This window comes from Daucus carota, chromosome 4 (assembly GCF_001625215.2).
Source record: "Daucus carota subsp. sativus chromosome 4, DH1 v3.0, whole genome shotgun sequence".
Lineage (NCBI taxonomy): Eukaryota > Viridiplantae > Streptophyta > Magnoliopsida > Apiales > Apiaceae > Daucus > Daucus carota.
The window spans coordinates 35,048,439-35,120,527 of record NC_030384.2 but is presented as its reverse complement, the minus strand read 5'-3'; the positions used below and the strand labels follow the sequence as shown (position 1 = coordinate 35,120,527).

General features: G+C 33.7%; 6 protein-coding genes and 1 long non-coding RNA gene across 13 annotated transcripts in view; 5 read left to right on the top strand and 2 right to left on the bottom strand.

The window, feature by feature from the left end:
• LOC108216886 (glutamate receptor 2.2) overlaps positions 1–4,421 on the top strand; it is an 8,320-nt gene extending 3,899 nt beyond the window's left edge. The window contains exon 4 of one of the 2 annotated variants that reach the window (XR_001806164.2): positions 3,814–4,421. The gene's annotated coding sequence lies outside the window, so the exon portion shown is untranslated. Of the gene's footprint in view, positions 1–3,810 lie in introns of both variants that reach the window. The other variant, XR_001806165.2, reaches the window with a different exon arrangement.
• A 188-nt stretch (positions 4,422–4,609) lies between these two features.
• On the bottom strand, positions 4,610–13,206 carry LOC108218574 (diacylglycerol kinase 7). Its single transcript, XM_017391569.2, has 12 exons — positions 12,664–13,206; positions 11,075–11,197; positions 10,764–10,901; positions 10,605–10,690; positions 9,785–9,875; positions 9,120–9,195; positions 8,263–8,345; positions 8,114–8,184; positions 6,253–6,330; positions 5,899–5,986; positions 5,378–5,494; positions 4,610–5,022 (listed from the first exon to the last, which is right to left on the bottom strand). Exons 1-12 carry the CDS (start codon positions 12,970–12,972, stop codon positions 4,864–4,866), a joined length of 1,419 nt encoding a protein of 472 aa, XP_017247058.1. The 5' UTR covers positions 12,973–13,206; the 3' UTR covers positions 4,610–4,863.
• Positions 13,207–19,460: 6,254 nt separating this feature from the next.
• LOC108218575 (uncharacterized) lies at positions 19,461–23,272 on the top strand. 6 transcript variants are annotated; one of them, XM_017391571.2, is made up of 9 exons: positions 19,461–19,810; positions 20,316–20,473; positions 20,557–20,643; positions 20,933–21,060; positions 21,695–21,791; positions 21,879–21,956; positions 22,025–22,250; positions 22,499–22,722; positions 22,880–23,272. In XM_017391571.2, exons 2-9 carry the CDS (start codon positions 20,372–20,374, stop codon positions 22,910–22,912), a joined length of 975 nt encoding a protein of 324 aa, XP_017247060.1. In that variant the 5' UTR covers positions 19,461–19,810; positions 20,316–20,371; the 3' UTR covers positions 22,913–23,272. The 6 variants fall into 6 exon arrangements, with proteins under 6 accessions (XP_017247060.1, XP_017247061.1, XP_063948709.1 ...); XM_017391572.2 differs by having other exon boundaries at positions 19,482–19,810; positions 20,326–20,473; XM_064092639.1 differs by lacking the exon at positions 19,461–19,810 and adding an exon at positions 19,900–20,061 and having other exon boundaries at positions 20,326–20,473.
• A 15,175-nt stretch (positions 23,273–38,447) lies between these two features.
• LOC108218779 (protein SUPPRESSOR OF MAX2 1) lies at positions 38,448–42,766 on the top strand. The gene is made up of 3 exons (XM_017391883.2): positions 38,448–39,886; positions 40,385–40,685; positions 40,782–42,766. Exons 1-3 carry the CDS (start codon positions 38,625–38,627, stop codon positions 42,471–42,473), a joined length of 3,255 nt encoding a protein of 1,084 aa, XP_017247372.1. The 5' UTR covers positions 38,448–38,624; the 3' UTR covers positions 42,474–42,766.
• Positions 42,767–48,014: 5,248 nt separating this feature from the next.
• Positions 48,015–49,250, bottom strand: LOC135151933 (uncharacterized). The gene is made up of 2 exons (XR_010290904.1): positions 48,955–49,250; positions 48,015–48,303 (listed from the first exon to the last, which is right to left on the bottom strand). It is a non-coding gene; the product is annotated as an uncharacterized LOC135151933 (long non-coding RNA).
• A 4,122-nt stretch (positions 49,251–53,372) lies between these two features.
• On the top strand, positions 53,373–54,240 carry LOC108217310 (putative EG45-like domain containing protein 1). The gene is made up of 3 exons (XM_064092184.1): positions 53,373–53,484; positions 53,587–53,687; positions 54,013–54,240. The coding sequence occupies exons 1-3, from the start codon at positions 53,373–53,375 to the stop codon at positions 54,238–54,240; spliced, it is 441 nt and encodes a 146-aa protein (XP_063948254.1).
• A 4,995-nt stretch (positions 54,241–59,235) lies between these two features.
• On the top strand, positions 59,236–59,774 carry LOC108217309 (putative EG45-like domain containing protein 1). Its single transcript, XM_017390144.1, has 2 exons — positions 59,236–59,390; positions 59,503–59,774. Exons 1-2 carry the CDS (start codon positions 59,279–59,281, stop codon positions 59,772–59,774), a joined length of 384 nt encoding a protein of 127 aa, XP_017245633.1. The 5' UTR covers positions 59,236–59,278.
• The last annotated feature ends 12,315 nt before the right edge of the window (positions 59,775–72,089 follow it).

The following is a 72,089-nucleotide window of genomic DNA, read 5'->3' as shown; positions in this document are numbered from 1 at the left end:
CGAGTTAATAGCTCCCAAGTTGAGTACTAGAATAGATCTTAAACACTCCGTTACTTAGAACTAGCTATCATTCAAGTTTACAAGGGATTTCTACGTCTTCTTCTTATTGCTATAATACTACTATATTATATAATTCTTTTTTTTTTTGCCACATGATCGGTCTAAGATTGGGACGCTCCTCATGGTAAGTGAGTTACGACCACCAAAAGACTTCACAAGCTCAATTTTCTCCTCTTTTTTTTTTATAAGTCAAGTATTTCTCCAGTAATCAAGGATAATGAAAAGTCACCAAGAAAGTTATATTTCTAGTACAATTGCACTTAATACCAGCACAAGTACATGGGTCGTCCCTTTCATTTTCGCCACTCATTGATCTCAAAGGAGTGCTTGATACTTTATTGATTTTTTCTTTTTTTTTTCTTTTTTTCTTTTTTTTTTTTGAAGAAAACATTTGCACCCCACAATCACCTCAAACTCAAGCATTTACGTACTAAGCTCAAAAGGGAATAGTCAAAATTCTAATCATCAACAAACGGCTACCCCTCAAGAAGCAAGTATATCTAAGTCTCAATTCGATATTTAAGAGCATAATAAGCTTGTGTAAATAAATAAGCTCTGCACTAGTGACACTATGCATGTAACATCATTGACATATGATCATAGCAAGAATTAATAAAAAACAAGCTACACATAGTATCATCATAGGTTATTAACTTGGACTATTACATGGGATCATGCTATGTTATGCTATGCAATGAAACATGTTATGCAACTATATGAACTAATGTAAGCAATGTATGAGTATTTATCCTAGCATGATATGATCATCTAACTATTTTACAAGGCTAGAATTATTTTTGATTTTTAAATTTATAATTTTTTTTTGTTTTTTGTTTTAATCAATAACATAACACACTATTGAGAACACATCCCCACACTTAAATGAGTCAATGTCCTCAATGACATACGAATATTACTCCTATAAATAAAAGAAAAGTAAGAATACTCCCCTATGCATACGCATGAAGTCCCGCTTGAAAAATAAGTGAAGTGTTTGGCTCCAAGTCGATGCACCGCGGGCACCTTAACCATGCCCATGGTGCCAATCATTCTGCCCGGACTTCATAAACTGACTTCTGGACCTTAAAATCCGATCTCCACCGTTCAGAATTTAGATATTAGTGTAAGGAAGATGCTGTCCAAAATTCAGGACGATCCGACCGTTGGAACTCCGGCAAACGCAAAAACAATGCAGCTGATGCAACCAGAAAAATTGCTGCGATTTTTTTATTTTCTGCACCTGTAACAACCACTTCAAACAAACACATCAAGGTAACTTGTGGGAGTAAAAACAAATCAAAATCTACCTAATATTATAATCATGGGTTGCCTCCCAAGAAGCGCTTGTTTATTGTCATTAGCTCGACTTATTCACATACAAGTAACAAAACTAATGAGGTGAAAAAGCAAATAAGTGCACATATCTACGAATCAATAATATAATTATGATGTGCAAATATATCTTTGGTCCACAAACATGTAAGAAATTTTGTATGGACCACACTTGCTCAAGAGACCTCCTAAAATCAAAGTAGCTAGAAAAGTCGTCAGAATAATCATCATAAGTACGACTCTTAAACTCCACCCAAATTGGATCCTTATATTCTAAAGCAAAATCATCAATTAACGCATCCTTCTCAATTAGAATTGGATACTCATCAATTTTTATCTCGTCTACCAATTCATTAAGCACAACATTATCTACTAAATCTGGCAGAATTTCAGTTGTATCCAATTTTTCATTATCAAGCACGGGACAATTATAATCTAAGCAAGTAGATTCATTAGACACAAAATTTTCATCAGTTGCTAAATAAGTATCATGACAAAGTGGGAAATCGACACAAGGAGGAATCCTAAAACAACCATTATGCATCACAAGTTGAACGTCCATAATAAACGTATTTCTTTTAGCATTCTCCTCGTACCAACTTATCGAATCTTGACAAATTAAATCAGTCTTATTAGCAACTTCAAATTTTGGTTCATCAATATGTGCAAAAAGTCCCATAAACATTAAAGAAGGATTGTAATGAATTAAGCTTCTATCAACATCATAACATGGATAAGGATCATAAAATTGATTTTCAGATGCATATGAAAAATCAGTGTTAGGTGGGTATGGAGGATAATATGAGTTGCAACAATCAAACGAATTCACCTGATACGCATTAAAATCCTGAAAAAAATTATAATCTAGACATCGTTCTTGATCATTGTGAAAATTCTGAGCGTTATTCCAACCAAAATTGTAATTCATGCCGTCTCTTTAGCTCACAACTTTTTTGGTGTCAACCTCAAAGAACCTGAAGACACACCAAAAACAACAAAAGAAGGGGAAGAAAATAATAATATACAACAATAAAATCAACACCACAAGAAACAATTAACTTAAAATCAGTATTGCTGCCTTCCCCGGCAGCGGCGCCAATTTGTTGTCGAGTATTTTCAAGAGTATCGTTCGTAGGGAAGGACTGATATCAATACTAATTTCAAATCTCTTATCTCTTATAATTCAGAAGTGTGGAGAAGAATTTGGTGGGTTTTATCTATCAACTAATTAATATAATAAATCAATAAATATGAGAGAAAACAACCCAAGAATTAGAGTTCTTCAATGGCTACCATGAATGCCTAATTTGTGTCTCTTGTTTGCTAAAAACAATCCTTCGAATAATTATAAAATCCTCTCCCAAGGCAAATTATAATATCTACAATTATTCTCTAAATGCCACTCCCATGATCAATCAAAGCACAATTGTAAATTACTAAGCACCAAGGATCTCATGTCTCATAACTCGCATAATAATCTCCCAATTAATTAATTGGGTTATGTCTGTCATATCATGTACTAGAATTATAACTCCTCTCCCGATTCGTTATAACTCCTAGAGATTCAATTAAAAGTTAGCTACTCTTTTAATTGTATAAAGCGCTCAATGACAGATTAACAAATCAAGAGAAAACACAATCCAACTAAACAAACATAATAAGCCAAAGAATACTACCTAACTCTTGGATCAAAGGATTAGCTACTCATGAATAGATGAAACAAATATATATTTATATCACAAACCATGAGTGTAAGAATTTAAGTACGAAGAATACAACTTGACGAAAGTGCTCGAAGTCCGGATGAATCCCTTCACTCCTTCTTCCAATATCTTTCACAAGTGCTTCTCTCCCTTTTCTCTCTAAAAAGGCTATCTCTATATTATTCTATATGATACAAGTTAGTTGTCTCTAATCTCTATCAAAACCCTAATATATATAAGAGTTTTCTTAATTTACAAGAAAATAAAATAATATCCTAAAACGGGTTGGATTCTGATGCTCAAATTCGTAGGCTGCTGTTCAGGCCTGATTCTGGACTGATCCAGTTGCCTTTTGATATCTGGGCCACCTTAAACTTGTAGAAAATTCCAATATCTTCGCGTGGGCTGTTAAATCGTCCAATTCTGACGCCCGGAACTCAAGTTATGGCCCAAACAAGATTTGCTTCGCTGGCTAACCATAAAGTCCGAATTTTCATCTGATTAAGCCCAAATAAGCTTGATTTAATCCAACTTTAGGAATATTTATTTTCCTGAAATTAAACACTTAAAATCAATTAGTAACATCCCGATTATATACAAAATACTAAAAATTATGGGAATAAAATCATATAAAAACATATATAAATATATGCTCTATCAATATTATGATCAGTAATACTACAAGAATTTTAACCGTGTCTACTCAATCTTTCAGCAGTAACCACATTTCATTGGCAATATTACGCGTGCAATTGAGGAGCAGAGTTTTAACAGACTGAGAAGGGAGCCTCGCAAAGTATGTCATGCCTAAGATACATCCCCTGATAGTCGAAGTTTAACTCACTGGCTCTAATTCCCCTTCAAATGACCATCAAGTTCATCGAAACAGGCCTGCAGAGGAGGATATTTTAGGCGAAGAAGAAAGTGTAAAACAAGTAGTATGACGAGAATTTAGCAGTACTGGTATTGATCCTGGTGAATTGGTGATCACAGGATGATCAAGTTAGTGTATATGCACACAACTGGTGGGTATTTTTTTTTTTGAAAGTAACTAGTGGGTATTTGATTATTAATCTGTCCCCCATGTCTATATTGTGTAATGGGTCCGGATCTCTGACATAAGATTGTTAGTTGTACGTTTAACTTAACCCTAAGTTTCCAGGAGATGCTACAGCATCATTTAGCGAAAAATTATCTCAAGATTTTTCACGTCCAGCACTTTTTTCCCGCGAATGGATGCTACTATCATTCGTTCTTCGTATGTTCCGACCAACTGCCTTGTGTAATATACATAAATGAGATGGCAGATGTGAAGCTGAGTGTTGATGAATATATGCATAGGGATAAATCTTAGACTGTTCTTTACTTTAGATCCTCTCTGCATCTGCAATGCTCATACATGTTGTCTCCTCCATTTTGGAAAAGGGATCCAGTTAATATTACTGTAACCTGCACTCTTTTGATTCGAAGAAAATAATCCAAACCGAAGATGTTAAGAGGGAAATATTAAAAACTTTACACCAATAAAAATACATTTCATAACTAAAGAAGCTTTCCAAACTAATAGAGTTACATTAGTATGTTCATGTACAACAAAGAATCTAAAACAAGCAATCTACAACATATTTCTTACATCTTAGAAATGACAGTTAATAAATAATTTTCAGAGAACATCGCAACGCCTGCTAGCCTACTAGTGCCTCTCCGAATAAGCAATTCTTTATACATAAATCAATCAGGTACCATTAAATTTGAGAGATAAATAATATTATTGCCCATCGATCATCAGTGATTGTAATGGCACTCGCTTGATCTCCACAACAGTTGTGGAGTTCTTGCTTATAGGTTGTTTCCATGGCTCCCCATCCATCTGTAGAAAACCTTCCTTCCAGTCTCCACCTCTAAACTCAAACCGAATTGCTGCTGCCTGAGGATAAATCAAATGCAATTAGTTTTCATTAACAAAAGTCGATATAGAACAGTTCAAATTATAAAGCTGAAAAATGAAATAAGATTGGAGTACTTTGGAACACTGAATTTATTTAAAATATATAAATCACAAGTATTGAGTCGTCATTTAAAAATTCTCATATTCTAAGCTTTAATTTTTAGTAATTTGGGTTTTGATCAAATCCAAACTTGATTACCAGAACACGTCATTACTCCAGATCCAAAATTTCAAAGAAAATCCAAGTTTCCAAACAAGCTATGAGATATATTTGTCAAAATATTTTGGACCAACATCGTTAGTGTACTCTTCACAAGAAATCAACCAAGTTTACCTGTGCAAGGTGTTTGGCTGAAATAATTTCAACCAAGACAAAAGATGCATGCCATCCTTGTTTGAGGCCAAAAATTTCTAGCAGACCATCATCAGCACGGGCTTCAACAAAACCTCTCTGACATAACAAACAATTTTCGCAAGTGAGGCAAATATACTTCCTATGAATATTCAATATAAACATTGAACACCAAGTTAATACATGACTTACTAAATATGCAATGATAGCACATATCCGAACAAAACAACACCCACATAAAAATGTGTGACAGATGAGTGGTGGCGTGGTGCACAACAGTCGACAATAAATAAAGAAAAATGACATTTTTACAACTTGTGGAAAACAACATATTAGACTAGGGACATGTTTGTCTATCATCAGTGACTTATTAAAATATCCTAGGCAGTTACAGGCTGGGGAAACAATACCTACTTTTTGATGTACACTAAAAGATGATAACAATGTGATATGAATTGCCCGGAACTGTTATTTTGTGAATACTGTGAGAATTGTACACTTACCTTTTCCATATACTCCGGCTTCAGATTCCCCCATGGATGTCTTCCACCTGCATAATTGCGCAGATTCAAAGCAACTATGGATCTAACACTGCACGAGAACAATCAGCCAATACAAAATTAGAATCATCCCAGCAAAATCATATGATGTAGATAGCTTTTATGAGAGAACATGAAAAAGAAAATAAAACTCCAACAGTTACATGCCAAAGGTTGAGGTTTTGAGCCTCAGTGGAGGCAAGCAAATGTGTGTGCGAGTATTTAACTATCTTGCAGGTGACCTTATCTAGAAAAAAATGGCAGAGCAGCAGTATGTCACTTTTAAAGGAATAAGATAATTGTGAAATTTATATCAACCTGGAAGGAACAGAAATAGGCTCCCATTCAGAGCAGTTGGCTCGTTTAATGTGGATCCTTAAGATATTATTTAATCCCCTGCATCCATAAAGTTGTCGTTACACTTAAGCCATAGATACTTTGTGAAGCACGTAAATTATCAATCCCAGCTGATAAGAGAAATGTCAAATTTAGCCACATGTATCATACACAATTTAGTTAGCTCGCTATATCAGTAAAAGTGAATAAGTTCTAAGCTTCGAGATCAAGGCAATAAGTGTTAATTCAACAATCAGGTATTCAGGTATAGAGTTTATGAAGTGTAGATTAATTGGAAATCATGTTAGCCAGAATGTAGGATATATACATAGTCACATGCACCCAACATAAAGTATAACTAACACTAAGCTATAATATATCCGTGTTAACTTGTGGCACAATGTTAGTGCCAAAAATGGCTATATGCCTATGTGATCGAGGTCATATTGATAATTATGTTACATGTTTATTTATATCATGCATTGTCAAACCACTTTGTAATAGCAAACCTATAGTTTCCAAACAATTAATTTATAACTTATAACATCATACTGCCAAAACTTTTTCTTTTAAGAGTGCTATATTAGGCTTAAGTTCTTAATACTTTGACTTGTCAGTCCATAGATCAATCGCATGGCGGAATTTCATAGGCAGCATGGATCTGGGGTGGGGCTTGCCCCAACTCGAACCTAAGTAAGCACTTCACTTAAACTTATCTAGTTATCTATGTAAACATTAAGTATTTTATTTAAAATTTTAATTATTGCCCCTGTAGTAAACTCAAATTTACTACCTTCACCAGTCTACTGACAACATGATTAGGTAGAGAAGAACAAAATCTTAAAAACAAAAAACTAAAAAGAAAATGAATCAAAACAAATTAATGGATTACCGTGTATTGTGCTACTACTGCAGATAAAATTAATTAAGGAGAAGCTTAAAGTGCTATTGCTGCAAAGACCAAGAACTAAAAGGTAAATTTGAACTCACTTCAAGAAACAAGAGTTAATTATAGGAATGATTCTATCTAATTATAATGGTGTATTACAATGAAAAATATTTTATTTAGATTGTTGAACTTATAAATAATCTTTCTACATGTTTCAGTTGTCCCCGCCCTCCCCCCAAAAATAATAATAATAAGAAGAATAAATAAAATATTCTGAATCCATCTGCTCAGAAGTGACAATTGTACCAATTATAGCCAGCTTATTGCACAAAAAATTCCTTTTAAGCGCCCTGTCAGAGAAGCACAGGTATCCATCATGGACAGGGACGGAGATACAGTATAGTTTTCCCCACTGGTTTCAAAATTTGGATATATTTTGTATTTTGTATTCTATTTTTACTTCCAGTGACCCCATGACTAATGCATGCCGTTCATAATCAGTTGATTCTCGGTTCAAATCCCAGTAGTTCTACTTGATATATTATGTATTTTTTATCATAAACTTATGTATTTATCTAATCAATTAATTTAAACCATTTTTGATTAAGTGAAAATTTGGCCGAAGCTTTTTCTCGTGTGATTTTTGCCCCCACTTAACTAGATTTCTAGATCCGTCCCTGATCATGGATTCAAATTCTTATCTTACTAGGCAGGTGTATATGTCAAATTTTTAAGTAAAGGTGTGTTCCAATTTCTATACTGATAAAAGACTAATTATCCGCATTTTTAGGCTGATGTTTTCATGGAACTACAAATATGTGGATAATACAAGGCATAGGCGGATAGCTGTCCAACCTAGAAAACTATGTATGCAAAAAGAGGTTGACAATAACAATACTGAGGCCTGCCAGAAAATCAAATCCAAAAAAATCATCAGTGAAAGAGAATAGTGACCTTAGACTAGGATCTGATATACAAGGCGTGAAAAACCACCCCTGTGTGCAACTGTATCCTGAGTAAATCAACTGCAATGATAAAGTTTTAGATATTTTTTTAACCACTTCTATGATCAGATATGAGGACTAAAATAAAGGAGTTGAAACCTTATTCGAAACTGGACCCTGTGCAAGGTAAGGTTTTTCTTCACGCAAATTATGGAAACCGTAGGCAACTCGCGCATCCATTCCTGTATTTTTACAAAAAGAAAACAAAGATTACGCACAAAGGACTTAAAATCATTAAAAGCAGATAAATATATAATTTGAACAAGTTTGTATCCAACACCAACTACTTTCTCTGACAAATATTAATTTTCTACATCCCATTTCCAGTATTCTGATCGCAGGCAAAGATGTTCCAGGAGCTATGGTCTTTAAGTATAAATCTGCCAAGGCTTCAAAAGGTATTTGCACTGGTAGAGAAAATAAGTCGCATTGATTTCCTGTTTATACCTAAGCAACATGAATCTAGAAATCTGTATGTTTCCTTTGTCAAAATAAATTTGGGACATTATGAGAATATGGAGAAATTTGATGCAATCACAACTGGAAAGGCTGGTCAAGGTAGGGCATTAGAAAGATGGAAATTCCTTCCCTACATTTCAATCAAGTTGCTGCTACAGGACTCCGATTGGAAGGAGTACATTCTTTATACGGTAACATATGAGTGTGACATAATTTCATTGCGTCCAAGACCAATAGGCTTAGACAAGCTTAAGCTGTTCTGCAAGTTGGGTCCAACAGCATTTAAAAATTAATTATTATGGACTCACCAAGCTCCTTAACAAAAGCAGAAAGGCAAAAAAAAAAAAAAAAAAGTTCAAATATTACACACACAGATAATGTACCTGTTTATAAGGGTCTCAAAGAAAGTATAACTATTTATAAATCCCCTTCTTTATTAAATAGTATTTTCTGATTGTATTTATGCAAAACAGAGATGAATACTGCATAATGCATACCTATGCTAAAATAGTTATAAAAGACTCCTTCATAGCATATACGTTTCTCAGGCAAGTCCACTTCAGCTTCTAGTTCCTGCATGTTCCCTTAAAATCAGATAAAATTCATGTTGTGCTTCATTCAAAATTAGTTATTATATTGAACTCATACAGCTGCATCTGATTATTAAATGCAAACTGACAGTAATTTCTTCAAATTAAATAGTCAAGAAACACGGATCAGAATTTTCAGTACTATCCATTAACATAGTTTACCAAATGAACCATATTACATCATCTTTGTGTTCATTTGATGAACTAAGAAGAAATATATGCATAAGATTCTCTTTAATACTATAATTTACTTAAGTGTCTGATAAAAGCTAACATAAATATAATTATGTGCATAGTGTATCCAAAATGATGTTTCTGCGTCCTGAAATACATATTATGCAAGTGATCTTGAAGCATCAGACTTCAATCTGTGCCTGTGTGTGCAATATATGAATGACAACAATTATATATTGGTTAGTATGAGAGTTGGTGTCTGCTTGTGTAAGATTTGAATGGTGATAATATTTTCACTGAGGAGCAAGGTAATATGGCCGTAATACTCAAGGTTACAAAAGGCAGGAAAAGTTGAACATCAACTAGTCACACAAATAAACACGAATGACTATTGCAACCTGATCATAAGAAAACTCTTCTGGCTGGCGTTTTAAACAGTAGGACACTTTCACCTTCTCTTCAGCTGGCATTAATAATCTGATATTCCAACTGCAAATTATAAAAATGATATTTTATCATATTTGTTGATTGATGACGCAATAACAATTACTTGTCCAGTTTGGGCATTTGATACAAAAAGGTTTAGATCTCAGAAAACTAAATCACATTAAATCAACTGCACTTGAATCTAATGTAGACATGACAGCGTTTACAAATTAAGTATCAACAATTGTGCTTTCATAATCTATACGGTTGCTATGTTGTTTTAACGAAGTGAATCGTCTATGAAATAGCATATTTATAGTTTTACTGAATAGGACCGCGTAAAAAGTAATATATATGATAAACAAATGTTATGTCAAGTGCCAAACGTTAACTAATAGGTCAAGTGTACGAGCGCAATGCCTAATAATTTGAATTCCAATATGTCACACCAAGTTGCCGAATGGGTTCTACACAGTTATCCATGCCTGATGTGGACAGACACCACCAACTCATATATACTAATCCCTGTTTGTAAAAGTAAGTTCCACATCTTTAGCAGAATCCAGGATGGACTTTACATTAAACATTGACCACATTGACTAACTGAAAAAAATTGATTAAGAAGAAAGTTTGCAGTAGCAGTTGTAAATATTCACCAGACAACAATGAATATGTATTAGCTAATGTTGTAGTGGTGCAATAATAAAGGAAATCTTTAATACTGTCCAACATTATGGAAGACATTTGAAATGGTGTTTTAACAAGGAGGGGCATATACGACGAACTACTAACCTGTCGAGGCGACGTATTTGACCAGTGGCAGCTCTGTCAAGTGTTCTTTTAATGGCTGACTTCCAGTTATATGGAAATGACCCGCCCTATAAAGAAAAGTTGAAGATTATCTCGGTAAATATCATGAAATGTGACAAAGCTGAGATATGAAAGTCTTACCCAACCAAAAGTCCTAGACAAATCATTTCCTGTACCAAGAGGAATAATTCCTGTTGGTGGAACTGGTTCTCTCTTTTGTTTGTGAAGCTCTCCTAGACAACCCAAGACCCAACCCACTGAACCATCACCCCCAGCAACCTGTCAATAGTTACAAGTTAATTTTGTTGCAAAATTTCAATTTTTGTATATAGTTATAGTCAGTACAACTTGTATCAACTATAAGTAATCTCACAATACGTAAAATTTTAATACTGAAACAGCTATCTTATATGGTGAACTAAAAATTCAACACTGCCCAGCTAACTACATACCACAACCCTCAACTTTTCACGAGTCTCTTTTGCACAACAGTCCCCAAGACTCGCAAACTTCTCCAGGCAACCCAACCCATACTGTACGAATTCATGAGGCTTCACATCAGAAATATCCAGAACCTGGCAGCCAAAATATAAAATACTGTAAGGAACTCCATATAATTGTGGATGATAATCTAACAAACATCGACCAAGTCCAGTGAAAAACAAAAGCGGTCAGTATTAAAGCGTCCTAATATTAGCACAAGGATGATATTAAAACTAAAAAAGGAATATATGAACTGAAAGATGCCCTATTATATGTCAAGAAGTATAATCATTTTCTACAGAAGACGAAAGTGCAGATTTAATACAAAATGTACTGCAACCATATCAAATAGATGTGTACTTGACTTTTTAAAGAGGTAAAAATTATTACAGCCGGTTAGGTTTGCGGAAAACAGGAAGCAAAGGACATGGAGTCTAGTATAAACTATTATACATTGAGTTTGTTGTTGTAGAAAAATAGAGAGTGAAATTACAAGTACGAGATAGGCTGTCACAGTTTGACAGCAAAAATAATGACCATGGATCAAATTGGATGAGATAAACATTGGGCTCAACGAAGGAGTTTCCTTCCATTACAGCTTCCTAGAAGCTCTTTAAGATCTAACTATGTTGAACTCTAATGGTTCTGTTGATCTTGATGGTAAGATCTGCTTTGTTTACTTGCAAAACTTGCAACTTTTCATGGCCAAAGTTAATAATTATTTATTCTTAATATTGTATGACATCGTAATTGTGTTGAAGATATTACAGAAATGTGGGTATTAAGTTAATTTTCTACGGAATTGTATGGAAAAATATAATGCTGACAATATGTACAGAACTTCTAGACGATTTCTATTGCAAGGCAGAAGACGTGGGGTACTCCATTGTATCCATTCTAAAAGCAGATTGTGATATTAGATCCATAGCACATTTCCAGTAAAAAAAAAATGCCACAAAACTATCTTTGTCATGAGTTTAGACTTTAGACCTGTAGCAAATTATACCAAAATTTGTATCACGTTTTCTATGACATATATCATGTATCACATCTCTTTCATGTTTTAAACTTGGAACTTCCACAAAAATCAAACAAAAGAAAATATCATAAAATCTTATATTTGCGTCAAATTTTACATTGACATCCAATCATTGCTTAGGGGTTGTATTGAATTTACGAGCTTCCACGTCAACTCTGCTAGATCAAGTATGTAATTGAACATAATATTTGAACCAATTAAGGCCTTCTTCTACCATCCTAAAGTCTTGGAAGAGTTGATTAAGTATCATAATATCACATTTCCGTTCTGGCAGAAACTCCTCACTAATTTGTCTGATTGCTTGCTCGTAGAGTTGAAATCTGTATACAATTTTCCAAAATTCATATACTATGTTTATCAATCCATTAGCATATTTGAAAATCTGAACCTCCTTAATCTGTTAAAAAAAATTTAGTACTAATTCCACCCTGGCCCTGGTCATTTCAAATCCTGGTTCCGCCACACATAAATCATACGAATAATCATACATAGACTACACGACAAGGAGAGAAATTTGACCTGTTCTTGAGTCATCAAGTCCTGAAGCCTCTGTTTAAGCTGCGGACCGTAACGTCCCCCACTCTTGGAATTAATAAACACGACTAACGGAGCCTCCGGCGCATCTTCTTCAGCAGCGTCGTTATAACAAGAAAGAGCAGCATCTATATCTTTACTCTCAATAGCTTTGCGCATAGCTAAACGTAGATAATCCGGCATACTAATCCTCCTCCTCAGCTCTTCTTTCGGAATCTGAGCTCCGGCCAGTGTGCACGCCTTTATCGAATCAATCAACGACGACCGCACCGCCACCCTGTTCGGCGAATCCATCCTTCCTATAAATCAAAACACGAAACAGTACGTTGCAACAATCGTCTATCAGAAACTCCGCAACGCTAACAAGTAAGCTAAGAGGATTGGTTATTTGAATTTGAAATGCGAAAATGATTACTGAAGGTGAGAGGAGAATATAGAATATAAGGTGTGGTTGGCAACCATTATAATATACAGAGAAAAGAAATGGGTTTTTTTCGAATACTTGTGATGTTGTCCCCTGTCTACAATTGGACACGGTTGGTGTTGTCACAGACTAACAGTTAAAGACTTTGCTTAACGTTGTCATCAGTTAATCTAGCTTCCTGTACTGCAGCTGTAACTATGCGGATTATTACGGAGCTTTTGGTGTTGACCGCGTTTTCTTATTAATTACAGCCGTCTGTTAGGGTACGTAAAATTCTTAACTATGTCTTCTTTTTTAGTTAATTACATTTTTTAATTCTTAGGTTTGTTTCAAACATAGTTTAGTACCTGAACTTTAAAACGTGGTGATATGCACCATACATTTAACATTCCGTTGTAATCTCTAGTCACTATTCCGTCCAAATCTACCGTTAACTTTAACTGTTTGAAAGGTAACATTGTGTATAGTAGTTTTTAACAGCTACTTTACCCCTTGTGACCCCTCAAAGTTTATATATTATATTTTAAAATTATTTTTGAGCACACACAACGATATTAAAAAATTAAAATAATTTTTTAAATATGTATTTATTTTAAAATAAGTTACATCGTTTATGTAGGAAAAAAATCAGATTCTAAATCTAGATGCATATTTTAAAATTTATTTTAAATTATTTTACATCGTTGTGTGTGTTTAGAAATAATTTCAAAAATATAATACATAATTTTTGAGGGGCCACAAGGGGTAAAATAGCTGTTAGAACTAATATGTACATTGTTATCTCTCTACTAATTAATGTTAATGGCAGAATTGGACGAAATTGTGATTAGAGGTTACAACTTGCACAGAAATGTTAAGTGTAGGGTGCATATTGTCATGTTTTAAAGTTCAGGTATTAAACTGCGTTTGGAATAACCTAGGAGTCACAAAGTGTAATTAACTATGTCGATTCAAATCTTTTAATTTAACTTTTACTAAGCGTAATTAGTGTGAAATCAGTTCTTGTATTAGCACGCTCGTATGTATGGAAATAATGGGACATCCTAAAAAAAATTACATAAAATTGAGTAGGACGAAAAGAGCAATTTTTAATAATATAAAACATTATTACCATCGACTATTTTCTTTCTCCGTCTCTTTCTATAATAATATAAACACTATTACATTCATTACTTTTCTCCTCCGGTCCGCGCACCACTCAAAAACAAGGGAAATGTGGTGACTCGTGAGTGGCTGTGGCTCCTCACAAGTCCGCGTCGGTTGAACGGGTTCGGGAACAGGAATCATACAAAAGTTGATACCTTTGATTAATTTGTACTATGATTAATACCATGACTATCATCATACAAAAGATGATAATTAAAATTGATAGGTACAAAATTCATATTTGATCCGAATTAGTATGCCCCGACTTAGTTTACTTTTAAATTTTCCATTTAAATGTAAATGCATGAGGCTTCTCATTTCAATATAAACTAATGACTTATTTCGACAAAAAATTTATATTTACATAATATTTTTAATATTAAATATTTAACATGTGTTTAATATTTTTTATTTACAGAAAAAGTCACTTATTTTTTAAAATATATATTTTTTCTCAAAAATATTTGATTTATTTCTGAAAATTAAAATAAATGATCGCCTCACAACACGGTATTCACGTATGCTGTTGTGTTTACTGCCATGAAGGACGTACATTATTTGTTAATCAAAGCAAAGAGGAGAACGATAATATTACAAAAACAAACAACTCCATAATCATAGTATTAATCAAAGGTTTTATTTAAGTAGTACTGTAGTAACTAGTACAGTAATATGTTCTGTGCATGAAGCATCTTTACAATGTGGGATCACAGCTGTCAAGAACATGACTTGAATCGTGGACAAAAGAATGATTGCTATTTCCCCTTTCTCGTGTTAAAGTTAACTCGCATTATTATTTCTTTTCTTCTGTTATGCTAAAAAAAATTCTAAACTATCCCTTTCCATTTAAGTTCAACATACCAATAATTTTCTGTAAATTGTAAGACGGTTTAGGTATTTATTCTCTTATAATATATATAACTAATTACTTTATACATATATGTTAAGTATTATTGAAAAAGGGTTAATTATCAAACTCATCACTGAAGTAGTCAAATGGTATCAACTTCATCACTGATCTCCACTGGGTCTCAAGTTACTCACTAAACTCGCTTAATGGTATCAAACTCATCACTGCCGTTAAAAAAAAGTAACGGAGGTTAGACGGAGTGACAGATTGGCGGTTGATGTGGCACATTAATAAGAAAGAATGAAGAAAAACAAATGAAAGAAAATAAAAAAAAATAGAAAATAGAAATGCCACATAATTTGAAGTTTATGTGGAAATAAAGTATGCAAATTTTTTATTAAATTGATTTTAGGATATAATTATCTAAATAAACGTATGGAACTAAATTATAATATATAATTAACTAAACAATTAAGATTAACTTTTATGTTTTTTATTAGATTATAATTATTTTTGAATAAATTGAAATGTTTTCTCTTTTAATAAATTTTAATTATTTTTTTGCCAACAATAATATTCACATAAATAGAATTTATTAAAAGAGAAAAAAATTCAATATTATTCAAAAATAATTATAATCTAATAAAAACCATAAAAGTTAATCTTAATTGTTTAGTTAATTATATATTAAAATTTAGTTCGATACGTTTATTTAGATAATTATATCCTAAAATTGATTTAATAAAAAGTTTGCATACTTTATTTCCATATAAACTTCAAATTATGTGGCATTTCTATTTTCTATTTTTTTTATTTTTTTTCATTTGTTTTTTTTCAGTCTTTTTTACTAATGTGTCACGTCAACTGCCAATCTGTCACTTCGTCTAACTTCTGTTACTTTTTTTAACGGCAGTGATGAGTTTGATACCATTAAGCGAGTTTAGTGAGCAACTTGAGACCCCGTGGAAATCAGTGATGAAGTTGATACCAATTTTCCACTTCAGTGATAAAGTTGATAATTAACCCTATTGAAAAAAGTATAGCAGTTTAGATTAATTTGTAATGACATAAATTTACGTGATTCTTAAGGAAATCGATAAAGTATAAGTTAAGGTTTTATTGTACCCCTAAGTGTGAGCTATTTTTATACTCCCTTTTGTTATCAAGACTTTTTGCACACAATTCAAGGTGCTTTGACCACCTACTTAAAATTATTTGTTTTAAAATTTTCTTTTTCTGAATTAAAATATATATCACATATTTTAATTCAGAAAAAAAATTTATAAAAAATAATTTTAAATAAGTGGTCAAAGCATCTAAAATTATGTGCAAAAAATCTTGATGCCTTGTAATAAAGACGAGAGGGAGTACTATGTTACACGAATACGCCGGCATTAACATCCATTTATGATTCATATCGATTTTCTAATTTGCAAATTATGAAATGTAATTTCTTACAAATATAGTTTTATTATAAAAGTTTAAATTTAAATATGTCTAGAGAATAAGATGTTTAAGCAAACAGATATAGTTTGGCTATCTAATCAAAGTACTCAATTTTTTTGAACACTTCAATCCCTATAAACTCCTCGATAATTCTTTCATTGGAGAATTTGAAATTTCTTAAATAGTTAAACAATCTTTTATTCCCAGCTCGAAAAATTAACAGACAAAAAAAATTAAAATATAGGTCAATTAACTATATGATTGGCCAAATGACATAAATATAAAATTTTCTGTGATTTTTTTTTTTTTTTGTAAATTGCAATATGCAATGCATATTTTAGTACTGACTAGGATGATTGATATGAGTTATAAAAGGTTTACTTTTTGTTCTCGGTTTATATTAACAACATCCTGCTTTCAAATTTGGTCAAGTTTGCTAATAATAATGCAGTGACTGGGGAAAAATCATTAGAATAAACAAACAATGATAATGGAAAATTTCAGGTCTAAAATGTGTATCCCTTGGTTCTATTTTGAAGTCCAAAACGGGCAATTTACCAGTTTGACACGTTCAACCTTCAAACGGTCCATCATTTCCTCCAAATTTCTCTTGTATTCCACTTTCTAGAAGAGAAAGACCAGTCTCCTAGAAGAGGACCTACTAACACAGTTACATTACTGGGTTCGATACTGTATTGGAACTTACAATGAGAACTAAATTGACATATCGGTTTTTCTAGTGTGTGTCCATAGATAGACCCGGCAAATTTTCACACGATACGAATACACGACATGAAAACGATACGAAAATTTAGTATTTGTGTTTGCATTTTGAGTACACAACACGAAAAGGTGCACGACACGAAGTACACGACTGAGATGTCGTGTCGGTTTTGTGTTTACCCTTCGGGTACACGACACGACACGAGGTACACGAAATAAATATAATTTAATAGTTAAATATTAATATTTAATTATAAATATGTATATTTGTAATAAATATATGTATATTTTCTTTTAAAATAATACACAGTTTATAATATTGTAAGTGTAAATGATTTAAATATATATATATATTTCATACTATTTTGTAAATTTTTTGCTTAGAAATCTAATATTTACATTAATTTTTATATTTATTTATATTTATATTTAAATTCGATTCTACACGAAACAGGACACGAGAACGACACGAAAACGGAGGTACACGACACGAAAATACACGAACACTAAACGGGTCGGTTTTGTGTTTGGCCTTTGAGTACACGACACGAAAGTACACGATCTGCACGAATTACCAGGTCTACCCATAGACACATACTAAGCACCAAATTTTATAAGTTTAGTGGATTTTGATTTGCTTATGCTTCTTTATAATGATGGACCCCCTGCAAATTCACCAACCACATCAATCAAAATCCATCAAAATTATAGAATTTGGTGTTTAGCATGTGCTCATGGGCACACTAGACAAACCCTTGACATATTACTCCCTCCGTCCCAAAATACATGTCAATTTGACTTTTTACACGTAATTTGATGTGCAAATAAACATACTTTTATACATTATTTTTAAAAAAAAATTTCTGAATAAAAGTTTTACATTCATATTTTTATTTAGAAAACGAAAATTTGAAAAATAATGTAATAGAAATATGTTTTATTTGCACATCAAATTACGTGCAAAAAGTCAAAGTGACATGTATTTTGAGACGGAGGGAGTACAATATTAAGGTTTTGTTTGGAATTTGTTATGCAAACAGTGATGAATGGGCTCAACCCTACCCCATCCCCAGCCAAACACAGCATTATTTACATCGACAAGGGAGGAATGGGCTCGCGCTCGTCCCATATATTTTAAGAACTTGAAGGTGAGGAATAATATCAGAAATACCCTTTTTAGAGCTGGCCCAAATAAACAGGTCAAATTCTCCGTGAAGTCCAAAAATGATTATTTAATGCCCATAAAACGACTCCACTGAACTGAAGTGAACACGGACACGGTTTAACATGTAGGCCTCCTTTCATGTTGCTGAACACAATATTTCTTCTGAAAATATAGGCTAAAACTTATTTGATAAATTAATAAATTTTCTGAATATCAGACTTAAAACCTGTTTGCAGATTCCTCTGTTTTTGAAAAATTTTGGTTTTTAGCTTTTGGAGAAAGTTATGATAGATTTTTTCGGTGACATTTATGATTTTTTTTCTACATATCATGTTTAAAATATATTTTTTATAAATAAAAATAGTGATATTAAACTTTTATTCAGAAAAAAAATCAAATATAATGCGTACAAGTATATATTTCCAACACCTAGATTACTTTTACAATATCAAAACGATTATACTTTTGGAATAGAGGGAGTATTTTTAAAAACATATTTCAAATAAAAATATAATATTATTTTATTCAGAAAAAAAGTTATTAGCTTTTGCTATACATGGGGCTCGGCATAATCACGGGGGCACTTCGGGGTCGGAGACTATTATCCCCGTCCCCATCCTCGAATTCAATATCTATCCCCAACTCGAACCCCGAATGGGGACACTTTTCCTCCTCGATCCCCGTCTCGAATGGGGAACGGGGATCCCCGCGAGTATTCAGAGAATTTTATTTTTTGATAAAAAAATAATAACTTTATATAATATACTTTTTAATAAATAAATATACTACTAACTCCTAATATGATAATAAAATGACATTATCTTATATTTTCAACATCAAATCATATTAAAATTGATTTATAATACAAATAAACGACAATTCTAAAATTCTAAAATATATTATATTATAATATACTTATAATTGATCAATAAAAATAAAGATAATTTTTTAATTTTAATAATATTATAAAAATTATCTATTTTTTATAATTTAATTAATATATATGGGTTAGAGATTGGGGCGGAGAGATACAAATCCCCAGCCCGATCCCCGAATTTTCATAAAAGCTTCCCCGATCCCCGCCCGCTATCGAAAAATTGCCCGATTCCCCGACCCGAACGAGACGGGAGCGGGGCGGGGTGGAGCGGTACGGGGTGCGTGCCTATCCCTGCTGTATTCTCAAACTACCTCAATTTAAGTGTAAATAGTTAAACCATAGGAGCAGAGTAAGTAGCTTAGAAATGGTCTTGGCTCTTTGATAGTTGATGCGGAGTTTAGAATTGCAATCTGGGCAGCTGTAGAGTGTAGAGTATACCTGATATGAGCTTGGCTTTGACTACAATCATCACCAAGATCTAACTTTTACTTCTTTTCTCAGGTATATTCATTTCAGATTTTACTGTTTCTTGAATGTGAGATTATTAATGTAAAATACAAGTAGTTGTAGTTCATAATGTGATAGCTGGCTAGCACAGGTTCTGGGTTTCTTTATTAATTGTTGTTGTCACTGAGCTGGAAAGACAATCAAGATTGTCTCAACTCTAATTTTATAACAGACCCTTTTGCTTCTTTATTGCTCTCTATGTCTTTTGCTGTGGCAATCAGTTCTGCAGCCTCATATATTTCCAGGTGTTTTATCAACTTGTTAAAAACCCCTAAAGTTGTCTCTGATAAAACAAATTAACATATAAATAATGTATCTGGCAGAATGTATTTCTGCAATTTTACGCGATCATCGCAGAACAATGTATCTTACAGTATTCTTGTTATTTAGTGTACTCAACCAACACGCTGGCATGTAAGCAGTGCCCACATTTGCATATTCCGAAGCACAAATGCAGAATGACTTTATTTTTGGCTAACTACTTTGACATTTTTTGAAGCTCCCTGCAGTGAGGCAGAGAAAACCAATACGACTTTGAAGCTTAAGAAAGTGGATATGAAGGATGGAAATTACTCTTTTGAGCCTTTGGTGGAGGAATTGACATTTCCACTCAACTCCGTTCCCTTCCAAAGCTGTCATGCCTCAACAATTGTTGAGGTGAATTGAGTAAATGTAACAGGAATATACTTGTGGATCAACCATATTTGTACTCTGTCGAAACTAATTAATGGTTTTTATAGATCGAAAAAGATCACTTTTTGCTAGCTTATTTTGGCGGTTCGGCAGAGGGAGCACCAGATGTGGTAATTTGGTTGCAGACTTACAAGGTGATCTTATTACTTTGGACTCAAAAGTAATTAGTCTCTATCTGTTGGAAGTATATAATCCAAGAAGTGTATTGTGTTTTTGGATAACCGAATAAGCATTTACCTATCAACAGTGTTAGCTTTCTAATATTTCACTCACCAAAGCCATCCATCATGTTTCAATGTATTCCTAAACCCTTCTACATTTAGAATGGGAACTTCTTCTTCTTGATATGTATTATCAAACTTTCATCACTAAAGCCCCTCTTACCAATTTTGTCTCTATATCTCTTATGATTATTTTTTGCAGGATGGTTGTTGGCACCCTCCTATAATGGCTGATAAACAAGAAGACGTTCCAATGTGGAATCCTGTACTATTTAAACTTCCATCCAATGAGGTCCTTCTGTTCTACAAAATCGGGCAGGAGGTTCAGAAGTAAGGTCTCACTGTAACTATGTTCCTAGAATCCTAGCCATCCCGTCTCAGTTGTCAAACAATTCATGATTTTCTGGTGGAGGGTTTATGTCATAAATGACAACAATTAAAGTTATATTTACCCATCGAGAAGTACAAATGAACTAATTAGAAAAATAAGAAAAGAACACGTGAAGAAAGAGTGAGAGAAATCAGGAATATACATAACTTCTGAAAGAACATATATAGATGTGTAAAATGGAGGTTTTATAAATTTTATAGTCTAAATACATATATAAATATATTGAAATGTGTGCATTACATGACGTGGATCGGTATATAAATCTTCAAATAGTTTAGGTAGTGGTTTTTTGTTACTTTAATTTTCTTTTGCAAGGACGTGTTAAGCATTTGCCTGAACTTATAAAAGTTTGCCTTAGTGTTAAAGGAAAGTGTATTAGTAGGAACAAGTTTAAAAAGGATTTGGTATCCTCATTATATGTGTTTTTCATCTTTGTCAACTGAATATTTTCCTAATGCTGTTGACTTCAAGGAAGAAGTACGGGCAAGGGTTGTTAAAAATCAGTAACAAGCTATAAATTAGTGAAATATCGCAGCAAATTGTAAGCATTTACTACTTTTGTTATGACTTAAGGTGGAGTGGATGCATGAAGCGGTCTTATGATGGAGGCGCAACTTGGAAAGAAAGAGAACAACTTCCTCCTGGGATATTGGGTCCAATAAAAAATAAGGTGCTTCTTTGTTTGTAGTAGAAATAAATTTTCTTGCAGATACACTTTTACATTTGTTGTTGCTTTGGAATGTTTTCTCCTCTGCAGCCTTTATTGCTAGAAGATGGGCGATTGCTTTGTGGATCTTCTGTTGAGAGCTGGAATTCTTGGGGCGCATGGGTGGAGGTTGTACTGAGAACTTTAGTCTAAGTTCTGTGCAGTGTTCATGTAACATATAGTTTTACCTTAAACAGATTACAGCCGATGGAGGTCGATCATGGACAAAACATGGGCCCATATATATTAAAAATACGTCTCTCAGCGTGATTCAGCCAGTTCCTTATCAGACTGCAAATGGACACTTGCGTGTTCTCATGAGATCATTTGAGGGAATTGATCGAGTTTGTTTGTCAGAATCTTGTGACGGCGGTCAAACCTGGAGTTTTGCAAAACCTACTGAATTACCCAACCCAAATTCAGGTTGTTCGCTAAAATGACAAAGTGTGCATAAAAATAAGTGTGCACTAACTGATTACCTGTCCAAATACCAGTAGATGTGTTATATTTTTATAAAAATAACTGAATGATCCTTTTTCCATGTAGTGTTCGAGATTATGTTAGGCCATCCTCTAAGGCAAAACGATACTCCATATCTAGAATATCTACTTTTTACAACATAATTTTATCCATGTCTTGCATAATGGCTGATACTGGGACTTCCTTTATAGGAATAGATGGGGTAAAGTTGGAAGATGGACGTCTAGTGCTTGCTTACAACACTATCTCCAGGGGTGTACTCAAGGTAGCAGTTTCAGCTGATGATGGAGACTCATGGCAAGATGTTATAACTTTGGAAGATACTTTAGGAATGGAGTTCTCTTATCCAGCTGTGATCCAAGCTAGTGACGGGCTAGTTCATATCACCTACACTTATAAAAGGACACAGATTAAGGTAGTAGTTCTAGAATTCTAAACATCAAATTTCTCTAAATTTCCGATTTGCTCCTCTTTTCCCTTTTTATTTAGGTACCATGATTTTTTTCAATAATTCGCTGCAACGTCATTATTATACAGCGATTGTTTGATCTAACGCCCTTCTTGTTTCTCAGCATGTTGTTCTTCAACCAAGTTTGATGCCTTAATGAACTTGTACCGCAGTCATACATGAACGATGTCCGTGGAGTGTGGACTAGGTCGTCAAATTTACGCTGATTTAATTTGTGCATCTTACTACAATGTAGTAAGCTCATTTACGAGAAAATGATCCATCTGCCAAGCTGAACAAGTGTGTACCCTCAAATTTCTGGTAAACCACCAGGTGGTTGTACTTGTATCAGTAGAGTTTCAGTATTGTTCTGTATGCAGCACAAGAATAAATTAATGTCAATCAAAAAGACTGGTGTCCAAGAACTAAAGCCCACTATATATGTATTGGGCCTGTTTGTTTTTGTAATCCAATCATAAGAGATGATATAATGGCATGATCCATCATTTCCCTTGAAGTTGAATCCATATCGGATAAACATTATTATTTCCCTTGATAGTTAATCCATATCTGAAAAGCTTTATTTAATTAGCGTCATCATATATCGGCTACTTGCTCCACTAAAGTCCAGCAAAGGTAAAGTGAACGAAAAGTCTTTCTTCATTTATGAAAAAGCTTTTGCGGTTGTTTAGCCAGCTCAAGGTGTTGAATAAAGCCTTGTTTTTTTTGTCTGTTTGTTAAGTAGAGGATAAAAAATCAAAGTTTCAATAAAGTTTTAAACATCTTTAATCACTTTGAGTGTGAAGAGAAAGTATCTTGAAATTCATAAGGCCAGAACACGTAGAGTTAAAAAAGGTGAAAGAGTAGCATAAAAGAAAAGATGAGAAGACACAGACATGCATGTCTGTTATCTTTTTCTAGCCACGAATTTCTGGTGCAAGCAACACGACATACGATCCGATATTTACTCGTATAAACGAGTTTTTTCACCTAAAACAGATTTTTTCCGGTCACAAAATTTAGTAATACGACGTTTCGTTTTATATACACTCATATAGACGGGTTTTTCCCACTAAAAACAGGTTTTTGGGTCAAATTTTTTTTAATACCTTACTGTTTACTGACTCTATTTCATAATTGAATATATTGAAAACAAGTTTTTTCCGGTCACAATTTTAAATACCATAAATTTTGAGGACTCGGTTCATAATCGAATATACCAATCTAAATAAGTCGAGAATATACATTTAACATGTTACATGTATTCCACATTCTCAGGTTCTTGCGGAAAGAAAACTCTGAACAGATCCGGTAGAGGCCTAGAGGAGTAAAACCAGGGCCGTCCGGGGTTTTTTTAGATTCTGTACTGACTTTAAAAATGAAATCCTTCCAAATGACAAAACAAAATTTTAATATATTTAAAATAACAAAATATCATAAACAAAATTAGACTACTACAACTGAAAAATTGTTTGTTTTTTGAGTAGTTAGACTTAAATATGTGTGGGTCTTGTGGGAGTTACTGCTTGTACAGTGTACTAGTTTGTGGGGAGAGAGAGAAGGAATAAGAAGAGACAGCTGGGTCTTGAGAGTTGAGAATTGATTAGTATTTAAATAAAATAATAATAAAAATTAAAGAGATATTAATATTATATTATACTTATCATGAATATATCAAAAAATAAAAAAAAATAGTCATAAATTGAGGCCCCTAAATTTTTATTTTTATGATGCTGTTACACTTGTTGCACTCCCTCAAAACCGGCCCCAAGTAAAACTAAGTCATCTTAGTTCAGACTAAACCTTGTTGAACACATTATAAACATAAACCCTGCCAATCTCCTCTTTCCACTTCCATAATTCACGATCGTGCATGCATTATAAATTTACGTGCCCTTTATCTTAAATCTTGAATGTGTTAAAGATCCATCTTTTCGACATCTTTATTTACCCTTGAGAGTATGCTTTTACTTCACTTCTGGATCTCTTTTTCCACTAACACACACTCATGCCATGCAATTCGACTCACCATTCTTTTGCACGCCAAAAAGCATTAGTAATCACTACTCCCCTGATATAAATCATGACAGACATGCCTGGAATGAGTGATTGACCCCTTTATCTGTTTAAAAGTTATTAGCACCAATAATAATCACTTAAAAGTCTCTTTGGGAATACTGATCCCTCATTCTCCTTTACACAAAGATCAACCAGTCAAGTGAAAAAAAGGACTTTTCGAAACTTATTGTTCACTTGCACGCTTTCTTTACTTTACTCCATTAAGTTGTTTTACTACTATTTTGATTAACCACATGATCGGTAACTATCATGCCAAACTTTCCGGCCGACCAATTCCTTTCAATAAAGTTTTACCTTTTTCATATTTGCTTCTGCGAAAGACTTTTCACGATGCTAACTTTTGACCAACTAGTTGATAGAAGTAGTTTTGTTTTTAGACTAAAACTTTTTTTCCTAACAAGGATGATTAGTATGCTAATTAATTTTATTTATTTCTAAATTTGCGAGTCGGTTGCTTTATCGATAAGAAATGATCGAGAAGCTAATTTTCGGTGTTGCGATATTGTATAATTGATCAAAATATTAATATCGATAATCTCTCACACTCATTTTAATGGTAGATTTCTTTTGCTAGTATCTTATTTAGTGATGTTTTTGGGCAAAGACGATTTCTGGTTTTCTTGTAAAAAGCTAGAAGCACTTATAAGAAGTTGAGAATGCACGTTTTTGTTTCGAGACTTCTACCTCTTTCCAAACCGTTTAATCATTTTTCAATCTTAATTACTTCTCATTTTTAATTCATTATTTTACTTTAAATCATAAATATTTTTTTCTGAATTTACCCAAACTACCCCTATATCCAGTTTTGTTGACGAACAGGATCGAACATAAATTAATGATTTTGATAAATATCAAGTTTTAGAAAATCAGGAGTTTGACTTATTGAAAGCTCCCTCTCTCGTATACGTATAGTTATTTATATCCGGCCACATGTCTGAAATATATTGAGATTGACTTGTTAAATAATCAAAACTTTTTGCTCGGTCATCGATTCGGATTAATAATCGAGTCGTGTTATCAACAAGGTCATCATGGTGTTGATCTGTTTAGTTTTCTAATGCCATATCTAGTTGTTATAAAGTGCTTTTCAGTAACTTTCTAAACATGATTATTATACATGAGACGAAGCGGATACATAACATACAATTAGTTGTTTAATTTTGTTTATTAACAAGTAAACGAGGCAATCACATGGAAATTGATCGCCAAGATTTTGATTCTAATCCCTGACCAAACAAGAAGACGACAGTCCAACAAGAAACACGTACGCATACTTTTCATTATTCTCTTTAACACAAACAAACACAAACAATTCACCTCTTAAAAGTGTTAATTACCTTTCTTTATGGATGGGTTTGTAGTTTTGTCCCCCCGCTTATAGTTTAATAAATTGATCTTCTTCATTAGCATTTATTAATAATACCATTACACATGATGTGAAGCGTGTTGATGCAAAATGTTAAAAGTAAAATTAAATATGGAAGTATTAATTTTTATCAAAAAGTAGTACTGCAATTTGCAATATATAATAAATTTTGAGGATATGAAAACGAGCTGAAATATATGAGTTCAAATACAATTATTTGCTCACAAAGGATTCCAAAAATCAAACTTCTTTTAATATATTTAGCGGTGAATATGAGGACCGAATGTTACAAAATATGTTTTCTAATTTTTTCTCTGATTTTTTGACCATAATATCGTAAATCATAAAAATAAATTAAAAAATTTGGCAGACTTGGACTTGGTAAGCAGATAGGAAATTAGTGGCCAAGTGGGCGAAATGAAATACAGGTTGGACGGTATATAATACTACTCCATTCATTGTCTAAATTAATGAAAATGATGGAGAGCGTTGGATCACAAAAGTAAGCCTTTGTCTTTTGCATCCCTCGCATTCAATTTCCACCTAATATAACACGACCATTTCATACCGGCGATAACTCGCTTATACTCCCTGCGTCCCCTTTTACTTGTCCCTTTTGAAAAAATAACGCATCTTAAGAAAATGTTAGGTGGATATCTTGTTTTCATACATATCCCTAATAAATGTAATGAATTAGATAGAGTTGTGTATATATATATGCTAGTCAAACATTGGAAGTTGTTACATTTTGAAAAAACATACAAAAAGTTGCTTTGAAAAGAGAAGTGGACAAGTAATTTGGGACAAAATTTTTTTTCAAAAAAGACATGTAAAAAGGGACGGAGGGAGTAAGTCATTAGTCATGCCCCGGCAAATTTTGTAGTATGTGCATTCTCGGATCGATGTGATATGTGATATAAAAAGTTACTATTATTTGCCTTGAGTTTCATGTCCAGCTTCTTTTCCGGTCAGAATCAATTTATTCATATCATTTGTGTGTATAATTTATAAATCATTTTCCGATTTATAAACAATAATCTGAGAAGTTTAAAATCTTGTCTTTACTTAATATGTTATTTTTATTTTTGAAATTCGGTTTTACAAAATGTAAAAGACCACTTTAAAAGATAGTCTATTATAATTTATTATTATATTGATATAATTATTGTACTCAATATTCAATAACACCAAAAAATTTATCTAAATCCATAAATTTTCACTTATAGCTAAATTCTCATTTATAAATTATAAACACTTCTTTTAAATTAAGTCAAAAGACCTTTACGTATCACAAATTTTTTGAATTCGTTTCTTAAAAACCCAATTTTTTTTTATGAGATTAAATTTTATGTGTTTATAAAGTTTTCATGAATCTAGTCATCACGGATATTAGAAATTATATGGCCACTTCAAATACTTCACCTCAAGGCTTAGGCGGAATCTTTGTGCTCAAAATCCCGATTCAATCCGAACGAGCGAGATGAGTCAGAATCGAAATTGAGTGTATTAAAAAGTCATCATTTCCACTGTTCAATTAAGCTAGAGTTCCGAGAGGGAGGATTTTATTTACATGATTGTTTTTCAAGAATTTCACTTTTTTTTTACTATTAGCAGTATGTGACAAAGAACAAACATGTTTTGTCCAAAAGCTCCAGTTCTGCAATCATGTGCTTCTGGTAAGGTTAATATGTGTTTTTGACGAATATAATCCCGGTCTTCCTTTTTAACATATTGATGGAAAAGGCCGACTCATGATTCTCACACGCCCTTTTTCTGTTATATACTTTTAGTGGTGGAAACGTGAATCCTGGCTTGTGTGTAAAGTCTCTCAAATGCTGGAGTATTAAAAAATACGGTACTATGAAACAAAATACCTTTCCAAGGACTTGTTAGTGGATCAAAAGCATTTATCCTCTTCCCTTTTAACTCCACCTCAATTATGTATGACATATTCTACTGTATTTTTATTTCGAGTGCCTTAATTTAGGATGCTCGTCATCCTTAACTCTCCATTTAAGCCCCAAAGGTCTACTAAAATGCTTAGCAAGTACTGCAACCGTCCATTAGTAAAGTCCTAGTATCTTGTTTAATAAAGATATCAATATAAAATACAAATTAAGTTTTACAATATTTATTTAGAAATTATTACAGTTTGTAGCCCTTAACTTTGGCACATGAGGAGATGAATACCATACTTTAAAACGTGACAGTTGACACCCAAAATTTATAATATGTTGCAGTTTGTTACCCTCCCGTTAAAAATTTCCGTTAAAGTTCAATATAAGATGTTAGTTCAGGGACATTTTTATACTTGCATAATGTAACTTTTGATTTTTATCAAAAACACATAAAATATTATATCATATTAGTGTTTATATGATACACGTTAGTTATATATAAAATTTAAAATGTAATGAAATGAGAAGCTCAGAGCTCAGAAGAACATCCTAAAAAGATTTATAGATGCGGGAAGTATGGGACCGTTTGGGTTAGCTTAAAAGAAGTGACTTCTTGCTTATGGTAAAGAAGTGGAGTAGAAGTGAGAAGTAAATAAGTTAATAAAGTGTTTGGAAAAGAAGCAGAAGCCGTGGGAGAGAAGCTAGCATTACACAAACGGGTCAAGAGAAGCAGAAGCCAGAAGCAGCTTCTGCTTCTCTCAACCAAACAGGCACTATATATAGTTAGCCGTACACAAGTGTCGCCTAAAAAGCAGCGGTTTAAGAACTGGCGCAAAAAAAATACATTTTATCTCTTGAATATTTTCTTCAAAATATTTCTTATATATGTAAGTTTTAAGTACATGATGTCTATACGATAATTCGCAGAAAGGGCGCAGTCATATCGACCAAAATTTAGTTAATAAACTCAAATGATTGGTGCTGTTGTTAAGATAATTTATGTAGTGGTCCAGCGGAAATGCAATCAACTTTCTTATATGATTTAGGATGCAAGTGCGTTGCATATAAAATATAAATATAACAAAGCAAAGTCGAGCCACTAAAAGGAGGATTAAGTAAAGAGCCGAGAGGAACGGTCAAAAGTGAAGTTGCTTTGAGTGCAAGAACAAGAAGCTCGAGGAACCTTTTTGTTGTGGGGGTTGATGTCACATAATGTGCATATGTATACTCACTTGCTCAAGCACAGCTGTGAAATTTTGTACTCGTCCGTTTGCTTAAAGTTTGAACTTGATTATATATGTTTTAAAATATAAAAGTTTTGGTGGGTCTTGTTTGCATTAGTGAATGGGACCTTTTGGTTTCATTGTTTTCCATCAATTTAGACTTGGGGAAGAGATAAAGTTTCAATTACTTTGTAGTAGGAGATCACCATGCCATGATATACACAAATGGATGAATTCGAACATGTGGTAAGGGGCCTCGTATTTATGTTTTCTTAGGCCACAATGTATCCCCACTTGAAAATAATTGGCTTTAAAATATTTGAATATAAAGAATAAACGACAACACTGCGAAATAACAAATCACTGATTGGATGGAAGATCAATAGTAACAACGTATATATAAACATGATATACATGTTAAGTACATGTGATATTTCTAGCTTTTTTGTTTACCTAATGCACTACTTGATTTTAAATATCGGTTTATTTTGCTTTGTGGATTGCTTTGTGGATCATGATCTCCTCTGTTGTTGGTAGTGTGACGTATGGTCAAATCTTAACTCGTTTTAGAATTTGTATCGATATATAATTCTCCATAACTTCAACTATATTGCTCAAATACAATAATTTAGGCTATTATACCAAACGAATTTCAAAAAATCATGATTTATTGATAATATAATTTACTCTTTCTGTTTGTAGGTTGAATAATATATCTTATTATCTTGTGTGTACATCTCCAATCAATTTGACGATTTGAGTATAACATTAAGATATATGTGGTAAATTCAATCAAATCTCAAATATTTTTTTAAAAATCGAATAGGATCTGATTATGAATATGATATAAATCAATCTCTATTGATCAAATATAATAATTTGGACAATCCACGAGTCTTCCAAATAACAATTTTTTTTTTGTTTCATTTAAAAACAAAATATCTCAATCCACTCGATGTTAGATTGGAGGGTAAATTTTTATATTTTATCATGACAAAATAACACATAATTGAGCTGGAATGAGATAGAATTAAGATTTTGATGATTCATAAAAAGGAAAGACTCTTTTATGAGATCGAGCTAGAAAATAAAAGAGATTAATATAATTTTTATCTTTTGTAAGATCAAATAAATATAATTTTCGAATTAGTCAAGACGGAAACACAACTAATATCTGTATAATGTTTGTGTTCACTATGATACTGAAGACGAATACACTGCAGTTGATTGATTCTGTTCACGCACACCAGTGCAACTAGTGCGTAAGAAATGCGAACGGCAAGAGTTTTTATAAACAATTATCCCTGCATGAGAGAGACTTAAGCCAGAAACGTAAGGTGTTTAGAAGTATTTATGTTGCGCGGCTGGGCAGGTTAATGGGGGAACTTTGCCTTTTAGAAGTGGATGGAATTACAGTGCTGTTATTAGATTATTAACTAATCAATTTGTTGAACACCTAATAAATATTGAATTTTATATATTTAATTCATGTGCTAATGCATTTTAGTCATTAAAAATTAAATATATTATATTAATGATAAAATTGAGCTAATTTTGAAATAAATAATAAATTTTATACATGTGAAGTTAAATTAGTGATGATTTTGATATTTTATCACAGGAAAAGGCTGAAAAATAAAAATTTACCAGGCAGAGACAAAAACACGTGAAGCAAAGGGCTTATCAAAGAAGGGTGGGAAAGCAGGTGTAAAAGCAGAGGATGAGGAGATTCTCAATTAATCAATTTCTACTTTTCGTATTTATCATCTTTCATGTAGTTCTGACTTTAAGAACGTTAAGGACACACCTTTACGAATAACCTGGCCGTCGCATTTTAGAGCAAGCCCAACAGTTTCTTAGTTGGAGTCCTAAATATAATATAAAAAATAATATCTTAGTAGTTTAGGACATATTCTACCAACTTCAACTCCAATAATGTGTCTTATTTTCACTATATGTTTAATATTTTATTATTAAAAGTTCACTTTCATCATTAAAACATAATATAAAGTAGAGAGAGAAAGAGAGTGTTTGTCGGAATTTATTATAAAATATGGGATAAGATAAGGAGAGAGTGCCTCAAAAAATAGAGTTTGAAGGGTTTGTCCTAGTGATATAAGGCATCACTAGGACATTGTTGGAGCAACCTTTTTTTTTATCAAATGCCCTAAATTTTAACTTAGGTCATGATATAAGGCTCTCTTGGACTTGCTCTTAGCAGGCTGTGATTCGAGCCGAGCCGGGCGAGTTTCAAGCCGAGCCTAATTCGAGCTAAATTTATTCAAGTCGAGCCGAGCTAGCTCGGTTAACTAACCGAGCCTAAATTTTTGCTCGAACTCGACTCGGTTAATTTCACGAGTCGAGTCGAGTCGGCTCGTTTAGCTAAACGAGCCGGTGTTAACGAGTCGAGCGAGCCAACTCATATAATTTTACACTTAATCGAGTCCAAAACTCTACCCGAACTCGGTTTGTTTAATTTCACAAGTCTAGTCGAGCCGGCTCGTTTAATTAATCGAGCCGGCTCGTTTAATTAAACGAGTCGAAAACTTTGCCCGGACTCGGCTTGTTTAACGAGTCGAGTCGAGCCGAGCCCACTTAAACGAGTTTGAACCGGGCGAGCTCGCGAGCCGCCCTGCTCGAATTACATGTCTACATTTTAGGATCATTTTAAGACTAAAATTCAGGGTTGTGGTCAAAATTTACAACGATTTTCAAAAATTTGATCAGAATTTCAAATTCTCACAAAGATGGTCAAACTTTGACGTCGCATTTTAAAAGTGTGGCTCCCGTTAAATGTCACTTAATGTAACCACACTTTTATAAAGCGGAGACAAAATTTAACCACCTTTCTCAGAACTTGGAACTCATTTTTATCTTTTTGTCTGTTACCTCTGTTAGTGTCATTTAACCGGAGACGCACTTTTAAAAAACATAGTCAAAGTTTGGCCTCCTTTCAGAGAATTTGAAACTCTGATCCAATTTTTGAAAATCGGTAAAAACGTCGGCTACAACTTAGAAGTTACTCTCATTTTAAAAACAAACTTAAGTGGTTTTTATTTTTGGTCCGAATGCACATATAAACTTTTTAAATAATAGTTTTAATGTTATCTAAAATTATTATTATCCTAATCAGATAAAGTTATAATTTAACAAATTTTTTATTCTTTTATGTAGGAACCCGCAGCCGCTACTTTTCGGATGCGCACCAAGTAAACCACGAGCTTACGCAATAATATGCAAACTACGTGAACCAGGTAATTTAACAAATGTTATAATTTAACAAATTTTATTGAGTCTCATTGCACAATCATTTTTCTAAACTTACCCGAACTAAATTTTAAACCGACAATATACTTCAACCTGTATTACGCGGCGGCAACATGAGCACTAGACTACTAGCTAGCACCGCAACAAAAGCGAGTTTGAATTGCAAAAGTATGAAACCTTCCTATCTCTATTCGTCTAAACTACTCCTTGAAATGATGATCATTACTTTGAATTGCACTGGTAAAGTGGTAATTTCTTATCAGACTCAAGTGATGGGGGATGCTAGGTTCGCTACGATTACGAAAAATGAATTATACAAATAATTTCTTATTTCAGACTCAAGGGATATAAAATGTTATATTCCCTACCACAAATGAAGTCATGTTCGGAGATTTGTCTTTTGATTAGATTTCGATGAGTTAAATATGTAATTACAGAATTTCCAACGATAAGAGTTAAAATTATTAGCTAAAACATGATTAATTAAAAATTTATTGAAACAGTAAGAATTTATACTCCAAAATATCAATAATCATTCACTATATTTAAAATATTATTTTTATTAACTTTGAATATATAATCATAAATAATCTAACTAATCGACGGTGACACACAAGGGTTCGGCGCTTGCAAGTTTAGCATAATACTCCCTCCGTTTTAAAATATAGATCGCTTGATTTTTTTCACGTATTTTTAAACTTTTTGACCCCATGCTTAAAATCATTGTTTTTGAATTTTTTTTCTTGAATAATAATATCAATCATATATTTTTATTTAAAAGAAGAAAATTTTAAAAATGATGATTTTTAGCATGCGGTCAAAGGAATTAGAATCGCGTGCAAAAAAGTCAAACAACTTATATTTCAAAACAGAGAGAGTAACTAGCAAGTGATACTTTCAAAACCGCAATATCCCCCAAGTGCACGGAGACAAAGACAGTTTTCTCTACTCCCTCCGTCCCATTTTAGTTGTCATATTATTATTTTTGTTGGTCAAATTGACTAATCTTTGATCAGAGATTATAAATCTTTTTTTTTTGAAAAAATTGAAAATTACATTTTAAAGTAAATTAAAAGTTATTTCCGATGACATATATTTTTATTTTCTCAATTGATAAAATATTAAATAAATCTCAGTCAAACTAATTTGGTCAATTTGACCGGTACAAAACCAAATGTAACAATTAAAATGGAACGGAAGGAGTATTTTTTATAATTTCTGTAAATCGGTAGTTTTCCCTGTTCAACCGGTCAACCCAGTTCAAATTTACTAAGAGGGGTGTATTGGATTGGGATTTTAATGAATTTTTTTGCATTCATGAAATCCGAGGGTATTCGATTGGGATTGTTTGAAATCCATTAAAATCTCGAGGTATTCAATTGAGATTTTAAATTATGCTACAAAATTTGGTGGTATTCAATTGGGATTTTAAATTATGCTTTAAAATCCGATGGTATTCAATTGGGATTCTTTAAAATCCATTAAAATATGATGGTATTCAAATGCTGATGGATTTTTTTTGCATTTCATAAAATGATGGATTTTGTGGCATTCTTCAGTGTATTTTAAGTTTTTTGAAATCCCAACAAAATCAATGAGATTTTGAAGCATTGTGCTTAAATCCTATAAACTCTGCGTCAAGAATCCGCACAAAATCAAAATCACACACAATCCATTAAAATCCATAAATTAAAAACAATCCATTAAAATCTCAATCGAATACACCCCGTAAGTTCAGATTTTCGTTACCCCACCCGGTTTAGTCCGTCAAACAGTTCGGTTCAACACTCATATTTTTAGTTCAATCCATCAAAAACCAACCGGGCTCAACCAGTCCGATCATTTGACCATCTCTACTTAGAAATTAGAATTAGAAATCAATTGGCACTGAACCATGCTCCTCTATTATGACCAATCCACCAAAAAATTATGTTCTTAACTTCTGTTACTGATATTTAAAATTTGCACTTCATTTCTTTGTCTAAAAAAGAACAGTACAATTTTATCATTCGAAGGTCTGAAACACCAGTATTATAAATAATAATTTACATTAACATTGCAGGTAGTTCTTTCTCTCTTTTTTTCCCCTGAGACAAAGCAGGTAGTTCTCGAATTTTTCCTTATAATAACAATAACCCTCATATTTTTCTTTTTTTTTTTTTTTAAAGTCTCACCGCCTTATATATTTTACGTCAGAAATGAAAAATACTAAATATTTCATACATATCTTTTTAGCACAATAGATATACATGGAGTTATCGATGTACATGCTCTCACACAAAAGCGGTCCATATACAGCGTTGATCTAAAATAGGTAAAAATGAAAGGCTAACTACGAACCTCCATGCATTTATAGTGAGTGGCGTAACCATACGAAGAAAAGAAAGACGGAAAGTGGGTCATTAATTGCATGCAATGCTATTATAAGAACATCAACACATCATCAGTGCTGCTGCTTACACCCCAAGCCTGCCGCCATGGCCTTTTCTATTTAAACTACAGCAACGAATGACTCATATGTATCTTCCTAATATTATCATTACTGTTAAGCTGTAAAAGTTTTAGGGGCCGTTTGCGCAAACTTAAAAAAAATGATTATTTGTTTAAAGTGCAGAAGTCGATTAGAAATAAGTAGCAAATAGGTTAATAAAGTGTTTGTAAAAAAGAAGCAGAAGCTCTGAGAGAGAAGTTAACATGTCAAGAAAAAAATAAGCCAGAAGCAGCTTCTACTTGGAAACAAGCAGCCCCTTAATTGCATCACAGTCGTAACGTTAATACTTGTACGCCTGTTTGAAGTCAAACTTCGTCACGGTTAACTTTATAAGATTGAATCCATATTCCGGTGCTTTTTTTTCTTTTTTCGGGTACAAAATTTTGGTGGGACGAAATAAAGCAGAAATAAACTGAGTTGGAGGCTGTGTACAAAACTTAGGGGTGTCAGGTGTCAATCGTATGCAAAATAGGGTTGGAATCGTGTCGTTTCAGGTATTTTCATATTTTCCATATCGTATATTTTAATATTATCTCGTAGTCATAATTAAATAATTTTAAATTATTTCATGTACTTAATTATCTGATCAGAACACGAAACAAAATATTTCAAGTAAAAAAAATGTTATGTACTTTTCGTGTACTTTTGATTTATAGGTGAAATAATTATACCTGAATATACGAAACAGGCATAAGCTACTGGCGAATACTTCCTCCAATATCATATCCCACACATGTCACCTTTCGTCACCGATCAACTAAATTTTATCGTTCGTCAAACTTACTTGTCTAGATTTTAACACTATACGACATAACAACGTCACGTAATTTATGATGACAATAGATTTTGACATTAAATAATAATGTGTGACATAGATATAATTACTCTGATCAAATATGTGTCGAAAGTATGATTATCACAGTTATGCAGAGTTGATTCTTGAAAAAAAGGAGACAATGAAAATGTATAAACATAAGCTTTTCTGCTCACTTATGTTCCTCCGAATCCCGTCTCTTCACTTGTCAATAGCGTAAACATGATCACCGCTCAACTAAATTTTCTCATTTGTCAAACTTATTTGTTTGGATATTAGCACCATACGATATAACAATGTCACGCAATGTATGATGACGATAGATTTTGACAGAAAATAATAAAGATGTGTTATGGATACAATTACTCTAATTAAACATGTGTCGAGAGTATGATTATCACGGTTATGTAGGGTTGGTTTTTGAAAAAAGGAGAATAATGAAAATGTAAAAATATCAGCTTCTTTGCTAGCTTATGCTCATCCGAATCTCGTCTCTTCACTTGTCAATAGCGTAACTGAGTATCATTTTTGAGTCAATTTTATTTTTATCTTATATCTAGTTTAGCACATGTCATAATTTTGTCGCGTAACTGGACATCATTGTCGAGTCAATTAGATTTAATTTTATCCTATATCTCATTTGACACGTGTCATAATTTATTGAGTTTCATCTTTAAATAAACTTTTTTTAGGGAGTTTAACTTGTATATGTCCATGAGTGATTAATGATGAGTTTTAATACAAACCGTTAATAAATTTATGGAAGTATAATTACTCTCACAAAAATGTATTGCAATTAAAGTTTATATTTATAAAAATCGGATTTGTGAATAAACATGTAAGATTTTGTTTGATTAAAAATCTCAAATTTTTTGTCTAAATTAAATTTTTTTTTAATAAAGGAATTTCAACTCATTCGTCAAACTTATTTGTCTGGATATTGACACTATACGACACTACATCGTATCAAGCAGGTACGTGATTAAACATTAACAATAAGTGATGTGTTGGAGATATAATTACTCTCATTAAATAGTCATCAATTTTTTTGGTCGCTTCTGCACTCCGAATCCCGTCTATTTACCTGTCAATAGCTTAATTGGAGATTATCGTCGAGTCAGTTAACTTTACTTTTATCCTATATCTCGCCTGAAAGATGTCATCATATAATTGAATTCTATCTTCAAGTCAATAGTTTTTTTGTCTAAACATAATTCAAAGTATTTATTAAGATTCAACGTCCATACGAGTGATTGATAATGATAAATTTTGATATCAACAATTAGTGACTTTATAGGAGTACAATTACTTTCATCAAAAAATATTATAAATAATTATTTATTTTATGAAAATCATATTTTTGAAGTGTAAGATTTTGATTAAGCGTAACTATGCTACATTATTGACAGAGTGAAATGGATGTCAAGAGCCAAGCTAGTTATAGTTGAAGCATTGGTGGGTTTTCAATTCGAAAATGTGAATAATACAAAATTTGAACATGGCCTGGAAAATCAATCTGTTAACTCGAAGCCTTGATGCCATAATGCCATAATGCATTACATACAGTTCTCTGGAGCAGATTCTCGTGAAAAAGCAGAGAGTGAAAAGGGTGGAAGAGCAAGCATGAAAAGATTATTATAGCCATGCGATGCCTTTGTTGAGCAATTGCGTGTTAAAAGCAGAAAGTTTGTTTAAACTTTAAAGCCACAAGTCGACAAAGGCGCGTTACTGAAAAGCCGTATGAAGGTGGAATCGATAGAATCTTTGTAAAACACATGAAGTTTAAACAGAAAGGAGGGGGGTTAGTCAATCTGCAGAGAATAAAGTTGCCGCAGTAGTGTAATTATTTAAAGTGAAAATTAGAAATTGAATAAAGCAAGTGTTATTAGTGTAATCTACTCATGAATCTTCTCATCTCCCTCAAAAGCTTACCTTTTTTCTCTGTCCTTATCCGTCTCTGCTTTTTCTCCCCTAAAGTTATGTATCCTTTCTTTTTATTATTTTCATAAATCGCAAAATAATATATTTACATAAAATCTCGAACTTAAACTCAAACCGAATCGAAATTATTGAGAATCGAGACGGGAAGAAAAGGAATATTTGTGAGTATTTGCAATTTTGTATATAAACCTTGATGAGACATAGAAAATGAATAGAAGAGTAAGTTGGCCTGCCCAAAAAGCATATTCAGAAAACTTGGCAACTAAACATGAAAAAGCTGGTTTTGTTTTTACTTTAACTTTAACATTTACTACGACTACTGCCACTTTCCAAAGTCTTTAAAATATTGATTTATGGTCACACATTTAGTTTTCTCGTTCAATAAGGAAAGTGACGGACGCTGCTTCTAATAAGCCTTTTATCGCCATTAAAATAAACAAGATAATAATAATAATGCTATTATTTGGGGACGAAGTTGCCTGCTTAAAAATTATTATTTATATTTATTTAAATAAAATAGAGATTTGATAATAGTGTCCCGACTATTTCGAAATTCTGTTCCGATATATTACGCCAGCCATATAAAAGTTATAAACACACAGCACAGCTTTTTGGCAGAGAGGAGATGGAAATAAAAGGCAGATCCTAGCCATAAAAAGGAAGGGGTAGTAAAGTAGCGAGAGCTTTGAAAATTCTTGCAATTACTGATATTATCTAAACACACAGTACTACAAGTATATACCGGAATTCAGTTTGTTGAATTGAGACGAATAATAAACATATTGTAAAGATGAGAGGTGGTTTAAGTACGATCCAACAAACACTCATGCCTGAGGCAGCAACGGTTCTGAACCACTCAATCGCCGAAGCTGGCCGGAGGAACCACGGCCAAACGACGCCGCTTCATGTGGCGGCCACCCTTTTGGCGTCTCCGTCGGGGTTTTTAAGACAAGCTTGTATTAGGTCCCACCCCAACTCGTCTCATCCGCTGCAGTGCAGAGCTCTGGAGTTGTGTTTTAGTGTTGCGTTGGAGAGATTGCCGACGGCGAATAATATGGCACCGGGTGATGAACCGCCGATTTCTAATGCTTTGATGGCGGCGTTGAAACGGGCTCAGGCGCATCAGAGGAGGGGGTGTCCGGAGCAACAGCAGCAGCCGCTTCTCGCGGTGAAGGTGGAGCTTGAGCAGCTGATTATTTCGATTCTTGATGATCCTAGTGTTAGTAGGGTGATGAGGGAAGCTAGCTTCTCGAGTCCTGCTGTGAAGGCTACGATTGAGCAGTCGTTGAATTCAATGAATTCGACGACGGGTGGTAATGGGAACCACGGTGCCATCGGGGTTGGATTGAGGACGAATCTTAATCCAACCCCGATGGCGATGCAGATGACACCGGGGGTGTCTTCTGTATCGAATCGGAATTTGTATATGAATCCGAGGTTGCATCAAGGGAATTTGGGTAATCGAGTTGGGAATAATAATAGTGATCAAAGAAATGAGGATGTTAAGAAAGTTCTTGAAATTTTGTTGAGGAGTAGTAGGAAGAGAAATCCTGTTTTGGTTGGAGACTCGGAGCCGGAGATTGTGATCAAGGAGGTTTTAAAGAGAGTTGAGGGCGGTGAATTTCGTGAAGGGGGGCTGAAGAATGTTGAAGTGATCCAGATAGATAAGGATCTTGTTTTGGATAAAAGTCAAATACCCGCAAAGATTGAAGAGCTGGGAGGAGTTATTGAGAGTCGAATCGGGGATCTGAATAATGATAGAGGGGTTATTCTTAATTTGGGTGATTTGAAATGGCTTGTTGAGCAGCCTGTGGGGATTGGAGTTCCAGGGGCAGGTGGGGCAGTTCAGCAACAACAGGTACTTTCAGACTTTGGCCGTGTAGCAGTGGCAGAGATGGCTAAGCTTGTTGCAAGGTTTAAGGACAAGAGGATTTGGTTGATTGGAACTGCAACATGTGAGAGTTATCTGAGGTGCCAAGTTTACCATCCGACAATGGAAAATGATTGGGATTTGCAGGCTGTTCCGATTGCTGCAAGAACAATGTTTCCAAGGTATAATCTGCATAAGTTTTTCATACTAATACATGATCTAGATTTTAATTCTGTATGTGATATATTAATCTTTATGATTGAGAACATGATTTAGTAGTTCTTTTGTATTGCTTTAGTTATACTTTCGATGAATTCCACATTTTAAAATCATTTTCTATGAGAATCAAAGAAAAGCTTAACATTCATGTTGCCAAAATGATAGAATATTGTTATTTACCAAGACCGTGTATATGATGATACTGCTATGGAATGCTTTGTGTGTATATCTCATCTCAGATTTCAGGCAACACCTCCAACTTCACCTTTGCGTAGTTTTATTTCCTTTTAAAAGAATCCAAGTTCACCCATCTGAACCGAACTCTAAATTTATACCGGTTACCATATAATGATTGTTTATAGCCTTAAACACCTCTATTAGTGTGCATATAATAAAGATTTGGGTGCTCTCTCTTTTTTCATATCATCGCATTCAAGGCTAATATTATTTTCTGAATTCAGGGTTGGGAGCACTGCAATTCTTAGCAGTTCTGTTGAGTCTTTGAGTCCATTAAAAAGTTTTGCAACATCAGCAACTCCGGCACCACGATATATATCGCAGAACGCTGATCCTGCTCGAAAACTGACATGTTGCCCCCAATGTTCTGAGAATTATGAAAAAGATCTTGCAAAACTAGTCGCCAAGGAGTTTGAGAAGTCATCTTCTGAAGTTAAAGCCCAAGAAGCTCAGCCAAGCCTACCACAATGGTTGAAAAATGCCAAAGCCCTTGGCAGTGAGGCCAAGACAACAGATCTGTTACAGGTACTTAAGTTTTTGTTAAGCTGATTTATGTGTAACTAAACTAAATTACAAATTATGAAATTAACTTATTGGCGGGGGTTTTATTTCGCTTTACAGCTGAAGGATCAACAACGGGAGTACAAGCAAAAAAGTGAGGAGTTGCAGAAGAAATGGAATGATACATGCTTGCAACTGCATACGAGTTATCATCGGAGCCCTGTCCCTGAGAGAATTACTCCTACAGCTCTCACTTTGACAGGCTTGGGATTGTATAATCCAAAATTACTTGCTCGCCAGCCTCTCCAGGCTAAGTCACAGCACACAAGAAATGTTGAGAATCCTTTGCAATTAAACTCATATCAAATCTCTAGTGAGCCTTCCCAAATGAAGTTACAACCAACCAGAGGTCTCGGAGAATCTCTGCAATTGCATTCAAATCGTGTTGGTAGCCAACCTCCCCAGCAGGCATGTAGCCCTCCTCGCAGTCCAGTCCGGACTGACCTGGTTCTTGGGCCCACTAAAATTGCTGAAAGAAGCCCTCAAAAGATGAATGATGAGCCTGTTGTTAAGGACTTTCTGGGATGCCTATCTTCTGAACCTCAAGCCAAGTTTAATCAATTGTTGAATGACAAATTTGCAGATGCATTAGATGCGGACTCATTCAAAAAGCTTCTAAAAGGTCTTATGGAAAAAGCTTGGTGGCAGCCAGAAGCAGCTTCTGCAGTGGCAACAACTGTATCACAGTGCAAAATAGGTCATGGAAAACAGCGTGGTGCTGGATCAAAGGGTAACATATGGCTATTATTCACAGGCCCAGATCGGGTCGCTAAGAAAAAAATGGCATCAGTTCTTGCAGAACATGTATGTGGGACCAGTCCAGTAAGAATATGTCTCGGGTCTAGACGGGAAGATGAAGAAGTCGATGTGGGTTTCCGTGGTAAAACGGCGTTGGATCGAATTGCAGAGGCTGTTCGGATAAACCCATTTTCTGTAATTATGCTCGAGGACATTGATGAAGCAGATATGTTGTTACGTGGGAGCATCAAACGAGCAATGGAGAGAGGTCGACTTACTAATTCTTATGGCCGGGAGATCAGTCTTGGGAATGTCATTTTCATACTAACTGGAAATTGGTCAGCGGGGAATTTGAAAAATATTGATAATGGATGTTTTCTTGACGAAGATAATCTTGCTTCTGCTGCTAGTTCTAGTTGGCAATTGAGGCTTAGCATGGTTGAAAAGAATGCAAAGCGGCGAGCAAGTTGGCTCCAAGACAAAGATAGACAAACAAGGGCTAGGAAAGAAACGAGTTCTGGATTGTGCTTGGATCTCAATCAAGCAGCAGATGCAGAGGATGATGGGTCGAATAATTCAAGTGATCTAACTAACGACCGAGAAACTGAGCTTAGCCTTGACAACAGTCAATTTTCTATTACATCCGTTCCTCAAGAGTTGGTCATTTCTGCTGATGCTGCAATCACCTTTGGACCTGCTAACTTTGAGCACATGCAATGTGAGATTGAGAAGACAATTACGAAGACATTCGGGAATATACTGGATGACACATCTTCACTGGAAATACAAGAAGACGCTCTCCAAAAGATACTCGCGGGTTTGTGGTTTGGTCAAACAAGTCTACAAGATTGGGCAGAGAGGGTTTTAGTTCCTACTTTCCGCCAGCTCAAGTCAACTTCTACATTGGACGGATCAATGGCGTACAGGCTCGAGATCGATGAAATGAGTTCTGGTAGAGGAAGTGACAGAGGATGGCTCCCCAGCAGAGTTTCAGTGAATGGCATTCCAGAGTAAGGGGAAGGGACACAGTCGCGTTTCTGTGTTCCGGCATGGCACAGATGTAAATAGGGTCTACACCATATAGTAAGGGGAAAGGGGAGGGGGGTATACTGTTACTCTTAGCAGGGGAAATGGGTAAAGAAAATACTAGTAGTAGACAATGTGAGAGGTTAATAAGAGCATAATCAGTCCTTGTCAACTTTTCTTTAAATTTCCTAGAGCTAGGAGTATTTTATTTATCTCTTTATGTTTACATATGTAACACCTGTAGCTTCTCTCATAAATAAGATCCATGTAGTTAATTATCATGTGGACATGAACAAGTTACAAGTAGCAGTGGCATTCCTCATTTTCCCAAATCTTGATTCTTTGTTGCTTCTATTGCATCAGTGTTTGCTAAAATATGGTTTATAATCTTGATTTGCTTGTTCTGGGGAAAAATGCAGAAAACATTTGAATGCATCTGTGCTCATTAGAAAGAAGAGTTGCATACATTTAAAATGTACAAATATTTGCAAGTCGATAATTTTATAGAAGCCTGCATACAACTTCAACTTGACAACTTCATACCTGGTGTCCTACGTCTCTTGAAATAATCTTTTCAGTGTTGACGACAAAATAAAGCACCTCCTTCAGTCAACAATTCTCTCCATATTTTGTATTCATGTTATTCAATTATTTCACCGTGAGATAATACATTTACGTGGTATTTCTTTCATGGCCTCCTGCAATGAGCTATGCCAGCTGATTATGTAGCCATTTATTGCTTCTATACTTAGACCTTTGAGTGTTTTTTTGTTGATATATATCATGGTTTGTGTAAATCCAGAATCGGAACAAATAGGTTTACCTATCGATTCAGGATTTATAGGAGATTTATCGGAGATTTTTTGGATAAATTGTGGGGTTTTAATCAAAACGGAGTGTAGTGGTAAATTGGCGAACTTTTGAAAGGATTAGTTAGATACCTTTTGAAAAACCAGGAATTTTTAAAATACTACTCCCAACGTCTCCTAATACATTTCATGTTTCTCTTTGTCACGCTTGCCAATACACACTTTTGATCATTAATATTTTTAATTTCGTATTAGTATCAAATATAAAAATTCCACCGTATTAAAGTCCTCACAAATACGAATCCAACAAAATCACTCATGACTATATTTAGTTTTATAGATTAAGTATAAATTAGTAATTTGTCTCATGTTATGAACAGTCCCGACATTTCAAATGGGAAAAACTTTTAGAGACGGAGGGACTAGGGAGTAGTATATATCATTAACAAAAATATTAAAACTAAAATTAATTTGCGAACTGTTATGGGGACATATTTGTTGATCTGAAAGGTAATTTACAGACAGGGCTAAGCAATTAGGCCAACTTGGAGCTAAGGATAGACAACCCAAATGCAGGGGCAAGCAGTCAGGGACCAAATATGTGAAACATACATGTAACTAGCAGCATTACTTATGTTTTGTTCAATTGACTTGGCTTTCATCTTTAGTTTGATAATTTTGACTCAATTTTCTATCTTCATTAATTGGGCTGGCATGACATATTGACATGTCAACTGTACAAATTTGTTGCAAGTGGTTGTGAAAATCAAGCAGCTGCACTAGATACACTGAATTGAGCCCAGATGACAGGTTTCTCAAGAAAGGTGACCAGAGCCAAATGGTGACCGCACCTCCAGCTTCCCCAACTGATTTTCCGGCTGTGGGAGTTCTTTATGCAATTGATTATATATGGATAAACGTCACTGTGGGCGAGTAAGCACGAAAAGGGGCACGACTCTTCATCCACGCAAAAGACGTTATTTTTTTTTTACGGATTAAATAATCTCTTTCTACACACAAAAGTGTTCGTTTTGCGATATTATAATAATCATCCGCAAAATCTTCACATGTGTGTGTCATGTGATGGTCAAGTTCCATGATCCGCGCATACTCGATAATTGATATATCAATAAATATATTCTTATATTATAGATATTTATTTTTTCTGCTGGGAAAAATCTCTTGAGCATTTACTGTTGAATGTTTAAAAGAGATGACGCAAACTTGAATCTAGAATATTGCATTACCTATATATTAAGAAGAACTAACTACTTGAGTTTACAACATAACAAAATTTGGTTTAGGAGAGCCTCATGGACGCCCCTTTTGCTTATAAAAGGATCAGGATTGTAAAGGTTTAAAATGGGAAGGGGGTTTAAAATGATTGTAAATCACCATTTATTTTCAATGGACAATGATTGTAAATCACCATTTATTTAGAAAAATAAAAATAAGGGGAGATCTACACACAGCTTGACCAACTTGTCTAGTTAGTTTTGTGCTTTGATCAACTTGACAAAGCATCAAATGCCCTAAATAGATAGAATTCTGATCCCTATCTACAACAGGCAGCTCTAAATAGTATTTAAACAGATAGACATGCTGGGCCTTCTTCAAATTTTGGACACATAATAATACTATAAATTGCTCCTCCACTTTGATTAGCAGCCTCGCCGTTATGGATCCATGCAATGTACAAATATTATGGGTCCAACTCACAAGAATTTCTTGTCGGGCCTTGGCCATATATAAAATTTCTGACCTAGCACAAATACAAAGCATGTTTATATACTCAGTTTCTTTGATTTGATGAAGTTAAGACACAAACCTCTATCTATGAAGTGGTAGAGGAAGCTCGCCATGCAGTACAAATTGTATGGCAGACACAATTCCGGCTAGTTTTCCGTACTATTTATTACGGTTGACGACTATCATTTCTTTTTAATGAAAAATTACGGTTGACGATTATCATTTCTTTTTAATGAAAAATTGGCTAGTTCTGGCTACCTTATGGTGCAAACAAAATCTCCCCAAATCACACTGACTCTACGAAAAAACAAATTTTGCACAACCAACTTGCGTGTAAAAGCTTTTTAAACTATACCTGAATGAGCCACAATCAGGCCTCCAGGTTAAGAGAAACATTGTAGTTGTGGAAGAATTTATGGAACATAGGCCATGAATCTGACACCACAAGTACAACTCACTCAGAGAGGCTGAGCTTGATAGGTATGATTTTTATATCAAAATTTACAATCAACTCAGAGAGATAGCTCCAAAATGAATCAATCGAACATGTTTGAGCTTCATTAGAGATATATCTTTTGCGAGGTTTGAGAAGTAAAATTATTATTACTAAAATGGTATCCTGCTAGGGCTCCTTCAATTTACTAACCACCCTGAACGAATTCTTTACAAAACTAACCATCCTTTTTTTCATTTTACAAAACTAACCACCCTAATTCATATACACCAGGGGCGAACACCACAGAAGAAGGGATACATGTTCGCCCTTGTCAAGGGCGAACACCACAGAGGAATGCATAAATGTTCGCCCCCCATAAGAGCGAACATAGTCCAGTGCAGTCAATATAAATAAAAGTTTTTGCTTCTGCTGTCATGATCTTAATATGATGGAGTAAAAGTTTGTTCCTGAAATTATTCATTTGATATATTTTGGATTTTGCAAATAATTTCTCTCTCGATATAGTTTCAGAAATTGAAGTTTTTCGGTTTGGTGATTAAATGAAGGACTAAATTAAGTAAATTAAGAGAGTATTTAATTGATATTTAAAAGTTTTTTATTTGTGAAATTCGGATATATTTGTTCGGACTTTAAGAAATATTTTGGAATCAATTAGGATTTTTTAAATTATTAAAATCTAATGATATTCAAATGCTAGTGGAATTCAATGAACTTTGTAAAATAATAAATTTTGTAGAATTATTCAATATTCTTAAAATTTTGAAATAAATTTTGAAATTTTTGAAATTTTGTAGGATTATATAAACAATCATAAACTTGTTTTTTTTATTAAAATTTAATATTCATGTTTTTATAAGATAATAAAAATTTTAAAGACAATAAATTATACTTTATATATGTTTTTTTTTGAGGAAAATACTTTATATATGTTAAAAAATGTGTCAAGAATAAAAAATCAAAGAAAGGAATATTAATCTAGAGTTTACATGTAACATTGCAATAATTGAGGAGGAAAAGTTTGTAGGCAGATAAAGCTTGCAGGCAAGAGCAATGAACTAAGCATTGTGTAATCAAAACATGTTGTTCCAGATCACAATTGGCTCTCTTGTATTGGCGAAGAAGATGAGTGAGTGCAAAAACACCATACCATTACATATATCACCATCCTGGAAGTGGAAAGCCCTCACAAGCACTTTATGTCCAAATCAATATATGCAAACAATCATATGCTTCTTGAAAATTTGTTTTCATATAAACCACTATGTTCGCCCTTATGGGGGGCAAACATTTATGCATTCTTCTGTGGTGTTCGCCCTTGGCAAGGGCGAACATGTATCCCTTCTTCTGTGGTGTTCGCCCCTGGTGTATATGAATTAGGGTGGTTAGTTTTGTAAAGTGAAAAAAAGGGTGGTTAGTTTTGTAAAGAATTCGTTCAGGGTGGTTAGTAAATTGAAGGAGCCATCCTGCTAGTCTGTGACCACCTAGTAATTTTACCAGTTTTCATTAAAACTAGATTGTAGAAAATGGTGGTACTCACTTTAATATAAAATTTTTCGAGATGTAGTATCATGAACAACTTTCCCCAAGTATATCAATGTATCATTTGAAGTGATAATTACAGAGGCACTGAATGTCTCAATGTATGTTGCAATAGCACCAGAAAAATCTTGATTTTACTTGTATTAGTTTCAAAAGAAACATTACAAATGCGAACATTTTGCTGAATACCTAATGAACTGTACAAGCAGTCCCAGTAAAATTAATAGTAAATTAAAGTACAAAACACATCTTAAACCATTCTGCAAGAACAAAATTGAGCTACTGCAGTAGTCTTGTACTAAAGGTTAATCAACAAGCATAATTACCTACTAAAGAGTATTTATCGACCCTATCAACATAAGGTGCCATATCAGAAGTTGATCAAAATTTACCCTACAGGTCTATTAATTGCTCATCTCCATTCTCTCAAATTCCAAAGTCCATACTCCATTATCACTCTACACTAGTTGATACGGCTAGCACAAACATTCTTCTATACAAACTTTTTCTCCCTTTCTGCCCTATTCCAGCGAAGTCCATCTTTAGTATGTTTAGTTCCTTTGTCATCACTTTCTCAGCTTTTTCAATTGAATGAAGAAGTTTCTTTGCCAGTGTAAGAAAGACTGATGTTGTGTTTGGTTGGAAGAATGGAATGGAATGAGTAAAATTACTCTTTTCATCTCAAATTGAAGGTGTGATCTCTGGTACATGATGTAAGGAATGGAATGGAGGAATGAATGAAAATTCTTAACAATTGACCATAACATAGTTCATTTTTTTATTTCATTTTTTCCGAAATTATTCACCCCAACCAAACACGACATCCTAGTTTATCACTCCCCTGCAGGCTGATCTTCACTTATGAGTATGACTATAACAAACTTAGAATTCTAACATGATGTCATATAATTGTAGCTATCGAACTATGAGTCTAGCTAAAATGTGAACACTTGCAATAATCAAGTAGAGACCAGCTTATTAACTTATAACAACAGATTCCAGTAAAAATATATTCCAAGGGATCAAACGATTAAAGCATCACTGTATCTAAAAACTATCACTACGTAATAGCTGGCAATTTACAGAAAATGAAACACAAATGTGCTATATCTAGTGTGTATAACTCAATAATAACCAATCGGCATCCGTTGATGAGTAACATTGTAGCATGCATCTTCCTGCCTCCTCCTCTATAGTCTGTCTCTTGATTTCAGCATCTTGTTTGGCAATTAGAAGCTTTGGCCAACTGCAGCGACGGTTTTATCTGGTCCCAAATGGCCACGAAAAAGTCAAGCCGATTATGTTAATGAATGAGAAAATTTAAACAAATAAAGTATTTAATGTATATAAAGGAGCAAATAAAATTTAAATATATATGGACACAAAAAAAATTCTTAGGAACTCAGATTTTTAGTTATTGATTTAAAGACTACTAAACGGGTTTTAAATATTTTGACAGAATATTTATGAATATCTTTTCTATTTGACTATAAAAGTATTATCTATATATCATTTCTTACATTTTTTCGGTTACGGCACCAAAATTGTTTCACTGGGACGTTTAGATTTCTCGCTGGACCTGTTTAGGACTTGTAATTTCGGTCGCGGTGTTTGGCAACCGATTATAAGCCCGACTACCGAGTTTATAAGTACCATTTGTGAATAAAATCAAGAAGTACGTAAAAGAAGTTAGGGGTAATAACTTTTGTTTCGGAATTTCTATTTATTTTTCAAACATTAAATCACTTATAAATCGAAACTTGCTTCTGAATTTTAACTTATTTTCAGCAAAAAACACTTATTTTAAATCAGCCCAATCCGAACGGACCCATAATATCACGTAAATATTTGGAAAGATGTTTTTCCCGCGGGAAAATATATGCTGATAAGCTTTTTAAAGGGGCAGAAAAAGTACATGATCCGCTAACAGCCTAACATAGAGAAGCGTGCTGGAACAGTAACAGTCTTTTATTTGTCCTGATTATTCCTTTTTTCACATGGTGCGTGCTCTGAATACGTTCCGATGCAGAGGATTGATACAATAATAGTGCCCAGAGATTGATACTACAAGAGAACTACTCCAAATTAGTAAGTAGTCATTATTTGGCTAATTAAACAACTAGTTATGTCATAATATCATAATAATTACAAAACTAAGCATGATGAAGCTTCTAAGGAAGCTCGAACGAAAACATAATTTAAAACTAAACTCAAACAGCAGCCCACCAGAGCTTAATCTCATCATAACTCAATTGACGTTGAGGCACCACACAAGATGTTCCAGAACGATCGTCAAAACAAACCGGCGCGCGACAAACCGGGCAATTGAGCCTCTTAGCGAGCCACGAGTCCACACAAGTCACATGAAACACATGGCTACACCGCACCAGCCTTCTACACCACTCCCCTGTCTCAAAGCTTTCCAAGCACACCGCGCACTCTCTGTTCGCTTCGCCACCGCCCCTGTAACTGAACCTGGGGAGATGCTGTTGCAGCTCTTTTATTGAGATTATGTTCGGACAACGACGGCGGTGGTGGGAGCGACGGCGGCGACAGAGGTGGAGGGATGAAACGGCGAGGAGGAAGAAGATGGTGGACACGGCGGCGATGCCGATGAAGAGGAAGGTGGAGAGGATGAAGAGCGTGATCATCGGCTTGAGTATTAAAGCGACGAGTATTGAGGTTTGTTTTGCGGGTGGTGTTCGGAGCTGCTGCGTATTTGATTCATCGATTGGCATGGGGGCTGTTTGATTTGCAATATTTTGATGATCTCGGGTTACAAATAGGATTGGGGGAAATAGAAGAATCAACGAGTATGGGTAGTGCAGCTGTGAGACAATACTAAATATACTTCGGTCTTTGTGTAAAGAAAGGACTGTACTTCGATGGTTTTTTTTTTACGATTTAGACTTATATACGTTATAAATAAGTAGCTGTGATATTTTTTGAACTGAGCCAGAGTCGAATCTTTATATATATTTCGGTGTTGTTTAATAAGAATAAAAAATGAGAATGTGCAATACTTATGGCTAATTGTTTTTTGTTTTTTAATTGATGAGATTATTATAACTAAACATTAGTCAAATGATGCTGTAATGTTGTTGGGCGTTGTATATAAATCTAAGGATGTGACTTGTGAGGTTGTTGGTCGTGTGACATTGATGGGCCCAGGATGGTTACTGTACTATATACTGTGAACTGTGACCTCAGCATCGGTTTTGGTTTATCTCTCAGCATTTGGGATTTTGTTCCTATGGGTAGTAAGAGGATAGCCCACGGAATCCTCAGTTAATAACAGAGAATATGCCATTGGGACCGGAAGAGCATGGGCAAATGGATTTTGAGGCGGTTTAGATGATCTAAAAAAAATGGCTTCTTATTTAGAATAAAGAAATGGATTAAAAATAAGAAGTAAATAAGTCAATAAAATATTTAAAAAGAAATAGAAACTCTGATAGAGAAGTTAACATTCTCGGCTTCTGAAAAATACTTCTACTTATTTATACAAACGGATCAAGAAAAGCAGAAACTAGAAGCAGCTTCCAGTTCTTCAAAACAAACATGTTTATTTCTTTTCCACAAAAAGATTTTTAAATCATAGATTGTATTGAAGGTCGACATAGATAATATATAAAGGACGGGATTCTTCTATTAAATAAGTTAAAGTGTTAAACATCTAATCCAGAGAAATGTAGTGACGTTTTTCAAAATTTAGATAACAAAATCTTATGGAGAAAAGAACACGAAAAAAAGTTAAAAAGGTGAAAATTTTATTGCACTCTACGTGGAACAATCTTATGAGTGCACTTGTGGATATTTTTGATCCAAAAATTAGCAATAACATACTAACTTTAAAAAGGGCAATCAATGAAGTCGATATCATCGAAGAAAAATATATTACAGGTTCAACCTACATATCCAATTTAATTAGCCAACCAAATTTAGCCAATTTTGTTGAAAGATGCGCTCTTTTGATCATCTTTCAAACATGAAGAGTCATTAGCTAAAAAATGAGTCGGCATACTAAAAATAAACAATATAATGAATTTCTTCGAAAAATAACACTCCAACTATACCCACTGATTATCTATAATTTAAGCCAATCTCTTATAGATGACTATATTTATCGAACCACTACAGGTCTGTAAGAAATCTTTAGAAAGCTTACACATAATTTATTACCATATTAAACTGATATATTCTATTTATAACAATCTAAATATTAAAAATATACTTTTTTTACGCAAAGCGAATAATTCATTCAAATACTGAAACCTAGCTGGGACGAATCCCCGAACTGTCAATTACAACCTGATTGTGAAACAAAAAAAACTAAACAAATAGTCGTTTTGTTTTTAGATCGTTTAATACATAGAATATTTAAATTCTTCGATTTACAAAGTATTACAATCATATCTCGAATGATACAACTTACAATAATTGTAAACATAGTAGCATCACAATTGATCTTCACATAAACATCATTTGTAATCCAATATTCAGAGTTACATAAATTGATATTGGAGCAACAATTACTCCCAAAATATGAACAATTTTTTGTCGTGAAAGGTGAACTCTTGCGATATTCACTATCGTGCCATATTTGATATCATCCTTATGGGTCAAAAAAAATAAAATATAAGTCTTTTTTAGAAAAATGAACGAAACCCATAACAAAACACACAAATACATCAACACACAAAACATCAACATCCAAAAAAATGGGCGCAGTCTTGATAACAAGGTACTCAACAAAAACTCATTCAAAAAAGATCAGATCTTGATTTTATTAAAAAAATTAGTAAATACGAGAGAGGATGGAAGAGCGAAGATGTTTAACTAATCAATGGGATGAAGATTGAGGAGTTGAGAGGTGGCGGTTGGAACCCTAACTTTGAAAGTCAACTCTAAATTTTACATAATACTCTATCCGTCCCATTTTATATGACCCTTATTACTCTTTGGGAAGTCTCAAAAGTAATGAACCCATCATACTTACTATTTTTGAACACTACTTTTCACTATTACGCCCACTACCTCTCTATTGTATACTATTTTTTATTAAATAAACACTATTACACGCACTAGTTTCCCCCAGTGTCTCAAATCTATTATTAAATATTGATAAGTACCACCACTTTACCCACTTTTCAACTAAACTTACTACCTTTTTAATAATCTCCGTGAAAGTCAAACAAACTCACTTAATATGGGACGGAGGGAGTATGTTACATATCTAATTTAGCCAATGATTATAAACAACCCCATTGGAGATGCTCTTGGAGCAACTCTAACCATGAAAAACCTTGAGCTAAAAAGTTAGATGGCATATTAAAAATAAAAAATATAGAAAATCTCTTGAAAATATAATTATAGTCAATCTCTCACGGATGACTATGTGTCAAAAGATTACACATCATTTATTAACATATTAAACTGATATATTTTATCTATAACAATCTAAAATATTAATAACATATTATTTTTAAATGATAGCCAACCAACATAGTCAATACCATCGTAACACACTATATTTTACAGGTTCAACAAATTTTAAGTAATGTCTTATATGTTCAACAAATTTTAAATAATATATTACCAGTCTAATTGTCAACCCCACTATATCCTCTCAAAATCTCTGAATTAATTGTTTCCTTATAAAATCTCTTGTCAAAATCTCTAAATTAATTGTTTTATAAAATCTATATCTCAAAATCTGAATTAATTACTTTGTAAAATCTCTTTAGATTGATATATAAATTTTAACCTTATATAGTTCTAGTGGATATTACACAATCCTAAGGGAAAACAGATAAAAGCATATATACAGGGGCAGGGGCTGTTTGGCAACGGCTTAAAAGTCAGCTTCTAGATTTATAAGTTAGAAGCACTTATTTCATACCGTTTGTGTAAAAAGCAAGAAGCACTTATAAAAAGTTAGAAATGCTAGCTTTTGTTTCAGGGCTTCTACTTATTTACCAAACACTTTAATCACTTATAAGTCTTAACTTGTTTCTAACTTCTACTCCACTTATTTATTTTAAGCCAGAAACACTTATTTTAAGTGCACCCAAACGACCCATTTATGTGGATATTATGGTGCACTAATGCAGTAATTAATACAAAATAATTTGGATACCCTCAAAATCTGAAATAAATCTATTACATATGCTAAGAATTGAATGCTCCCCAAACTTTTTTTTTAAGCAATGCTCCCCAAACTTTATTAACTATAAATACCAATATATACTTGATGCCTTGCACATACCAATTACCAAGCATTTGATCATATAACATATACATTCATCTCCTGAAGTACGTAGCTAGTTAGCAATGGCCACCAGTGTGATGCATCTTTTCACATTCATCAGTGTTGTTTCAGTCATGCTCTCTCCGGCGGCCTATGCTACACCAGGGACAGCCACTTTCTATACAAACTACGTTCGTAAGTAAATCAATATACCTCTAACTTTATTTTTTTGATTTATATGAATAAATTTAATGATCGTTCATATGTATTGAATTCGACATGTATGTGTACATGCAGCGTCTGCATGTTACGGGGACCATGATAGTGGTGTGATGATTGCAGCAGCGAGCGATCCGCTGTGGGACAATGGAGCTATCCAGGGGCGGAACCAAGGGGGGGCTAGCCCCGGCGCAAGCCCCGGCTGAGAAAAAAATAATAAGTATAATTTATTTATTTTTAATTTTTTAGCCCGGGGACAAATTTAAAAATGATTATATATATAAAAATAGCCCACTTAATATGGTGGTTTACATCGAGAAGGTCATATTTAAAGACATAGATGATGAAATTATCTAACAACGCTATCAAAATATGCAAAATCGTAGAATTCAGTTGTCATCCATTCCTTCCTTAAAAAAAAGCAGTAAAGATGTCACCACTTAACTAATTAAGGTGTGCATATTTACTTTTAATTTTTTTGCTGAAATTTTAATAATAATTTAGCCCGGGGTCGAAATTAATCCTGGTTCCGCCACTGGAGCTATCTGTGGAAAAACATTCACAGTGAAATGCACAGGGCCAGCAAATCCCGTTCCTCATCCTTGCACTGGCGAGAGTGTGACTGTGAAGGTCGTTGATCACTGCCCTGGTTGCGGCGGAACCCTGGATCTCTCCAAAGAAGCCTTTAAAGCTATTGCTGACCCAGTTGCTGGGATTATCAAGATTGATTAAGAGTAGCTACACATTTTTTAGATTTGTAATCTACCCATGCATCAATGCAGATTGTAAGCTATATTTGCACATTTAATGAGAATTAAACTGATTATTTGATCAACAACATTATTGTTCATTGTTTATGTTTTGTCATGTCCTGACCAAGAGAGACCTGGCCCGGCCTTGGGGCGTTAGTGTATGTATACTCCTGTATTTAGTAGAGGAACCAAGCGAGAAACCAGAAAGACTAAACCCCACGTATATATATGAACCACTTGATCTTCTAAAGTTAATTGCTTAAATATAAATCATTAGAATAAAAAATTAAAATACAAATTAAGAAAAATAATGTCTAAATGACATCATCCACCCCCTCTATGTTATCATCCACCCCGCTATATGTCATCATCCACCTACGCTCACCCTCGCCCCCACTCAATCCATCCCGGGCCCGCTAGAGCTTCACCAAGGTTTCGCACATGCTTGGACATGCTCCAAGTCGCCTTAAGAGCCAAAAATTGACCCCACCATGATCCCACTAGGCCCCGCCCTGACCCTACTAGGCCCCACTTAGATCCCGTTCTCCGTCTCCGATCCCAAACCCTTACCATTCTACTTAATCGCATTAGTTTGTATTTGTTTATATTCGAGTAGTTTGTATTAGAGTAGGACCCATGTTATATACTCCCTCCATCCCCCTCAATTGTTTACATGGGGACGGGGGCTCGGCACGGTATCTAATACTCTCGTAAAATATAGTTTGATAAATTATTTTGAATTTCTTTTCTTCTTATCTAAATTTTTATACAAAAAACAAAAATTTGAAAAAAAAGAAATTATGGAACTATGTTTTATATGCGCCTTAAAATACGTGTCGAGCAATGCAAAAAAATTGTAAAGAAATGAGAGGGGATATTGTTATATACTCATGTCTTAGGCTAACTTAAAAGATTAATAAACAAGCGAATTCACTAATTCAGAAATCCTACGGGAGAGTGAAATAATAGAAGTTGAAACACATTTTAGCCACAAAATTCTTACAATTAATCCATATATTGTCCTGACTTCATCTGCACGTGCAAGAAGAAAACAAGTGGTTGTTGGATTTGGATAATATTTTCTGGATTATTTTGGGAACCAAATTTTTAAAAGTTATTTCAAATTTTGAAAGTTAATGTGTATTTTATTTGAATTTGAGTTAATACCACTAGAATTTCTTTATATCTTTTAATATGTTGACATGTTTTATATTTTTTAAAAATATAGTGATATCAGAAGAATTTCTTTTGAATTTTATAAATTTATGAATTTGAAAAAAACCTTTTGAGAACTCGATTAATAATTTCTGGATTTAGATTCGATCCAAATTTTAAAATTTTATTTAAGATCAAATTAGAGTATATTTTATTTGCATTTGAGTTAAAGTCTTGAAGATTTCTTGATATCTTTTAAATATGGTGATATTAAATTGGATTTTATAATTTTTTTTAAATATATTGTGATATTAGATGTTAAAAGGCATTAGATTCTCTCAATTTTTTTCGATAACATGCATTAATGTTGAAAGATTCGAAACAGTCTCATGAATAATCAAAATAAAGTACATACTGTTAAAAATATGCAATAACATATTTAGGAAAAAAATATACAGTACAACAAAAATTAGAAAATAATACTACAGTTAAACAAATACCATGAAAATATAGAGTTTCAAAGTGAATATAAGAGATATGCAAATTGTATATAAAAGAAATAAGGGAATTTGACAAAAATACTCCTTTTCATCATGTTATTTGCAAAAGTACTGTGCACCTGAAACTATTGCAAACTTACGATTTGTTTATAACTGGGGTCAAAACATTTGCACAAATACAATTTGTCTTGCATCGCCATCGTCATCTTCATATTTTTGTGTCTCCTGCACTCTCCTCTCACTTTAGTAAAGTGAATTTCTTATAAGTCACATCTTCTCCTCTCTTCTCGCGGTCTCTTTCATCACCAATCGATTAACTCCCAATTAATATCCATACTCGATCGTAACTCGTCCCGAGTCAACTCTATTAAAGGTATGGTACAGATGTATGTATATAATTATGTGCATATGCTTATATGTGTGATTGTGTTGTTGATTGATTGAGAGTGTTAATTGTTATTAGTTGTGGCGGTTGATTTTGATTTTGCAGTTGCCTTTGTGGTTGCTTTTTTGATATTATTCTTGGCCCCGCAGGGCACTTTTCTGCGACCTATTATGTAACTTAACATAATTTTAAAAGTTTTTTTAAAAAAGTTACATGTGTAGTTGCAAGTATGGTTGCTCGTAGTTGCAAGTTTGGTTGCATATGCAAAATCGTATTTTTGCAAAAGAAAATTGAATGATAGTATTTTTGCAATTTGTTTTAAAAAATGATAGTATTTTTGTAAAAAATCTTTTTGACTTAGGTATTTATGAAAAAAGCCCAAGAAATAATGTGAGTTTAGACATACTTATGGTGAATAAATGAGTTGATATATAAGAATAGAAGGCACTAATAATCTATAGAGAATATCACACTTCAAGTCTTCAACCATGCTCTTATAGTATATTAAAATTTCAGTGGATAAGTATATTTATCGAACCATTACTATTTTTTATAGCAAATTCCATGTCATCAATTATCATATTAATTTTTTTTTTTTTTGACTGAAATTCACTTGCTCGTATTGAGAATACACCATACTCCGAGGAGTTTCTTTCATTCAAAAAGCTTATTATCTAACCGAAAGACATGAAAATGTCTCCGGAAGTTTAGACAATAACACTTAATGTCCGAAAAGTGAAACGTCCCATCTTGTAAGATCATGCTACCTGAAACAAGAACAATCCATTAATAACAAGAAAAATAATTATAAATTAATTATTAAAAAAGTATGATTCGTCAAAAGAAGGTAGTTGGATGAAATAATAAATATAAAATAAACTGGCAAAATAGATGATAAATATAAAAGCAAAAATATATCTAACCAAAGGGAGACCCTTTGGCTAGATATATAACAAGCTAAATAATTGCTAAGAATATAATTAATAAGTACTAAAAAATAAATATTAAAATAAAACTTTGATATTCAAAATAATATTTAAAATTTTAGATAACAAGTTAAATATAATAAATAAGCCAACAAAATGGCACCAAATTACCCCTGCTAGGCCAAGAATATCTGCCATCAATCATGGCCACCCATAAATGGTACATAGATTTAAATGCAATCATTTACAAGATTCAAAATTCAAATAGTACGAATAGATTTAAATGCATTCATTTACAAAATTCAAAATTCGAATCTTTTAATAAATCTTCTAATGACTACATAAAAGTTCAAATTAAAGTATGAAGAGAAAATTCAAATTTCAAAACCAAATAAATTAAAGAGTCAACTTGCCATTCACAAAACTAAAATTAAGATCTACATTTATTAATATTAAAATCAAATAAATTCCAAATTTTCATGTCTAAACTAAAATCATGCAACAAACTAAGTCAATCAGAATAATCTAATATCAAATATCAAAACACGCGCTAATTAAGTCGCCATTACACCACCTCCACCCTCACCGTGCAAGAACCAGAATAACGCAAACAATCATCATGGACACTAGCGAAAACTAAGAATCGAAAATGAGAATCCAGAACTCAAAAATGCAACTAATCATATAATATAAAAATGATTACATACCCAATCTCCTCCAAGTCAGGCAAAATAGATTAAGGAATGACAAAATAGGATACAAAACACATACACTAATAGATTCAAGCACATCACCCCATTATACTTAATCATGAAATTATGAGCCACGCTATAACAATATATACTGTAAATCCATAAATAATCACATAACAATAATCATAAAATTTTATGTACTGGAAAGATCGCACCTTGTCGAAAAGACTAAAAGTTTCATGAAACTCGACAATCTGTTCTTGATTCGTTATTTGTGCACCATACGGAGATTAATCAGACACAAGCACAAGGATTATCAACAACCACCTGATCATCCTCATCACCACTCCGAAGCATAAAATATCCGGCCGCGATTCCGACGACAATCGCGATGAAAACGCCGCCATTAGACGACATGATCGCAAGCATCAGCATGTAGCCTATAGCTGAGTTAAGTCCGAAAACTACGGCACCAGCAACTTTTGACGGTGACTTTGTTGGATTGGATGAGGGGAACGTTTAGGCCGGATTGAGATGATAACACACATATATTAAAGCGTGCATCAACCTTATAATTTAAAAGTTGGCGTAAATTATTTATGATTACATAATATAACACAAATTGCAATTCAGCATCAAAGTAAGAGAACCCCGGAATAAAAACGTCCTAAGGTATATATGGTTGGGAGTGGCAGTGGGTGATTCTGCCATAATTTAATTATCATATTAATTAAAATAACACATTCTATTATAAAACTTGAAATAATAATCACATACTATTTTTAAAATGTAGTGACTCGATATAGTTAACACAATCGAAGCAAAATATTTTACAGATTGAACAAATTTTACATATCTTCTACGTCCATCATTATAGTCAACCCCATCGAATATACTCTCCAAAAATCAATATCCTCATTAAATATACTCTTACATTCATGTTAATATCCTCTCCAAAAATTAATTGTTTCCAAAATCTCATTGACAAAATCTCCGAATTAATTATTTCATAAAATCTTTTCACAAAATCTGAGTTAATTATTTTGTAAAATATCTTAAATTGATATTTAAAATTTTAATCTTATATAATTTTAGCGGATATTACACAATCCTAAAGGAAAACAAACAAAAGCTATATATAATTATGAGATATTATACTGCGCTAATGCAGTAATTAATACAGAAAATTTGGATACGTTCAAAATCTGAAATATATCTCTATAACAAATGTAAGAAGTAAATGCTCCCCAAACTTAATCAACTATAAATACCAAGAAATACTTGATGCCTTGCACATACCAATTACCAAGCATTTGATCATATTACTTATTCATTCATTCCCCGAAGTAGCGAGTTAGCAATGGCCACCAGTGTGATGCATCTTTTCTTATTCATCAGTGTTGTTTCAGTCATGCTCTCACCGGCGGCTTACGCTACACCAGGGACAGCCACTTTCTACACAAACTACGTTCGTAAGTAATATAATCGAATACCTCAGTAACTTTATTTTTTTTGATTTATATGAATAAATATTTTATGATTGTTCAAATGCATTGAATTCGACGTGTATATATGTTCATGCAGCGTCTGCATGTTACGGGAACCACGATAGCGGAGTAATGATTGCGGCAGCGAGCGATCCGCTGTGGAACAATGGAGCTATCTGTGGAAAAACATTCACAGTGACATGCACAGGGCCCACAAATCCCGTTCCTCATCCTTGCACTGGCAAGAGTGTGACGGTGAAGATCGTTGATCACTGCCCCGGGTGCGGCGGAACCCTGGATCTCTCCAAAGAAGCCTTTCAAACTATTGCTAACCCGGTTGCTGGGGTTATTAAGATTGATTACCAGTAGCTATTACATTTGTTATTTTTGTAATTGGGGTTTGATTTTAGAGCTTCATCATGCACTAATGCAGATTGTAAGCTATATTTGTACACTTATTGAGAAATTTATTATTTGATCAACATTATTGTTCAATTGTTTATCTTTTTTTTCCTGTCCTTACTAAGAGAGACTAGGGGAGAAACCAGAAAGACTAAGCAGCCCACATATATGAACCACTTGACCTTCCAAAGTTATATAATCATATTTTTGTTAGGGCACCTTAGAAGATCACTAAACAAGCGAATTCACTAAATCAGAAATCCTACAAGAGAGTGAAAAACAGAGGTTGAAACACATCTGAGCCCCGAAATTCTTACAATCCAGATATTGTCACTGACTTCCTCTGCACGTGCAAAGAGAAAACAGGTGGTTATAGAATTTGGATAATACTTTCTGGATTTTTTCCGAACCCAATTTTAAAAAGTTATATATGAATTTGAAAATTAGAGTGTATTTTATTTGAATTTGAGATAATATCACTAAAATTTCTTTATATCTTTTAAATATGGTGACATGTTTTTTTTTGTTTTTTTAAAAATATAACGATAGCAGATGATATATCACAAAATTTATATCACTAAAATTTATGATTTTGATTTTTTACGAATTTTAAATGAAATATCACAAAATGCCAGAAAGTTGATGTAGAGGATTCAGTTGTGCTTCAAAATTTCATGAATTATAGTGGATTTTAAAATAAATACACTGAACATGATCACAAAATTTACCCTTTATGATGTAAAAAAAACTCCAGCAGTATTTGATATCATCAGATTTTAATTGATTTTAGATAATCCTAATTCAATACAATTGAATTTTTAAGTATAATTTAAAAAACTGATTAAATACTAATAGATTTTATAGTATTAATTAAAATCTTAATTGAATATCCCAAAATTACGATACATTTTTTAAAACCTCAGTTGAATACGTCTTGAATTTTATGAATGAAAAAAATTATTAAAATTCTAATTGAATACATCCATAAAGAAGCGCTCTTATTGACGTGCATCTAGTAGGAACCGAACCTCCTAGAAATTGAATCTATGACTTCCCCAATTATGTATCGGCCTTTTTAACTATTCAGTCATGGATGTTTAACATGTTTAACAGAGAGATACTCTTACATGGTGAATAACCAAATTCCAATTAAAATGAAAATTTTAGAATAAATAAATGCAATTTAGGAGGAATCAATGAAAGTACATCAATTCAATTTTTGGATTTTCGAATTTTGATAGAGATCAAGAATTATCACTATTTTTTAGATTAGTGGACCTAATTCAATTAAGTGGATCCAATAAAAATTCATTATTTGATAAAAAAAAAAGAAAATGTTAGAAATCCCAAAAATTGACCCAATTTTTTTTCCATACTAATAATAATGGGACCCTGCTTATACTAATAATAATGATGCATCAACAATCGAATTAAAATTAGTCATGGTCTATCACGTTGTTGAGTACTAATATACATCGATGTTACGAAGAAGACCCAACTAAAACTAGGGATTGTTTGTGCAAGTTTAAAAAAAAATGATTCTTTATTTGACATAAAGAAGTGGATTAGAAGTGAGAAATAAATAAGTTAATAAAAAAGAAGTAAAGTTCTGGGGAAAAACTAATTATTCAGCTTATTAAAAGGAAAATGTTATATCCAGAGTGAAAGGATATCTTCGATATATAATTATTTATATATTTGTTTCGGTATTTGTGACAAACATTAAAATTAAATTCACCTAGTAATCCTCCCAAATAGGACATTAATTTATTTGATTAATTAAAAGTGGAAAGTTATTTTTTGCAAGTAATTTCTAAATTTTCCTTCATATCAAAATACATTTATTTTTAAAGGAAATTTTTCTGATTACGCATTAGTGGTGCAGAGGCGTTTCGTGAGAATACGATTACCTCTTTCTTGCTACTGCAACATTAAAATTACATGAAGCTCGAAAAAGGACTATCAAGATTTGGTATTCTTTAGAGTACTCATGTTACATTATTTACAAAATTAATATTTAAAGTAATTTATTCCATATTTAAATCATTTACTATCTCTCGGAATAAATTATTTTAAATCTTTCAAATACTATTAAATCCTTCATTCCTCAAGATTTATTTTATCTTAGGAAGGATTTATTTTCTCCATATTAATATTTGCCTTTAAAAATATTAATATCAGTTTTATACCTCATCTGGAATATTTTCTCCCGGTCTCTCAAATTCAGTATTTTTTCGGAGAAAAATATTCGCAATACTTAGAAAGCTCTTTCAACGTATCAAAATCATGATTTATCATGAACAATATTTTTCTAAGTATTTTGGTATCAAAACCTTCGTCAAGTATCTTTTTATTTTTCAAAAGACGAAGTGTTTCGGTTTTTCATAAAACGGCTTTTATCTTAGAATATCGGTTTAAATACCTTAAGATTATTCCCGTCCCTCAAAAGTATTTTATCTTTATGGGAATATATTTTAAGTATTTATTCAAGTTTTAAGTTTGGCCATAATCCATCTCTGATAATTTCGAAAGAATTATCGTATTTTATTTGAAACCCGAAAACTTGATTTATCGTTTTAAATCCAAATAAAATACTTCCACTTGCCAAAATGACTTGAAACTTGAGATTAGCCAATTAAATATTATTCTTAGTGCATGGTTAAATTTTCGTAATTTTCCGAGAACTTTCATTTCGGAGCGTTTTCTGTCTGCCGGCCCGATCACTGGCTGAACGTTTGACCAAGCTAGGGTTGACCAAAAATTACCAAAATTTCCAGAATGCCATTTTCTAATATTCTAAGATTTATCATATTTTTTCCGTAATTTATTTCACACGTTTGAAATATCGCGTTTTTAATGTAACGGTTTTTATCGGTATCTCGTAAAGCGTGTCTGTCTTCTAGTGCATTAAATGCCCTGAATTTTTAGTCCAAGATGCTGGTCAAGAACACCTTTTTAGGTGTGGGGGACAAGGGGACAAAGTTGAGTGGTGGCCAAGGTTTGCAAAATTACCATTTGCATTTTTACTTCTACTTTTCTTACATTTACCCCACCCATTCTCTCCTATAAATACACCCCTCCACCCATTCATTTTTCCCAAGCTAATAGCCAAATATATGCTGAGATTTTGAAGAACAAACACTCTCCCAAAGTTTATTCAAGTGCCTACTTCTTCTACTTCATCTTTAAAACCTTCGATTCTTCATATATTCCGATATATACAAGGTTTTAAACCCCGAAGCTTCGTTCCACCCAACCAAGCTCCGCTCATCTTAGCATTTTCATAAACCACTCTTTTCAACCTCCCGAAGGGCTGCCCAAATTCGTTCGTGTGCTTAAAGTCGTATCGAACCTCCGACGAATTTCTCCGGCGAACTTTCGTGGAATAATCGAGTAAGTGGTTTCTTTTAGCTTCAATTATTCGTGTCTTAACCGACCATTTTCAAAGGGCTTTTCAAACAAATTTCTCTTCATCTTAAGCTCTCTTGATTTCAAAATACTCGAGTTGGCCACTCGTTATTATCGGGAATTTGTGCACTAACTTTATTTGCTCACTAACTCATATTTGTGCTCCCATTCCCATCACTCCCATACCCTTCTTGTTTTAGTGAGAAACCCATTTTTCAGCCCTGTGCTCGGTGGGGATATCATTAAGATAAGATACGTGGTATTACGTGTTTATTTTCCAAACGTGTGTGACGTGAGTGATTTTACTTGTTTCGGTGGTAAACCCCGTTTGGGCCTTTTCGCTATCGCGGGGTGTTATCCGAACAAGCTACTTGGTTCGATTGCGTTAGTGTGAGTGTGCGATATATCTTGCTCGACTTCGACTCCGTCTTTTCAAAACTCACTCATCACTCGATCTTATTAAAATCAACAACTTATATTTCTCCGCGCGATATAATTTGTTAAAATTGAACCAACGACTTAACCACCATACTAAAACGTTATAATCGACTAATTTCAACGTGGTTAAAATCGGACTAAAACTTGCGGAACCAAAACTTTTATAAAACAAGGATATATTTGCTTGTGGATATTGTGTTCTAACTTTTGCAGTGAGGTGAAGTGAAGTGAGGTGATCTTCGTTCTAAGACCCAAGTCTTTGACGTATTGACGGGGAGTTGATAGTCATCGCACCGTGAAGAAGAGGAAAGACCCAAGACCTAATACCTAAGATCCAAGACCGGCGAAAGGTTTAGAAGTACAAAGACCACTGGAGGTGCAACGACTTTGAGGAAGTAACGAGGATAGTTACGTTCCGAGACAAGTCTTGTAATTTACATTTATAGTGAGGAGGTAACGAAGAGTTGCGCTCCAAGATATATATTTGTAAAGGCTTCTCCGCCTACTGTAAAGGAGTTCTTTATAGTAGAGAAAATCTCGAGTCCGGGGAGGAGCTCGGGGACTGGACTAGGGGTGAGTGGACTCCAAGGGTTGAGTTAGCCACCGCGAACCAGGATAAAATCGCTCGTGTGATATCTTCCTTTTCTTTTCTTACACTTCCGCACGTAACTGCCAATACTCTCGATACAAGTTCTAAAGAAGGGGTGAAAACTTTTTAAAACGACATAAATATTTTTAATTGGTGATTAAGCTATTCAACCCCCCCTTCTAGCTTAATTAAACCATCTATCGGGACCTAACAGTTGGTATCAGAGCAGTTACTTTTTTAAGTGCTACGGTTATAAAAGCACTCTGTAAAGTAGATCCGATATGGCCTTTATTAATGCTATCGGTTGTAGTGAAGGTCTCTCAAATTCTAGACCTCCTTTGTTTGATGGCACAAACTTTGCCACATGGAAAACTAGATTTCGCATTTATGCTAGAAGTCAAGGTGTCAAAGTTTGGATGGCCATAGAAGATGGTACAATACTTCCGACTAAAATTGTCGACGATATTATCATCGAAAAGAAAGTAAGTGAATATACTCACGATGAAGAAGATAGAATGAATATCGCCGCTAAAGCGGAAATGGTTCTCACAAGTGCACTTGCAGAAAAAGAGTATAAACGAGTAAACAATTGCAAGTCCGCACAAGAAATGTGGAACAAGTTAGTAGTTACCTATGAAGGAACTACCGACATAAAAGATTCTCGAATGGATACTTTGATCCAAGAATACGAGAACTTTAAACTCCAAGATGGAGAAAATATCATCGATATGGAAACAAGATTTACGCGTATAATCGATGAATTAACTCAACTCGGAAAGAACTATACTCAAAACGAAAAGAATCGTCGGGTTCTTAAATCTTTGCCTCCGAGTTGGAAAGTTAAAGTTACTACGATCAAAGAGATGCACAATCTCAATGATTACCACATCGATAACTTATTCGGGAACCTTCGTGCTTACGAAGAAGATAATGTTCCGGATAAGGTCATTCCTAAAGTGGAAGACAAAAAGAAAAATATGGCTTTGAAGTCCATCTTAATCGATGAAGATGAAAACGACGAAGAGTTGAACGAAGAACTCCAAAATCTCGACGAAAGTGAGATAGCTCTTTTAACGAGACAACTCCGTCGTGTACTTCAAAGTAAAGCTCAACGGTATGGAAAAGGCTTCCTTAAATCGAATAATCAACAAAGAGTTTTTAACTCTAATGGAAGGCCAAATTACTCTCAAAATTATACTCCTAACAATAAGAGTAATTATCCTACCACGGGCTATAACAAGGGCAAAATCAATCAAAGTCCCAATGGTTATAATAATGCCAATAACAATGGTACTTACACTCCTCCTAAGCCAAAAGAACAAAATCCGGAGGAAACACCTAATGTGTGTTTTGAGTGTAAGCAACCCGGTCACTTTAAACGAGAATGTCCTAAGCTCTCTAAGGGACGAATTCTCGTGGCCGAAAATGGTTGGGATTTAAGTGAAGATGAAGAAACTTCGGAAGCTACGGAAGAAGTGGTTAACTTGTGCTTAATGGCTCTCGAGGATGATTCTTCGTCATCGGACATCTCCACTTCAAATGATGAGGTAAGCTCTCGTACTAAACTTTTACATAATATGCATCTTTTTAATGACTCTTCGTTAAACTTGCTAGATATGAGTAAAAGTGATTTGATTGATTTGTTGGTTGAAATGAATGAAAGAAATAATAGTGTAAATCAACATACCCTCTCTCGGATTAGTGAATTAAATCTTAAACACGAGGAGGAAGTCTCATCTTTATGTGAACAAAACGATTTCTTGAAAAATGAAAACAACAAGTATAAGGATGTTGTTACAAAGCTAGAAATCGAAAATATATCCTTAGTTTTGAACACCGAAGAATTAGAAAACGAGAAGTTACAATTAAATGAAAATACTCGTATGCTTCATGTTGACTTACTAAACTTAAAAATTCAAAATGAGTCATTAACTCAAGGTAAGTCAAATTCGGTTGTTCAAAAGGATAATGATGAATTGGTTCATGCCTTAAGTGAGAAAGATGAAATATTCGAGTTGGAAACTCAAAGGCTTAAAGATGAACACTCCAAGATCTTAGCTCAAGTTATGGATCAAGAAAGGATTCTTAACGACAAAATTAATATTTTGAGCAAAGAAAAAGATGATCTTGAGAGAACAATTCAAAAGTTCACAAAAGGAAATGAGTTGTTAGATAAAATGGTACATTCTAAAATATCTTATAACCATGAAGGTTTAGGATATGATAAAAATGCTCAACCTAAGAAGTTTGTACAAGGAAAGAAACAAACTACTTTTGTCCCCGCAACACCAAAGTATAAATGTTCTTATTGCAATAAAGATGGACATACGGTTGAATATTGCAAGATAAAGAATGGTGAGATTAAGGGGAAGTATATGTGGGTTCGTAAAGGAACTAAGCCATATACAAAGGTTGATCGTTTTGTACCAAATAACTATGTTGATGGCACTCAAAGAAAACCAAAGTTTAGTTATGTTCAAAAACCCATTGCTTATCAAAATAGAAATTCGGGGTATAAGGCATATACTAATGGTCAATCGTCTAGAAGTCATTTTGTTCCTAGTCATCGTTTCTATCCTCAAAATACCATGTATTATTCAAATGATAGAAACAACATGTATCAAGGTAGCAACTCTCAAAGAAATAATTCGCAAAAACCAAGATACTATGATTACTCTAGGAACAATGCATCTAGAAACTCCTATGTGCCTACTCATGCTTATACCATGCCTAGTTTCTATAATACAAATGTTTATCATGATACTCTAACCCGAGGACCCTCAAGACAAAAGGGTACCTATAAATTCTATTGATTTGTTTTGTAGGTATGCCTTGTTACTAAACGAGACATGTGGTATCTTGATAGTGGTTGTTCGAGACATATGACCGGTAATAAGTCACTCTTGAAAAGCATTAGAAAGGTTACCGCTGGAAGTGTCACGTTTGGAGATAGTAGCAAGGGGAGTATCATTGGTATTGGCGATATCGGGAATGAACATTTCAAGATTGCTAATGTACAACTAGTTACGGGACTTAAGTATAATCTTCTCTCCATTAGTCAACTTTGCGATAATGGATATAAGGTGATTTTCTATCCTACTCATTGTTCTATCTTAAATAAGGATGGAAAATTAATGCTTACTTGTCCTCGTAGCAAAAATGTGTACACATGCGATATTAGTAAACATTCTAATGTATGCCTAATTACTACACAAGATGACCCTTGGTTATGGCATCGTAGATTAGGACATGCGAATATGAAGTTAATAAAGAATATCTCAATGAATGATCATGTTAGGGGTATACCAAAGTTAAACTATCAAAAAGATCATACTTGTGAAGCTTGTGAGATTGGAAAGCAAATACGAGCTTCTCACAAAGCTAAGTTTATGGTATCAACCTCTAGACCTCTCGAGTTACTACACATGGATTTAATCGGACCGGTTCCGGTATTAAGTCTCGGAGGTTGTTCTTATACATTGGTCATTGTTGATGATTTTTCACGATTTACGTGGACGGAATTTCTCAAATCAAAAAGTGATGCTTTTGAATCATTTGCTTCTTTATGTAAGAAGATTCAAAATCAACAAAGTAACACCATTGTCTATATAAGGACTGACCATGGTAAGGAATTTGAGAATTCTAGTTTCACTACTTTTTGTGAGGATAATGGAATAACTCACAACTTCTCGGCTCCATACACACCTCAATCTAATGGAGTCGTAGAAAGGAAAAATAGGACTTTACAAGAAATGGCAAGTACTATGCTTAATGAATATCGTCGTCCTAAATATTTTTGGGCCGAAGCTATGTCTACAGCTTGTCATATTCTAAATCGAGTCTTATTACGTCCTATGACACAAAAGACTCCCTATGAGATTTATTTTGGAAAAACTCCTAAGGTTAGTTATTTTAGAGTTTTCGGGAGTAAATGCTTTATCTTAAATTCGAAAGATTACCTTACTAAATTTGACCCTAAGTCAAGTGAAGGTATATTTCTTGGTTATTCGACCAATAGTAAAGCATATCGTGTATTTAATCTTAAAACTCTTGTGGTGGAAGAATCTATGAATGTTGCTTTTGATGAATCAAAACCACCCTCGAAGTATATTGATCTTGTTGATAAAGAAGATGCCGAAACGGATGGTGTCGAAGATGTTATTCGACAATTCGAAAATATGGATATGGGTATTTCCCCTCCTAATAATCCATTAGAATTGTTACAAACCGAAGATGAACTTCCTAAAGAGATTCCATTAATAAGAAGTCATCCCTTAGATAATGTTTTAGGGGATTTGACGAAAGGAGTTCAAACCCGGTCACAAGTTCAAAATGTAGTAAATCATCTAAGTTTCCTTTCGCAAATTGAGCCTAAAACTGCTAAAGAGGCTTTGCTAGACGAGGATTGGATATCCGCAATGCAAGATGAATTAACGCAATTCACTCGTAGCAAAGTTTGGGAACTCGTTCCTCCACCCGAAGATACTTCCATTATTGGAACTAAATGGGTGTTTAGAAATAAATTAGATGAGAATGGAACGGTTGTTCGCAATAAAGCAAGATTAGTTGCTCAAGGATATACTCAAATGGAAGGAATTGATTTTGATGAAACTTATGCACCGGTAGCTAGAATTGAGTCTATTCGTATGTTTCTAGCTTTCGCGTGTCATAAAGATTTCAAAGTATATCAAATGGATGTGAAATCTGCCTTCTTAAACGGGATATTGGAAGAAGAAGTTTATGTGAAGCAACCTCCCGGTTTTGAAGATGCGGTTAATCCAGAATATGTATATAAGCTACATAAAGCTTTATACGGATTAAAACAAGCTCCAAGAGCTTGGTATGAAAGGCTTAGTAAGTTCCTATTAGAAAATAATTTTAAGATGGGAACGGCCGATAAAACTCTATTTACACGACAAGAAAAAGATGATATACTACTTGTCCAAATTTACGTAGATGACATTATTTTCGGTTCAACAAATAATGATCTATGTAAAGAATTCTCTGAAAATATGAGTAAGGAATTCGAAATGAGTATGATGGGAGAATTAAATTTCTTTTTGGGTTTGCAAATTAGGCAATCCGATGAGGGCATACATATTTCACAATCTAAGTATTGTAAGGAAATGCTCAAGAAATTTGATATGGAGAATGCTAGACCCATATCATCTCCTATGTCAACTTGTGACAAATTAACAGAAGATCCGAAAGGAATTCCTGTTGACACTAAGAAATATCGAGGCATGATTGGTAGTTTGCTATATATTACCGCTAGTAGACCCGATATTCAATATAGTGTTTGTAAGTGTGCTAGATTCCAAGTTGCTCCAAAGGAATCGCACTTATCCGCTGTTAAACGGATATTACGATACTTAAAAGGCACGATGGATCTTGGCCTTTGGTATCCTAAAGGTGTACCTTTTGAACTAGTATGTTTTTCTGATTCTGATTATGCCGGACATTTGGTAGACAGAAAAAGCACTAGTGGTACGTGTCAATTCCTTGGTGGATGTTTAGTTTCGTGGTTTTCCAAGAAACAAAATTCTGTATCCATATCCACTACGGAAGCTGAATATATAGCCGCTGCTAAATGTTGTGCACAGATATTATGGATGAAGCAAACATTAGCAGATTATAATATTAAATTTGATGTGATATCTATTTTATGCGATAACACGAGTGCAATTGACTTAAGTAAAAATCCCGTGTTGCACTCAAGATCTAAGCATATAGATATACGACATCACTTCCTACGTGATCATGTCAATAAAGGTGACATCAAAATGACTCATGTGGAAACTGAGCATAATGTCGCTGACATTTTCACAAAGCCTTTAAGTTCCGAAAGATTCGCTAAACTCCGGTTGGATTTAGGAATGCTGGAATATACAAAGTGATTAATTTTGGCCAAATATATTTTAAATAGAATTTTTATCATATATACTAGTCATCTTACGTGTAAGAAATTTTATCAAACGGAATTCTTCTTGTGTGTACTCTTAAAGTTCAGATTTGTCAATAAGAATTTATTGATCGGACTTTTATGAGTTAGAGCACTGATTTATTTTGTATACAATTGATAACATTTCTTAGGCGAGCGAATATTTTCTTAAGAAATATTTCTAAGATACTATGTATATGGCATTAATCCTATTTACAATTCACACTTTTTAATTGCCAAAATTAATAATAATATAATTTTAATATCCACCTATTTTATGTGTTTGATAATTATACATAATTTTATCCAATATAATTTTAAAATACCTTTTTCTCAAAAATTGGATAAATTTATGAAATTATCAATTTGTGGATTATATTTATTTACCCTAAATTTGGGAAATATAATTATTTTATATTTATCTCCTAAATTACCTTTTATTAAAATTTTGTCCAAAAACACTCAAAATTATTTTTATAATTTGGACAATAATATTTTAAGGGAGATATGTATTTTTAAATTATTTTTACGATTTTTATACTATTTAATAAATAATTTTCGAAAATACAGATTATAATTTTTTAAAAACAGTTTCATATGTGTGCTGCGTTTGACCTACCCATTTGTTGTGACCCGACCCAGTGTGGTGGATCAATCCTGGCCGTTAGTCCATACCCTAGGGCTAATCTACAGCGTTCGTTTCCTTTATATATATATCATAATAGATAAACGCTGTAGCAGCCGCTTACTGTTCAACTCTTCTCTCGACTCTCTCGAGTCTCCTTACCTCTCGAACTCTCTCGAGTTCCCTCTTCTCTTCCATGGCGATTTCATGCTCCTTGCTTATCGCCTCTTCAATTTAATCTATACTACACTTCATCTATTCGATCTAAACACTAACTTGGTTTTAAATCGATCTAAATCTCATGGGTAGGTTACAACAAATGGATTTCGACCCCGAAATCTTGTCGTCGCCTTAATTGACGATGAGATTAGGTCATAATCCAACATCTATATATATATATTTATACTAATCTCGGTTGATTTCGATTCTTTTTCAAAACCCTCTTTCTAGGGTTTCTCAAATCGACTTCTCTAACGAGTCTTAGAGACATTTATGCAGGTCTGGTGGTGATTTCAGCACAGATCGAAGACTTTAGATGACACCGCGCGATGATTTGAGTGTTTATCATCTTCAGTCATCCTCGGCGAAGCTCTATTATACTCTCTCTCGCCGATTTAAAGCCAAATCTCCTCTAATCTTTTTCATTTCATCTTAGTTTTAGAAACTTTGATTTTAGGGTTTATGTGTTGAAATGCTACTAACCAGGTTTATTAAGATTTGTGCAGGTACTGGAGATATTTGGCGAGTTTACTACTCGATCTAACTATTTTGGGCAGTGTTTAGCCTTCTGAGTTTTAGGGGTTTTCAAACCCTAATTCAAGCTTCTCTGACTAAGGCTTGTTTGATGAGTTGCAGCTCGATCTAGTCATCTCCGAGCTTCTCAAGAGCGATTCACATCGCATCGTGAGCTAGGGCTTTTCAACCCAAAACTCGATCTTGAGAGCCGAGATGACTGATTGACTCAACTTCATCATGCTCGCATAAAGACTCCAGAACCTCCATCTAACTAGCGCGCAAACTCGTGGTAAGGTAAGGATTTCGAGTGTATAATGCCTCGAAACTATGGTGAGGGGTTCTTAAGGCCTTTGCCGCTCTGTAAATTATAGTATGTCTATTTGTCATTTGAAATGAGTATGTATGTCTGTGGTTGGTTGACTTATATGCGTATGTGTGATATCTGACCTTGACATGCTCTCGACTTTGTTAAAATTTACAATCTTGAAACTCTGTGTGTGGCATGTGTATGATAAGTGTTTGTCTCGAACTTCTGTCATCTGATGT

Bases quoted from the DNA above. Each gene is read 5' to 3' on its own strand.
- LOC108218574 (XM_017391569.2), bottom strand. From the start codon at position 12,972: ATGGATTCGCCGAACAGGGTGGCGGTGCGGTCGTCGTTGATTGATTCG. The intron at 10,691-10,763 runs GTAAGACTTTCA...TTTTCTTTATAG, and splicing joins TGTCTAGGACTTTTGGTTGG to GGCGGGTCATTTCCATATAA. The intron at 5,987-6,252 runs GTTGATATAAAT...GTTCTCGTGCAG, and splicing joins CCTATTTCTGTTCCTTCCAG to TGTTAGATCCATAGTTGCTT.
- LOC108218575 (XM_017391570.2), top strand. From the start codon at position 20,127: ATGTATCTGGCAGAATGTATTTCTGCAATTTTACGCGATCATCGCAGA. The intron at 20,231-20,325 runs GTAAGCAGTGCC...AGCTCCCTGCAG, and splicing joins CTCAACCAACACGCTGGCAT to TGAGGCAGAGAAAACCAATA. The intron at 21,061-21,694 runs GTAAGGTCTCAC...TTATGACTTAAG, and splicing joins ATCGGGCAGGAGGTTCAGAA to GTGGAGTGGATGCATGAAGC.
- LOC108218779 (XM_017391883.2), top strand. From the start codon at position 38,625: ATGAGAGGTGGTTTAAGTACGATCCAACAAACACTCATGCCTGAGGCA. The intron at 39,887-40,384 runs GTATAATCTGCA...TTCTGAATTCAG, and splicing joins GCAAGAACAATGTTTCCAAG to GGTTGGGAGCACTGCAATTC. The intron at 40,686-40,781 runs GTACTTAAGTTT...TTCGCTTTACAG, and splicing joins AGACAACAGATCTGTTACAG to CTGAAGGATCAACAACGGGA.
- LOC108217310 (XM_064092184.1), top strand. From the start codon at position 53,373: ATGGCCACCAGTGTGATGCATCTTTTCACATTCATCAGTGTTGTTTCA. The intron at 53,485-53,586 runs GTAAGTAAATCA...GTGTACATGCAG, and splicing joins TTTCTATACAAACTACGTTC to CGTCTGCATGTTACGGGGAC. The intron at 53,688-54,012 runs GCTAGCCCCGGC...ATAATAATTTAG, and splicing joins AGGGGCGGAACCAAGGGGGG to CCCGGGGTCGAAATTAATCC.
- LOC108217309 (XM_017390144.1), top strand. From the start codon at position 59,279: ATGGCCACCAGTGTGATGCATCTTTTCTTATTCATCAGTGTTGTTTCA. The intron at 59,391-59,502 runs GTAAGTAATATA...ATGTTCATGCAG, and splicing joins TTTCTACACAAACTACGTTC to CGTCTGCATGTTACGGGAAC.